We start from the raw sequence: 72,089 nt of genomic DNA, 5'->3' as shown, positions 1-72,089 counted from the left end.
ATCAGTTTAGAAAATCTAACAGCAGTGCCATGCCCCTGTCCATCAAAAAGGATAGTTTGGGAAAAGGACCCTTGAAAATTTTAGTTCTCCACTGCAGAACAAAGTATTTGTTCCAGTTTTAACTTTTCATCTTTAAATAAGTGCCTTGTTTAAACTAAGTCCATAAAAATAATTCTCGGGTTATGATCTAAACCAGGGGTGTCAAACTCTATTTCATTGAGGGCCGCATCAGGGTTGTGTTTGACCTTGGCATCAGGTGGGTGTGCCTGGGGTGGGCGTGGCCAGCTCAATGTCATTCATGTCGGGGGCACCCCTCCCAGGCTCCGTTTTTGGCTGTGATGCCTCCTGCACTGTTCTGCCAGCAAAAACAGAGCTCAGGAAGCCCTTGCAGCCAAAAACAGAGCTCGGGACAGGTGCCCCCAACCTGAGTGATGTTGAGAGGCAGAGGCTCTGTGGGCCAGTCCTTTGCTTTTTCAGGGCAGCTCTTGGGGCCAGATCCAAGCATCTTGCGGGCTGGATCCAGCCCACAGTCCTTGAGTTTGACACCGCTGATCTAAACTCCTGATCCAGCAACAACCACAATAGAATAGAATAGAATTCTTTATTTTCCAAGTGTGATTGGACACACAAGGAATTTGTCTTTGTTGCATATACTCTCTTATATATACAAACATATGTATGTGTGTATGTGTGTATGTGCGTGTGTATGTGTATGTGTGTGTGTATGTACTGTATGTATGTATGTATGTATTATGTATGTATGTATGTATGTAGGCATGTATGTATCAGAGGTGAGTTGTTCCTGGTTCAGCCCAGATCGGGCAAACCAGTAGTAGTGGCAGCGGGAGGCCACCCACCCGCCCAGATGCTTCTGCGCATACACAGAAGTATTGCGCACGAGCGCACACACAAGCGTACACAAACCGGTATTAAAAAAATTGGCAACCCACCACTGTATATCATATATACAAACCTTTTCAGTCATAAATTCAGTCTGAATGTATCCGGTTATTCTATATTAATATGTCATAGATAGGAAATTTCAATAATATAGTATAATTTAGAAATCTACTATGTTATATGATGATCATATAGACTCAAACAGAGTCGTTGATTCAGGTGGGCGGCTATAGAAATTGAACAAATAAATAAAGGGATGAACAACCTGGAGCTCTAATTTATTTTTCTAATTTTAAAACTTGAAGATCAGTTTGGATAGGAGATGTCACTTAATCTTTATTCCATTATATTCTGGGTGGGGGTGGGAGCAATTGGAGCACTGCTTCTCACTTCAGGGTTCATCAAGCTTTTTCAGAGCAACACCAGCTGTAGAGAACCCCAAGGCCATACAGATTGACACTCCGAAAAATAAAACATCAACTTTGCCAGTTAAATCCACTTTTTGGATCCAGTTTTATGAGCCAGTGTGTTGCATGCTGTCCTTTCCATGTCGGAAAGCAGGTCAATGGGATCTGTCTAGGGTGAGATGGGGGTTCCAATCCAAAGCTTGGATTTGTTTTCCATAATTCTGCTTTTTCTGGCTTTTTGAAGCAACAGCATTGTTTTAGAAAAAGGGAACATAGTCTTGGCTGTGCTTGGCAATTTCGCACTAGTTTTAATGTGAGGAAACTAATCTCATTGATCTACTAAAATTCAAGTGTATTGATCCATTTAGGTGAATCTTTTGAACTTAGACTTTTACACTGGGTAATAACACTTTCCAACTCTGCTAAGTTGTAAATGCTAGCCTCTGGTGAAATCAAGTCTATTAAGGATGTAGAGAGGAGGCAATTTCACATAAACAGTTTAACTAGCTCAGGCACTCACTGAATTACCTTTTTTCCCCTCCTGTAAATACAAAACTGTCAGCTTTTTGCTCAGATCATTAACCAAGGGCAAGACCTTAATGTCATTTTCCTTTGAAACCCATACTTTGAAAGTGTCACTTCTCTGAACTTATTGGGGAAAGTGCATCTCTATACAAGTGGGAACTTCTCTCCAGTTAAATGACAGTTCTAAACTGCCAGTCCCACCCCTCTCCTATGACATCACAGAGCTCTGAGTGGCCAGTTCTGTGATTGGGGAGGAGAAAACAGAGATTGGGTCCAGTGACAGCCATCTAGGAGAGCAGTATATATCTGTGGGCCAGATGAGATAAGATGCAAAAACTTTGTGAAGAGAAGGACCAGGGGAGACACGATAGTAGTGTTGCAATATTTGAGGGCTTGCCATGGAGAGGAGGGGGTCAAGCTATTTTCCAAAGATTCAACCTAGGAACAAGGAGGAACTTTCTGACAGTGAGAACATCAATCAATGGAAAAGCTTGCCCTCGGAAGTTGTAGGAGCTTCTTCACTTGAGACTTTCAAGAAGAGATTGGACTGGCATTTGTCAGAAATGGAGTAGGACCTCCTGCTTGAGTGGGAGGGGAGGTTGGATTAGAAGACCTATAAGGTCCCTTCCAACTCTGTTAATCTGTTTTTCTAGACCAGAACCAAAGTTAGCAAAATAAATTGTTGCACATAAGCAGAAATCTGGATGCATGGAAAGATGGATGGATAGATGGATGGATGGATGGATATTTCTCAGTCAAGTATCTATAGGTTACTGACTGTGGCTAGAAAACCTGCTTCCCTATGTTCCCTGCATTTATATACATAGACTGTTTCAGCTAACTCATTATTTCTGCCTTGTTTATGCACATAATCCCAGAAAAGGTTTGCAAATTGCTGATTTCTTGATAGAGAGAGACCAGGATGTTTGGACAGGATGCTGGGAAGAAGTAGAGAGTTCTTGTCAACATGCTACCCCTGAGGGTTTCTCACTAGCCAAGTGATTAGCCTAATCAGCTAACTGGTAGAAATAGGAAACTGGTTCCCTGCTGGCACTTCTATGCCAGCACTGTTTCTAACTCCCCAATCTCTGTAAATCATTCTGAAGCTAACCTGCAGGGTTTCTCCCTCCCCCTCACCACCACACATTTACTATCCCAAGACACACAGTTACCTTCTACCATGCAAATAGAAAAATCTCCTTTCTTCCACATCACATATATGAGAAAGAAACTATGCTTTGCAATGACTTTTCACTTTGTGATTGTTTACGAAACAGCGAGGCAGTTGCTAGGTGAGAGAAGAACACAAAAAGGATAGCTAAGAGTTTTTACCACCCCAAAAATACCTTCTCTGCAATTTCTTTAAATCTGCAATGTTTCAAATGGAAAGAGTGTCTTTACTGCAGCTACAGATGTATTGCAACTGAATTAGAAAATTATCCACTTTGTTTAGGGCTATCAATTTTGGGCTGCTAAAATCTGTAGAATTGCTAAATGATCAAAAATAAATAAAAATAATTACTTTCTGCCAGCTAGTGATCATCCAGAGATTTTCAGCTCTTGATATGATAACTTAGCAATTTATTTTAACTTACCTATTGACACTTTCTTTATAGATTCCCTGTGATTTACCTCCATGTTAACATGTTACTGCTTTTTGGTTTGGCAAAGTTAAGAAACAGAAGCAGATGGGGGTCCAGAAAGTTTGTTATTATTATTATTATACAATTGTATCACAGCGGCCAGTTGTTTCGCCGGATTTGGCATTGGTTACTAGTCGGGCCCCACACAGGGGCCTAGGACGTCATAACGTATTTTCGTAATATGCGTGCAGATCCAAGCAGTGTGGCTTTTTGCATTTGACTGATGGTGATTTTGTCAATTTTTAACTGTTTTAAATGTAATTCCAGTGCTTTTGGAATAGCACCCAGTGTGCCAATTACCACTGGAATTACCACTGCTGGTTTGTGCCATAGTCGTTGAATTTTGATTTTTAAGTCCTGGTATCTTGTGATTTTTTCATGTTCCTTCTCGGCGACCCTGCTATCACCTGGTATTGCGATGTCTATGATTGTGACCTTATTTTTCTCAACCAGTGTGATGTCTGGTGTATTATGCGCCAGTATTTTGTCGGTTTGTATACGGAAATCCCACAAGATCTTGACCATCTGATTTTCGGTGACTTTTTCAGGCTGATGTTCCCACCAGTTTGTTGCTGTTTTAATATTATAATTTTTGCACAAATTCCAATGGATCATTTGTGCTACTGAATTGTGCCACAATTTATAATCAGTCTGCACGATTTTTTTACAGCAGCTGAGTATGTGATCAACAGTTTCATCAGCTTCTTTGCAAAGTCTGTTGTTGTTGTTGTTGTTGTTGTTGTTGTTGTTATTATTATTATTATTATTATTATTATTATTATTATTATTATAGAATGATACAGTAAAGGAATCTCAAAAGCCTGTCAAAATTTCTTAGTGTTCCATCTTAAGCAAAATCAAAACAAGGTTATTTTGGGTTTCTTTCTCACACTTTCCTCTTCCTCAGCAATCTTTTCTACTCCCTTAACAGTTCACTGCTCCATTCTTTCTTCCCAAGACCTGGTCAATAGCATTTCAAAAACATAAAACCTTAAAATCAATATTGCAGACCACACTATTATAAAACAATGGTACAAATGGCAACTATTTCTTAACCTTTAAATGCTTTCAGCATTATTTTCAATGTTGCTAACTTCTGAAACATCCAAGAGAGAGTGCTAATCTGGTCTCAAGAAGGAGGATAATCATAGCATATGGGTTACAATGGCAAAACATAGATTGGGTCTCCTGTCTCCTTCACCTCTTGATCCTGGAGTCTGATTGTGCTGGGGAGTATGCATCTCATGGAACATTTTTATGCAGGTAATGTAGTTCTGCAGGTAGCAATAGCATTTAGACATATGTTGCTTCACAGTGCTTTACGGCCTTCCCTAAGTGGTTTATAGACTCACCATATTGTCCCAAACAATCTGTCTTCATTCTACTGACCTCAGAAGCATAGAAAGCTGATTCAACCTTGAACCAGTGAAAATTGAACTGCTGGCAGTCAGCAGAATTAGCCTGCAATTCTGAATTCTAACCACTGTGTCACCATGGTTCTTTCTAGGCACCTAGGAATTAGCTGTAAGGAATTTCTAGATTAAAGTCAGGGTTTGATCTAGACCCAGAAGCCTGTTGACAAGCAGTTCCGATCCCATTGTACAAGTATTATATGATTTTGGTTGATTGCAGAAATAGATGAGGACATGAGGCAATGGCAGTTCAGAATTAATTGTGCAAAAATGAAAAGACTCTACAAGAACTTGCCCTTTGCAAACAGCCAGTAAAACATTCCTTTTTCTTTATGCTAACTACAGATCAGATGCCCAAACTTTGGCTGATTATTGTGGTGGAATCTCCAGCTAGAGTGTGTGTGTGTGTGTGTGTGTGTGTGTGTGTGTGTGTGTGGAGGGGAGTATGAACAGAGGGGTGAGCTTAGAGTTCTTTCACAGTAAAAAGCAGCACAGATCTCACCTCATCCAGAATCCATTGCCTGATGGTTCCCAAGAGAATGCAGTCAGTCTGGTGAGTTTCTTTTTTTTTTTTTTTTTTAATATATTTTATTCATTTTCACATTCCATTTTACAATCACTTATACACAGGGTATTTGCTATAAGAAAAAAAAAATAAAAAATAAATAAAAAAGAAAACACAACTCATCATTCACAACCCCACCTGACACTTCCATCCTCCATACACCCCATCTACCCCCTCCAACTTTCCTTTCCTCCCTCTAACACTCCCCTCCTACTTCCCTTTCCCCTCAAACCTTCCTTCTCCCCTTACTCCCAACACGCCCTCCTTGCATTCCCCTTACTCCTTCCTTACTCCTCCCTCCTCTTTCCCTCTACCTCCCTCCTTGGTGTATTCCTTTATTCAAGTGTTGTTTATTATAATCTAATAAAAAGTAAAATAAACCAAGGGAAAAAAAATTTAAAGAAAGAAAAGAGAAAAAAAAAGAACAACCGTATATAAGTGCATTCTTGTTCTTATTGAGACTATGTTAACACCCACCCACCCACCCCCCATAAATCCCCATCCCTAATCCTCCCGACTTCCCAGGGCCCACACCTGGCACTGCCTTCTATCTAAAGTATCTTATATTCATATGGATTAAAAATAAAAGCAATATATTAAAGGAAAAAAAAAGAAAAAAAAAAAGAAAAAAGAAAAAAAAAGAAACTCTTTGTGTTAAGCTCAGCCCCCCATCTTTATATATGCTTAAATAGTGTAAGTCATTCTATCTATATTTTATTCTCGTCTCTTGCTTCTTTGTTATTTACCCCGACCTCCTGTAGACTCTCCCATTCCTCTTCCTTAACCTTGTATTCAGATAAACATTTATCCAAATTTGTATAGACATCAATATACAATCTAACTCAAAAATAATCCCTTCTAGTAAAATTTAAGCAGCGTGGATCATTCCACATATTCAAATATTACTTTACAGAAGAATAATCAAACTTTCCCTTTCTTAACCTTAATTTCAAACAATAATTCAAAATAATCTAACCAAACTTTCCCTTCTTAGTAAAGTTTAAGCAGCGTGGATCAAGTATTACTTTACACAAAAATCAGTTTGCATTCTATCTTGAAATGATCCCGACCAGCTTTCCCTTCTAATAGGATTTAAACAACGTAAATCATTCCACATGCATTTTGCCCTCATCCCTTGCTTCTCTGATATTTACCACTATCAAATTTATGCAGACATTAGTTTAAAATTTAGCTCAAAATAATTTCACCAAGCTTTCCCTTCTAATAAAAATTAAATAGCATAGATCATTCCACATATTCAAATAATACTTTCAACAAGAATCAGTTTACCTTCCGTTTTAAAATTATGTCATCCAGCTTTCCCTTCTAACAGAATTTAAACAACATAAATCATTCTGCATTCATTTTACATATATACATTCAGTATCACCCCACCAATATACGTAAATCATTCCGCATGCATTTTACCCTCATCCCTTGCTTCTCTAATATTTGCCACTATCAAATTTATACAAACATTAGTTTAAAATCTAGCTCAAAATAATTTCACCAAGCTTTCCCTTCTAATAAAAATTAAATAGCATAGATCATTCCACATATTCAAATAATAGTTTCAACAAGAATCAGTTTACCTTCTATTTTAAAATAATCTCTTCAAACTTTCCCTTCTAACAAGATTTAAACAACGTAAATCATTCTGCATGCATTTTACATATATACATTCAGTATCACCCCACCAATACATTCCGCTTTTTCTGCCGGAGAGAGGTCGCAAAGTGTGGGTTTCTTTCTCACACTTTCCTCTTCCTCAGCAATCTTTTCTACTCCCTTAACAGTTCACTGCTCCATTCTTTCTTCCCAAGACCTGGTCAATAGCATTTCAAAAACATAAAACCTTAAAATCAATATTGCAGACCACACTATTATAAAACAATGGTACAAATGGCAACTATTTCTTAACCTTTAAATGCTTTCAGCATTATTTTCAATGTTGCTAACTTCTGAAACATCCAAGAGAGAGTGCTAATCTGGTCTCAAGAAGGAGGATATTCATAGCATATGGGTTACAATGGCAAAACATAGATTGGGTCTCCTGTCTCCTTCACCTCTTGATACTGGAGTCTGATTGTGCTGGGGAGTACGCATCTCATGGAACATTTTTATGCAGGTAATGTAGTTCTGCAGGTAGCAATAGCATTTAGACATATGTTGCTTCACAGTGCTTTACGGCCTTCCCTAAGTGGTTTATAGACTCACCATATTGTCCCAAACAATCTGTCTTCATTCTACTGACCTCAGAAGCATAGAAAGCTGATTCAACCTTGAACCAGTGAAAATTGAACTGCTGGCAGTCAGCAGAATTAGCCTGCAATTCTGAATTCTAACCACTGTGTCACCATGGTTCTTTCTAGGCACCTAGGAATTAGCTGTAAGGAATTTCTAGATTAAAGTCAGGGTTTGATCTAGACCCAGAAGCCTGTTGACAAGCAGTTCCGATCCCATTGTACAAGTATTATATGATTTTGGTTGATTGCAGAAATAGATGAGGACATGAGGCAATGGCAGTTCAGAATTAATTGTGCAAAAATGGAAAGACTCTACAAGAACTTGCCCTTTGCAAACAGCCAGTAAAACATTCCTTTTTCTTTATGCTAACTACAGATCAGATGCCCAAACTTTGGCTGATTATTGTGGTGGAATCTCCAGCTAGAGAGAGAGTGTGTGTGTGTGTGTGTGTGTGTGTGTGTGTGTGTGTGGAGGGGAGTATGAACAGAGGGGTGAGCTTAGAGTTCTTTCACAGTAAAAAGCAGCACAGATCTCACCTCATCCAGAATCCATTGCCTGATGGTTCCCAAGAGAATGCAGTCAGTCTGGTGAGATTCTTGTAAATAGGAATGCTGCAATAAAGAATTAACTTTGATCAGCTCATGGTGTCATTCTACTTTCGTTAACACAATAGGGCTAATTAGATGACGAGGATGAGGATGATCACATAGTACCATCAGAAAGACACTTTAAAGCATTCTATCAAAAAACAGTTCACAGTTTAATAGCCAAAATAGTAAACAAGTATTAAAAACTAAGAAAAAACAAATACTACAATCAAACTTGTTTAGAAAAACCCCTTGGGATGTGACCAAACATATATTTTTATTCTTAAAATAAAATGTTTAGGAACTGCCAAGAGCTTGTACAATACATGATTCAAATTAAAATCCCTTATCTTCCTTTTGGAGAGCCAATGTGATGTGGTGAAGAAAGGTATTGAGTTAGAAACTGGCAGACCGTGAGTTCTAGCCTCATTTTAGGCACCAAGCCAATCATTCTCTAGGAAAAAGGCAATGGCAAACCACTTGCCAAGAATATTGCAGGGCCTGGTCCAGATAATCACCAGGAGTCAACAGTGACTTAAAGACACTATAAACAAACAAACAAACAAACAAACAAACAAACAAACCCACCCCATTTTAAAGGCAATTGACAATGTCAAAAAAGAAGGAAAGTCCTGATTCCTGGCACTTGGGGACCCCACAACTTGGAGCCAAAAAGAAGGTTCTGATCAGAAGAGTAGAATGATAGAGATGAAAAAGGGTAAACAGATAGTTGTCGGCTTCTAACCAAGGCTTCTAAACATAATTGCTAATATTATTAGTAATAAGAACTGGGCTCTGACTAAGATTGGGAGCCAGTCAATATTTCTGCACTGTGCTAAGACATAAGACATAGCACAGGAGGTTTCAAACATCTGAAACAGTGCTATTCTGGATTAAGATGAGGAGATTGGGAATATTTGTGTTAAAAGAAAAAAAAATGTGCTCTGTTCTGCTCTGCTCTGTTCTGCAGTCAGGTAAAGGAGCACAGTACATCTAACTGAACTATATGTTAATTTTTTTCAGTAGCAAAAATAATCAAGCACATAATTCAGCTGTCAAAGGTGGGTGTGAGGTTAGGAAGCTATGAGTGATAGTACTTATAGAAACAAAGGACTTTGATCATGCAGTATTTGACAATGTGCAGTACCTTATATGAGTAATTGAGGTGGTCCTACCCTGGGGACATGTGAAGTCTGGGAGAGGAAAGTCCATCCCTTGTCATGTGGGTTGTATGACCTTAGACCTTAGATGTATAAATCTCTTCTTTGGTATAAAATTTTTGAGGGACCTGGCAACCAGTACGGTGCAATGAGGCCGGGCGTCCACTACATACATGCACACATGCAGCCCGCGCGCAGTGTGCACATACATACTTACCACCTGCGACGCTCTGCAATGCTCCAGCTGCTCCAGAGGAGCGTCACACAGGCGCCATATGCTCCGTGCACGTGTGCGGAAGTCCTGATTGGCTCAAATACTGGTAAGGAGGATGGCTGGGCGGGTGAGCCCTCTGGAGCACCATACCGGAACGGTACCTGGTGGTCCCAGCAGGCAGAGGTATGCCTGTACCGGGGCGTGCCAGTCATATCCCACCACTGGATTCAGTCCTGTGATTCAGTCCCGTGATAATCCCCTTATCTTGATGGGATTGTGTTTTATGTTTTATGATTGCTGGTGTTGGCTGACTTCTTGGAGAGATGCATTTAATCAATTGTAGCCTGAGTATCAAATGTGGATGGGAAGAGTTTAAATTATTTGTTTGCATCTTTATCTGAGATTTGCCAATGGGTCAGAAATAATTGGGATTGATGCCGTGATGGGTTGCTGTCGGCATAAGCAGAACAATTTACAGTGAACTGCGCATGTGCAATCACTAAAACCAAAATGGCAGCGGCCCAGTGGTGGTAAGGGAACTGGTTTGGGGCTGTGGCAGGCCTGGATTGCTGCCAGTTCTGCAACCCAAGCCTGAATTCCGCTGAACCGGGCCGAACTGGTAACAATCCACCTCTGGTTGATGCATGACCTAGCTGGGATGGTGGTTATAGGGGCTTTTATCTTCCAACACTTGTTAAGAGACAATTACATTAATGTAATTATAAAACAAAAAAGATACAAATTAATAAAACCTTTGGTAGAAGAATCATTTTTTCCATAAAGTTTTCTATTTTTCCATTTTCATAACATACAACCACATGTATAGTATTATATAGCCAACATCATATTGTATTATTAAATATTTACATCTTGCCAGTTTATCTTGCCATCAACTCCCAAAATCACTTATTGGCTCCTCTGCTCTCCATATACCATATTTGTACCTTATCCATCACTTTCTTCTCCCTTTCTCCTTCACCTTCCTACTTCCTTTCTTCCTTCTGTCACCCTTCTCTACTTACCTTTCCTCTCTCCTTCTCCTCTCTCCTCTTTCCACTCCTTCTTTCTCTCCTCCTCTTCCCCCTGCTTTCTATCCTATCTCTCTCTTCTTCCCTTACCTCTCTCCTCTACTTCACACTCTTTATCTCATTTACTTGATGTATTTCACCTTCTGAGCGAGCTCCATTTTATATTGATGGTATTTATAATTCATTTTCAATATACATATTTAATTTTAACATATATCTTCTTCCTTCTTTTTTTAAAAAAGAGAGAAAACAAAGTATACATATATAGTCATTATTCTGGGGTTTAAAAGAATAATGGTAGACGAATCTTATAATGGCCTCTACTTCAGTTGCACTCCCTGATATCATTTAGGGAAATACTGAAAACTGAATCTTTTCAAAGAGTATTTATACATTTCTAGAGTAATAGGAGCATATTTAAAAGGGCCAGTGTCTTGTGGTTAATATAAACCATGCTTTCATAGGTAAGGGATAAGATTTTATTTATATTCTGTTGGCAAGTCCCATGAGGCTGGCAAAGTCAAGGAAGCAAAAAATGAAACAGATTTCAGGAGGATACCTTGAATATTAATCTTAAGTAAATACAGAACCTTGAAAAATATTCAGGTAAATTCCCAATTTCAGTTAAAGTCTGCAATTAAGGTAAAGCCTCTTTGAATTATTTTTGTTCAATGCTTTTGTTCATGTGTGGGTTGTTTCTTCGTGGATAAGCTAGATGCCTTGTCTCCTCTCTTTTCTACACCTTCTCATATCTGCAAATGTTTGAGAAAAGCTCAAAGTATTGGAGTGTCAAGCCCTGAGAGGTTGGTAAGGATAAAAGAACTACTAGGTTTTCTGCAAAGATCGTTATTGCTGGTAAGTTAATGTAATAGACTCTTGAAGGCCTATCAAAGCAACTTTGACCTAGTGCAATTCAATTAAAGTTAGTCTGGGCTTCTTTCATACGTCTCTCTTCCCTTGGACTCAAGCACCTCCTCTATAATAGTTCTATTCTTTTTTTTAAACTGTTTTGCAGGTTAGACATTCCACCATAACCTGCAAGAGAAATACACAAACAATAAACTTTAATTTCAGACGGATTGTTACCATATTCTAGAAAGCTGAACCCTGTTCTGGAAGTGATTCTATAAAAGTAATTGGCATTTGCAAACCAGGTATTTCAGTGAAATGTAGTAGCAAACCTCTGAATAACTTAAATGAAAATTATTTTGATCCACTAAATCCTTCCCATTGTGTTTATACTTTTGTTCTTGAGCTATGTTGGTTAATGAAAGGAAGAATTGCTTTTCTTGCACCTCTGAATCATAAAGTGTTGAGCATTGTTCAATGAAGAAATTACCCCTAGAAAACGTATTCGCATTTGGATAGGGAAGCTCTGCCACAAGTTAGGCTAGAAGTCACTATGTTTATCTAATTATGGACTGGGGGTTTTCTTTTATATGTTGCAAAATGATGTTTGTACACATGATACTCATTGCAAACAAACAACTTCAGTAAATGGGGGCAGGAAGAAAAAGCATTTAAAAAAACCCCAAGCATAAGGAATAATTATATCTACGTTTGCACAAGCTGCATGCCTGGAATATGATTATGTAAAAATGAAAACCTGAGATTATATTCTTTGCTTTCAGTAAGCCTTGTTTAAAATCTTATTTATCATTAGAATACCTAAGCACCTGCTTTTGATTCCTTGCATGTTTCATTGCCATACCGTGGAGATATGGATCATTTGACACAACTGCTATATGAAAAGGATCAACCTACAACTGTTGGAAAAACAGTGAGTTTTTGTGATGAGGAAAGTGTTTATTGGCAAATGATTGCATTTGCTACTTCTCCATTGTGGAATTAACTGATAATTATTCATGTGACACACTATTAAAACTCACTCTCCTACAGCACAATTTAAGGTATAAAATTGAGTGCAAAACCTTTCTGGTGTTCAGGCTTTCCTATATTTCTTTTATATTGCGGATATGGATCATTGGGAATGAATCTTAGGAATCAATAGCAAATAGTTTAAAATCCATTGTCAAGCCACTCATTTGCTCAATAAGGCCCAGTACTGTTTACAAAAGTCATCAATGTTCGTGCATGTTTTCCTAAATGTTCTTTTTGAGATTAACATCGATCCAGGTTTCTTAATATTTTTGAATATCTTTGCTTTAGGTTTTTTCCCCAGCTACCTAGTATTTTGTTATTTCTACTATAAGAATGGACAGGTATGGAGTGATATGCCTTTGATTTATACTACATGCCTCAAGGTCATTTTAACTCTGGAAAATCTATGACTTCAATATCATTAAAAATAAAGTAGATCCTAATAAAAATACATACTGTTGAAGCATGTCATATGAGAGGGGATAACAAGAAAGTTTATTTCTGCCATGTCAGTTTTCAATATATTTCCAACATTTTATTCCATGTTTTTACAGAAGATAAAATCTAATGGAGAATTGTCATATGCTTAGAAATATTAATACTACATCATTCTGTCATTTTCCCCTCTGTGGCTAATCTTATGGGAAAAGAATTGGTACTGCTAATAATCTTAAATTCAATCTGTATATTCAGATCCATATTTACAACTAAATAAAAATAATAATTATAGTCATGGAAGAAATGCTTCCATGGCTCAACTTTGCTTATATGAAAATAACCATGATATTGTTTATATCATATTAACACTGTTAATCTGTTAGCTTCAACTTTTCTCTTTTTATATCATCGTTGTTGCCCTGTTCTCATCTTATCTATTATAGCAGCTGTGAAGAACTGCTTCCAGGGCAAATTGTGGTGGAAGTCAAGTAAGTACCACTTTCTTCATAGATCAAGCAACATTCTGTCTTGTCAGAAACTCTTAGATGAGCAGAGCCAAAATGGACTTTATTCCATCTACCTGAGAAAATACTTTGGCTTAATACTGAAGAGATTTTGTATAACATTCCAAATCATACCCATTTGCAGTCAGATTTTTGTTCATTTGGAAATCTCCTCTTTCAGGAGTGGGTTTCAAAATTTTTAGCAAGGGGTTCTCTGCCTGGTTGCTGGGTGGGCATGGCCATGGTGGGTGTGCCCTAGTCAGATGCCTGCACCCTGGTGGGGGTCATTTTTGCCTTCCTCAAGCTCCAGACGCTTTCCTCGAGCCTCTGGGAGGGTGAAGATGGCCTCCTCAGACTCCAGAGGCCCTCTGGAGTCTGAAAATGGGCCTATTTTTGACCTTCTTGAACTTCAGATAGGCCCATTTTCCACGAGCCTCTATGCGTGCTTACCTGCCTCCAGAAAGGGCCGCGTGGGGACTCCTAGGAGGGAAGGGGTGGGGTGGGCGTGGCCAGCCAGGAGTGGGATTTGAGGGTTCTCTGCACAGAGAACAGAATCTTAGGTAGAGGTTCTCCCAAACCCCTGTGAACTCCCAGCAGTCCACCTCTGTACCTCTTCCATCTGTCAGGATGTTGTCAGTTTTCAAAGACAGTGATTAGTCTAGAACACTGGTCTAGAATTACTTTTCACCCAATTCTTGAATGTCCCTATTTCTGGTGAAATATCTTGTTTACATGCCTTTTGCATGGTCTTTATTCTTTACTTCCTTTTTAAAAAACAAAATCCAACTTTCTTTGCTATACCCTCTTTATTTATATTCTTCTTGTATAAGTAGCAGCAAACATAAAGATTTAATGCCCAGGATTTGTGTAGGGATGCATTTCCTGAAGAGGCATGAGAATGGGATAAATTCATATTATAATAAAAATAGAATAAGTACTCATCTCTCATTTTTAAAAAGTCTGATAATTCTTACATCAATGGTTACATTTTAGTATGGACACATTTCTAAAACATTCTTCTGATGTTTTATAAAGACAGGTCTCATCTTCTATGTTCACATATTCACAAATATACAGTATATGCAAGTAATTATTTTCTAAACTTATGCTTCCATTTCCAACTTATGTCTTCAGCATCAAAAACTCTCCAAGGTGTTATTGCACTTTGTTTCTTCCACTCTTTCCAGATTATTGTTAGGTTCAGACACAGTGGAAAACGAATTCGACATCAACTTACTTAAACAATGCAACATGGGAAAAAAAGGTTCAGGCAGGATTATAGGTTGTGAGAAGAGGAATCACAATCAAATGTTCCTCTTATCTTTGCTTTTTTTCCACCAAAGTTGATAGATGATCTAGTAGTGCCTCACAACTTTTATAGCTGACAGCAATGGTTCCATGCTATTTGATTGCAGTTTGGGCTGTAAGGCATTGCCATGTATTAAATGGTTAAAAGAAAAAAGGATGAGAATGACTGTGGCTTTCAGAAGGTTCTACTCATTTAATAGCTCCATAGCAATTAGACTTCTTTCCTCTAATATATTTTAAATTATTCTGATGACCTTTTTACTGGTATACAAGGAACAATTGGAGCTACTCAAGAAAAGGCTTGAGTTGTTTGCTTTAAAGGTAACATAAGATACAAAGATACATAAAATACAAATGGTAACACACACACACACACATACACATACACACACACAGAGTAAAGCTTTCAGGACAAACAGGTATCTTGTAAAATATAAGAATGAGAAATTTGCAACTTTCTCTGTCTTGCATTCATTTTATTAATTTTTTATCCATTTGCTGGATAAAGTGCTTTCATTTATGTACATTGTAAGCAGGTGCTGTCTTTATTTATACTTATTTGGATATTTTATATTAGGACACTGGTGGTGAAATCATGACTTTCACACAAAGTTAATATCTGAGAATATTCTTTCAGATGCACTTCAACTTCAGTAGTTCCTTGAATGTTACAGAGTCTGATTTTGTTTAGTTGTTTCTTTTAAGTTCAGCAATCTATATAGTATATTATTGCTTCTGATAATTTAATAGGTGTCAATCAGTGGTGGGTTGCAGGCAGCATGGCCCGCTACAGGTGTACCGGAGGCTGACCAGAGCACAGGGTACCGTTCTATTCCGGTGCTCCGGAGGGTCCACTCGCCTGCCCGAGCTCCTTACTTATCCTTTAAAGCCTTCAGTGCTTCTGCACACGTGCATGGTGCGTACAGCACCTGTGCAATGCTTCGCTGAGCATTTGGAGCATTGCGGAGGCTTGCGGAAGCATTGCTGGCAGGTACAACACATGCGCGTGACACATGCTTGGTCCTCACACCACACGCAGGGGCTATGTGGGTGACGCTGGACCTGTTCCAACCATACCGGTTGGAACGGGATCCTGAACCCACCAGTGGTGTCAATGTTTTGCCTTCAAGTATAATTTCTGTTGTACAAATGGCTTAGTGGTTAAGGACATTAAATTTGCCATTTGGAAAGTTGGCAGCCTGGGTTTGAGACCTGAGCACCATATGATGGGGTGAGCTCCCATCCTTCTTCCAGCCCCTATTCTCCCTAACAGTTCCAAAGCATGCAAATGTAAGTAGATAAATAGGTATCACTTCAGTGGGAAGGTAACAGCATTCTGTGCACCTTGGTGTATATACATGCTGGCCACATGACTACAGAAATGACTTTGGACAATGCTGGGTCCCTCGTCTAAGAAATGAAGATGAGCACTGCCCTTAAAGTTGGATATGACTGGATAGGGAAAACCTTTACTTTTATAATTTCTGTTAAGACCATTATAAGTCTGTTGTTCTGTTCTGTTTGCCACCATTTTTTCTGCTGTTTGGCTTTACTGTTCTCATATATTTCTATATTGATTGCATCAAGTAAACTTTATACAAAAATGCATGGTTTATACTCTGCTCCATAGAACACTGCTGTGCAAGAAGCAAAAGAAATGTATTATGTGGAGTCCTGTATGCTCTTCTTTATATGTTTGTAGATGTTTTGTAACCCAACTAGGTAACATCATCTGTGCACAGTGCACAGCATTACCTAGTTGTATCCTTATGATTTATATTGATATTTATTGTTTCCTCATTGCTTATTTGTACCCTATGACTATCATTAAGTGCTGTATCTTATGATTCTTGACGAACGTATCTTGTCTTTTTATGTACCCTGAAAATTTATGCACTAAAGACAAATTCCTTGGGTGTCCAATCACACTTGGTCAATAAAGAATTCTATTCTATTCTATTCTATTCTATTCTATTCTAATGCATCTGCAAGACAACAACCATGCTCAGAGAACACCCAGGACTCTACAGTTCAACACTGAGCCAAACATATTATCTTGAAGTGTATTCTCTCATTCATCAGCTACCTTAGCACCCTTATTCATTCTCTCTCTTTCTTTGATCCCACCCATTCCTTTGTCTCTTTTTTGTTTCTTTCTTCTAATTTCTCAGCTTAGCCTTTCTACTTTTGACCCAATCATCCCACCAGAATTCCATCACAATAATGTGCTTTCAATGTTCTTCCACGCATTCTTCTTCAATGGCTTTCATATTTTATAGGAAATTCCATGGAGATTTATGATACAGAACTTGGATGTCTGCCTTTTCTCTAATGTGCTTGCAACACATAGCTATCTGCCAAGTTTCCAATGTTATGGGAACGTAGGTACAACTGTCCATATTGTTTGTTTTCTAGTACCTAGAGTTACCTTAACCAAAGGCTTTGTGCACATAGTTGATTTCTGTTGTGGGTATGAGAAAAATGAAAACAGAGACTCCTATTAATCCATTTTGATTAATCTGGCTTTACTATACTAGAATTAATGTTTGTTATTTGAATAACATCTGGTCTGTTATAAATAATCTGCTTAAAAGACAACACTCGTTATGACAAGCTTTATATTTAAACAATAGAGAATGTTTGAATGTCTTTGGCTTTTAGGCAAGGATGTCTAACAAATAAAAGCTCAATTCTTTCTCGTAGTAACTGTCCAACAATTAATCCAACATACTGTATATTTTTCCAATTAATAGATCTTGAAGGGAAGGCTTAGCACACAGTTGCAAAGATGTTTTTTTCTGAGCTAAATGTTATCAAAAAGACAGTCATTAAGATAAACAAGAGCTCCTCACTGAAGCCTAATGAGATTTGAAAATGACAACAATCTAACTGTTCATTCAGACTGAAATATTGAGAGACGAGATGCTGCTTTAATGAAAAAGCAACTCACTTACATTTATGCTTCCCATTATTGGCCCACCAAATACATAAAAATGCCTTCGGCATCATTCAGAAATTGCACTTTTAGTTCCTGCTCACTAGGCATATTGGGCAATGGCATTTTTTATGAAATGATTCAGCTGCTCTTGAAGCGCATCTCTTTATCTATAGATCATGAATATCACAGCTTCAACATCAGCAAACATTTTCAAAAAGCTTCAAGGGTTTCCTCTCCCCATCCCAGTTATCCAAGTAATGATCCTTCCCATCTCATAAGTCAGCATTTGCACATAACTGGATCAAGGAGGAAGATAGTAGGTGGGAACTATAGCAAGAAGTTATGCTAAAGCTAGACAGTCTTTGGCCATCTTTCTCCCATTTGTATTGGCCAGGCTGGCTGGGGCTGATGAAAATTGTAGTCCAAAGCATCTTTGGGGTGCTGTTGCCTATCCTTGCTAGAGCACATTCTATCACCTTGTAACAATTGGGAGGCCCTTCCAATTATAGTTTTGTGTGCATTCAAACACAACAAATTAAAGTAAAATCTACCCTACACACACACAAACACACACACAAACACACACACACCATTGGGAAAGGAAAGGAAGCCTTCCTGCATCTTCTTAGTAAACAATTCACTCTTATGATGGTACTCTGTACACAATGCAGCATAATACTGTAAAGGCTTTCTAGTGTTTATGCAGTTTATGCAGGATTGTTTTCAAGCTCCAGTGCTCCTCAGCAAAGCAAGGTGAGAAAAATGTTAATGGGACAGATTGGATATATTCATGGTCCATATTGTTCATAATGCTTGCCAACTCTTGATTAAACAGTTCAACAAAATTCTGCCTTCAAGGTCACTTACATTTGAAAAGGATGAGAATAAAGGTGAGGAAACTGCTCTCAGAGATAATCCATAAATTGTATAAAGATGATTGGCCCAGATATTTTAAAAGGATAAATCTCTGAACTTGGAAAACAAGAGGAAAATGTTAAAACATTCTAAGAAAAATAGCAAGTTTTAAAAATGTTCAGATCCTATAGTTTGTTCAATTAATGGTAACATTAAAATGTCTTTGGGGAGGAAAATAGTCATATCTTCCTGTGCTATTTAGTGCTCTGCTGAACTCTTATCTTCCAATATCTCTAAAGCTTAATTTATTTTTATATGAGGATTCCATTCCCCCCTTTCATTCTCAGGCACTTTAGAAATCCTTTAAAAAACCATGGTGCATTGAGTAGAGTGTTTGGGTGAAGCATTAAAAGTATGGTGGCTGCCAAAATGTGTTAGAGCATGGTGCAGAGCATGGTTGGCCCCCATTTGGTTGGTCCAAAGCATTGTCAGACACAGTTAGTGAACTGAGTGCTGCTCTGTTCCCAGCTGAGAAGTGGCAACACCACTAGAATGCAATGTGTGGAGTGGTGGAGAAATACTGCAAGGGTTTTCAGACAGCCTGCTTAGTTGGGAAGAAACATAGCAGTCTGGCCTGGAAACTATTTGGGGTCTATTTGGAATGCTTGATAGTCTCTGATGCCAGAATTATAGGTGGCCTTAGGCCACCGATCCTCAAACTACACCTGGGGCCAGATACGGCCCACCAATGCAAAGTATCTGGCCCACAGAGTGGTAGGGTTCAGACCCGCCACTTGCCCCGCCACTCACCATCGGTCTTATCTTCCAGTGAGCATTCACTCCAGCTACACTTTTGGTTAGTTGAGCTGCACTTATTATCACACCACTGCTACTGAAGGTAAGGCCGAAGGGTGCTGGGGAGGACCAGCTGACTGAGGGGTGATCTCACCAGTGCAGCCATGTGATCCAGGGCTGGTGGGTGAGTAGGAGAGAGGCTGCTGCTGGCTTGAAAAGCAGCTCTGCTGCCAGCTTGCAAAGTAGTGCTTTAAAAGTCTTTAAAAACACTTTAAAAACAGCCTTTTAGGATGTTTTTCCCAGCCATGTGATCCAGGATTGGTGGGTGAGTAGGGGAGGGGCAAGTACAGCAAGGACAAAGATAAAATGGACTGCTAAATTGGCCACACCCACCAGTCACATGACCACCTAGCCACGCCCCCAGGTCCGCCCCCCCAACAGTCTGAGGGACCATGAATCGGCCCCCTGTTTAAAGATTTTGAGGACCCTTGCCTTAGGCTGATGGTTACCATTTTGGCAGCCTATCAGTCGCATGGAAGCCTTGGCTTACCAGTTGCAGAAGCAAAAGGGATCTCCAAAGAAGATAACGTGCTTGTAGGAGATCTGGATCAGCAGCTGCCGATTTAGAGCTGTCTCCAAGTCATGAGCTCTCCAGCTGCCTGTTGCAGTAGGGACTTTTGGTTTCACTGATATAGAGCTGTTCTCCAAGGGTGTGTGTGTGTGTGTTTGTGTGTGTGTTTGTGCGCGCGCGCGCCCGCGCGCAATGGACCAGAGGGGCCAGATACTTGATTTGATTGCTTTCCGGGAAATTTCAACTTTCAGTGAAGGGTTTGGAATGGCCTAGGAATTCATAGATATGATGACAACTATAAACTGACTCAATTTATTGAAAAGCTGAGATACATAATTGATCATATACTTGATCTATTTTTTAAAAAAAATTCAGGCCAGATTATCCTCTGATTGCCAGAACTTCCTTTCTCCACAGTGCCGACATATTGTTTTTCCTTTTCCTTTTAATGGCAAGTTGCTCAGAGTCACTGATAAGACAGTGCCTTTCTCTAAGAATAAACTTTTTTTTCAGACCAGTCAACTGTCTTTGGCATTAAGTAGCAGTGTTTGCAGGACACTCAGCCCCAGGAATGAAATTAATAGTTCAAACACCGAATCAATGGGGAGGCAGAATTTGTTGCCCCCCCCCCCCGTTTCCAGCATAGTCTACATATTTTGCAGGCAAAGCCGAAGGGAGATTCAGATGCAAGAGAGTAAGTAGTTAAGAACTTGACACTCCATTGAAATGCAGTGCTTAATTCGCTATTAGCAGAAACTTCACAGACTCAATACAATTAGGAAAGTTGCTTTATTCTAAGAAAGCAAGAAAGAAAAACACCATATAGCCACAAATGTCTGATTGTTGCAAAGCACAATGAAGCCTTCTAGGTCAGGACTGAAGTTTTCTTCCGAGCATTTGCAGTCATCAGACTATGGCTGATTCTTTGAATGTGACTGATAACCCATAGATAATGTGTGCTGTGTTATGAAGAATTGTCCAATTCATGGTCTTCCAGTAGCCAGATAATCAATATATTTCTACATTTAGAGAAAGCTATTCATTAATAAAGGGATGCAGTGGCTCAGTGGCTAAGATGCTGAGCTTGTCTATCAGAAAGGTTGGCAATTTGGCGGTTCAAATCCCTGGCACCACATAATTGAGTGAGCTCCCATTACTTGTCCCAGCTTCTGCCAACCTAGCAGTCCAAAAGCACGTAAAAATGCAAGTAGAAAAATAGAGACCACCTTGGTGGAAAGGTAACAGCGTTCTGTGTGCCTTCGGCATTTAGAGCCTGCCCCCTAGAGTCGGAATGACTAGCACATATGTGCAGGGGAAAACTTTACCTTTACCTTTTTATTTGTTAATAATTCATCTATTTTCTCCAAATTTATTATATAATCTAACTTCTCTGGAAATGATGCAATCTATGAGAGTGGGATCTGAAACAAAATGTTGCAATGTACAGGATTTGCAAGGTTTATGTTTGCTAGCTATGACCTTTGACTAAAGAGAAACAGAAGTAGTCAAAATAGATAAAGCAGATAAATGAGTTCAGGAAGATCTTCCACAACATTATGGATTGTTGCTGGTCATTGTGAAGTTGTTTATGACACAATTGTATATTAATTCCATTTTCCTTCATCTGTGCATTATAAAATAAATAAGCCCAGATAAAGGAGTTTTCCTCTTTCCCCCCATTTTTGGGGGGTAATTTACCAATTTTGGGGATCCCCACAGTTGCTGACACTTCCCTCTAGTATGTGAATGGTACTGTTTTCTTTATGAGAACTGTTCCTTGGAGAACTGAATTTACTCTTATTATATGCCACATTTCTAAAGACAAATGCAGATTTCACCGCAATGAAAAATGCCACGCTTTTTATACCTAGAAGAATGCCTATTAGTCAGAACTGGTTTATACCGCTGACTGTAATAGCTTAAAAAGAACCTATCAAGAAGCACCAAGGGAGATGTTAGCATCTTTTTGGCTCATATGCAGCCATGCAACATGCTTTTCACTTTATTACAATTTTCCAATTAGCTGGTTCTTTGAAAATGCTTGAGTTCTGTGTGTGAGAGCCACAGTTTGCTGCTGCTGGTTTTAGAAGACTGAGACAATCACAACATATTGAGATCGTTATGGGCAAACAGAGCAGAACCACCTATGCAACCCTTTAATAATTAAAATTTTCTGCTATGCTAAAATTCCTTCCAATTGGCACAGTAGGGTCAGAACCTTAATCATGTCTCATGTGTTGAAATGGATTGGCTGTTGAAATGCCACTTATTGAATGTCCTAATTAAAAATATTATGAAAATGACTTTCTTCCCTGCTTCCCAGTGTTTAATGTAATATTTCTTGAAAATTTACTGCATTATAACTTTCCCTCCTTATACTTAGCTGGCATTTCTCCACTTCTTTTCTATTAGTCCTTTCTTTCTTTCTTTCTTTCTTTCTTTCTTTTCTTTCTTTCTTTCTTTCTTTCTTTCTTTTTTCTTTCTTTTCCTTTTCTTTCTTTCTTTCTTTCTTTTTCTTTTTTTCTTTCTTTCTTTCTTTTTTTTCCCTTCCTTCCTTCCTTCCTTCCTTCCTTCCTTCTTTCCCATTTCCCCTCTTAGCCTCCTCCTCCACCTATCTAGTCTGTTAGCCAAGCAATGTTTCAATATCTTGACTCAGAAACTGAACTCCAGTACTTTTAATTAGGAGTGAACTAATTGTCAATTTTGGTTTCACTCAGCATGAGACTCCATTTTGAAAAGTACATACATATTCATCACAGTATTCCCTTTTGGGTTAAGCAAAGCTTAGGAAAAAAAAAACCTCCAAGAAGTACTAAGTAATAAAATTGGAACAGGATATAAGGGGGAAAATCTAACTAGATTAGGTTTACACCATATCATTCATTTAATTATTCTCTTGTTTTCCATCCCTACAAACCATTCATGCTTCCATCTGCTGAATCATATATTGCCTTTTTTTCTCTAAAATTCTTACATTTCTTTTTTAAAAAATGATTAACTTCATGCTATCATGAATTTCTTGGTCTTTCCCTTCCTCTTAAACCATTCAGTTCTCCTTTATACAGTATATCTGTTTTGCATTTTGATTGTCATTCATTCTTGCTCTACAATCAAGGCATCTCAGCATGCATCTTTCATACTGGTCACTCCTTTTGGCACTGAATTCAAAATCACTCTTGACCCTTTTTCTCCTTGTTTTATCACCTTTTGAAATAACACATTTCCTATACATTCCATTCTTATGTTTCTTCTCACATATCCTCCCTTCAGTATAACAGGATGAATAGAAGCACACAAACACCTCTACGTGTGCTTACTTGCTTCAACAAATTGTCATTCCTCCAACCAACTACAGGGTAAGCATGATCTTTCAATCAGCCTTGTACGTCTTAAAATTCTCCATTTTTCATCTCTAATAAACATTCTAGCTAAGTCCAGAAATTCATAAACTTCCAAAATGACAATGTTGTCATCTAAGTATAATTGGAGAATTTCATTCTTTTTTCTGTGTTGCAGGACTACTTTGGTTTGTGATACATTTATTTTCAGGTTCAAATTCTTCATTGGGAATTACTACTAATCATTCATGTAACATGAATATCCAAAGGCGTTTAGACCTTCAGATATCCAGTCAGCATATCTCTAACTAATCATTCAAAGCATTCTTTATTCATGTATCCAAAAATGCATCCAGCATCCCAAAGAACATCACACATCCTTGTTCAGTCAGGGTAGCATGTGACCCACATGCTCACACTGGAAAATGGAAGACCAGCTCTTCTAGTTTCCAGTGTTGCTGCACACACGAAGGACAGCTGATCATTGTGCATGCATGCCAGAAACCCAGAAGAGGAACTAGCGATGCCATGTGTGCCAGGCAAAATGGCTCCATGTGCCACTTTGGGCACGCATGCCATAGGTTCGCCATCACAGTTATATACCAATGGTATATACCAGGGTTATTGAATATCAGGTTATTATCAGAAAAGACTATTGCCTTATTATGTGAGAGGGCAAATTATTTGCTTTGCCAGTGCACAAAACGTGGATTGTTCCATGATCAATTGAAAAGTTAATGGCTCTTTGCATTTTTACTTGATTACAAACTGTTCACAACATTGCAAGGCCTATTCAAGGTTTATGTATTTTTGGTCCCGTTGGTCTGACCTTTAAAAAATTTTCTATATGAATATGTGATAAAGTTAAATGTTTTTCATTAGCGCTGTGGTAAACTTTCCTCCTCTGTAATCACCCACATTTTGCATGGTATTGATCCCTTTGTTATCTTTATGTTGATTGTGATAGTACTATCATTGTAAAAACCAATTCAGGTTTCTTTTATTTACGTTTCCTCAAATTAGTCGACACAGTCTGCACATCATTCCTTTTATCACTTGGCTTTCTTTTTGCTGTGCAGTTAGAAAGGCAAGATTGATGACAAAGGTCAGGGCTTAGGGGCAGTAGTTCAATTGTCAATCTTCAATCTCCCCCCTCCCTCCCTTCCCCTCTCTTTTATTCTGTCTGTCTGTCTGTCGGTCGGTCGGTCGGTCCGTCCATCCATCCATCCATCCATCCATCCATCCATCCATCCATCCCAATAACCTGCCTTAGCTTACTTCTTCAGTTATGATACTGTTCCTGTTGTAGATTTTTCAATTAATTATAATTCAGCCCCTGTATTTGAAAATATATATTTATAGTTATATAAAGGTAAAGGTTTCCTCTGTCCAGTCATGTCTGACTCTAGGGAGTGGTGCTCAGTTTCTTAGCTGAGAGAGCTAGCATTGTCCAAGGACACTTCCATGATCAAGTGGCTAGCATGAATATATGCCAAAGTATAGAGAATGCTGTTCCCATCCCACCAAAGTGGTACCTATTTATCTACTTGCATTTGCATGCTTTGGAGGACAGACCGGGGGCAAGGATGGCAGCTCATCCTGCCGCATGGCATTCAGGTCTCAAACCCAGGCGGTTAGTTTTCCATTTGACAAGCTCAGCATCTTTAACTGTTTAGCCACTGAGCTTCCCCCTGTATAGCTATGTGATATATCTAAAAATGAAATATAGATACTGTAACTATTAGCTAAACATTTATCCCTACTTTTTGAAAAGAAGTACACATTCAAAATAATTTTGCATATACTATCCAGTGAGTTGATATAGTTGAGCCTTTTGAATGAATGGTAACTAAAAAACCTCATTACTTTTTCATAATATTCATTTATTTAAAAAAAAAATCAAATCAAGTAGTGAATAATCATAGTTAAGAGAATGAGCTTTGAACTGGAAAGCTGCCAATTCGACTCTCATTAGGTAATTTTTGGCAAGCATGTATCTTTCTGTCTTAGCTCACCCATCTACAATATAGGATTAATACAGATGATTGAGTTTACAGAGCTGCTGTTGTAATATTGAGATTTCTGTGCAAAGCTCTGCACACCAAATAAGAGATATTTAAATATTAAAGATTAGTAATCGAGGCCTTTCACCCTTCTATTTCTCTTCTTTTAAATCATGGTGGTAGTATTGAAAATATTGTCATTTTTGACAGAGCAAAACTGAATGTCCTGACTCAGCATAAAACTTTTATATCTAGATTTATATGGTCTCTTCTGGCCAGCAGCAGTTGTCTTAAGCCTTAGAGTTGCCGGGGACTTACTAGCATGCAAAACATGAGCTTAATCACTTAGAGGTTGTTCATGTCCTTCAATAGGAAATGTCCACAGATAAACATCCCTTCATATACATAAATCATACATGTCTGCCCCAAGATACTGAGGTTAATTGTCATATATTTCTTACAATACAATAGCAGAGTTGGAAGGTACCAATTCCCTGCCTAAGCAGGAAACCCTATACCATTTGAGACAAATGGCTATCCAACATCTTCTTAAAGTCTTCCAGTGTTGGGGCATTCACAACTTCTGGAGGCAAGCTGTTCCACTGATTAATGTTCTAACTGTCAGGAAATTTCTTCTCAGTTCTAAGTTGCTTCTCTCCCTGATTAGTTTCCACCCATTGCTTCTTGTTCTACCCTCAGGTGCCTTGGAGAATAGTTTGACTCCCTCATCTTTATGGCAACCCCTGAGATATTGGAACACTGCTATCATGCCTCCACTAGTCCTTCTTTTCATTAAACTAGACCTACCCAGTTCCTGCAACCATTCTTCATATGTTTTAGTCTCCAGTCCCCTAATCATCTTTGTTGCTCTTCTCTGCACTCTTTCTAGAGTCTCCACATCTTTTCTACACTGTGGCAACCAAAACTGGATGCAGTATTCCAAGTGTGGCCTTACCAAGGTATTATCAAGTGGTATTAACACTTCAAGTGATCTTGATTCTATCCCTCTGTTTATGTAGTCTAGAACTGTGTTGGCTTTTTTGGCAGCTGCTGCACACTGCTGGGTCATATTTAAATGGTTGTCCACTAGAACTCCAAGATCCCTCTTACAGTTACTACTATTGAGCAAGGTACCAACTATACTGTACCTGTGCATTTCGTTTTTCTTGCCTAAATGTAGGACCTTACTCTTTTCACCATTGAATTTCATTTTATTAGATAGTGCCCAATGTTCAAGTTTGTCAAGATCCTTCTGTATCTTAAGACTATCTTCTGGAGTGTTAGCTATTCCTGCCAGCTTGGTGTTATCTGCAAATTTGATGAGTTCCCCATTTATCCCCTCATCCAAATCATTGATGAAGATGTTGAAGAGTACTGGGCCTAAAACAGAGCCTTGGGGTACTCCACTTCATACTTTCCTCCATTCAGATGCAGATCCATTGAGGATTACATGTTGAGCAGTGACGTGTGGTGAAGTTCACGGCCGGTGAGGCAAGCGGGCAGGACCTCTATATTCTCCTCCCCCCACCCTCCAATCTAGGCAGGACCAAGCTGTTCCAGAAAAAAAAACATCTGCCTGCCTCTTGCCTTTGAAGGAGAGGAGGAGGAGGAGGAGGGCACCCGCTTGGGGAGGGGAGGTAGGACAAGCTGAAGGGTTCATCTCCCCACCGCATAAGGATCGGAGGGCTTGCCTCGGAGCCCGCCTCTCCAAGCGCGTGCTCGCTCGCTATATCTGGGTGAGGGGGGCGGTGGGGGCTTTAAGGCAAGCGTCTGAACGCAAGAAATGAATAATCTCCCCGAGCAGCCTCACACACCAGAAGCACCGAGGACGGGCAGCAGCGGCTGGCGTTGGCAGAGCCCCCTGCCTCCGCCCACCCTTACGCGCCAGGATTTTCCTTGTGACATTTTGCCTCCACCCCGCAGCGACTGGAATATTGCGCGTGCACGTGCCATCCACCCCCCCCTCACCCCAGCTACAGCTGAGGAGAGGGAGGAAAGCCAAGGAGAGCCCCCCCTTCCCATGCAAAGCCCCCTTAAAGTAGAGAACAAGCCCACTCTATGGCGGACAGGCGCGCTGGCACTTTAAAGTGCATGCCGGCACTTTAGCTTGTCCTTCGGCCACCATTCAGCGAAACATGTCCTGGTTTGTGGCCGGGCTGCACGCTTGCACTTTAAAGTGCATGCTGCCCCCCCAGCCGGGAGGCCGCAGAGAAGCTTCACTCCGCTTCTCACTCAGCCTTCCCCCAGAGGCGATCCGAGACTTCCAGCGGCGGAGCTTGGAGAAGCAGCGGCCGCAGGCTGGGTCAGCGGGTGAGCGGCGGGGCACTTTGCATCGTGGGAGCGCCCAGGTCTGCAGTAAAGGCGCTTGGCAGCTCCCGCGATGCAAAGTGCCCGTCTCCACAAGAAAGAAGCAGGGCTTCTCCTGCCTGGCTCTTGTAAGGAAACCCCCGGCTAAGCGTTTTGTGGCTGGCTGAAATGCACGGACATTTCCAGCCACCCACAGGGGGACTAGGAGGAAAGGAGTTGCTCCTCGGGAGTCTATCTAGCCAGCAGCCCCAGGAGACACCCCCCACCCCCCCCAGAGAAGAATTGGGGCCACCAAAGCTCCCACACCCACCCACTTTTGGGATGCAAGAGACAGCAAGGCTTGCAGCGAAGGGAACCTGGACCCTGGGAAGGTTGGGGAGGGGTGAAGAGCGAGCCTCCTCCTTCTCCCCCACTCCTCTCTCCTCTGAAGCACGCCCTCCAAAATAACCCGCCCAACGTAAGCGTGCTCAAGAAGACATGATTGGCTGCTTCCAGATCAGGAGGTGGAAGAATTAGTGCCTCTTTTCCATCTGAACTTCTTTGCCTTTTAACTCTTTCTTAACTTTTAGAAGGCAAAAAAATCCTTATGGAAAAGAGGCCCCGAGTTCTCTCGCCTCCTGCTTTGGTTAACACTAAGCAGACACCAAGCCACTGTGACCTGGAATCTGGTAGCAACTATCTTGGCTTTAATTATTTAAAAAAAAAATTTAAATTTCTTTTCTTTTCCTGAGGAGAGTGGTGAGGCTCCGCCTCCCTTGCCTCTAGTAACTGCATGTCCCTGATGTTGAGTGTGATTGGTCAGCCAGATACAAATCCATCTGGTGGTGATGCTGTCCAATCCACATTCTTCTACTTTATCTAGTAGTAGGTTATAGCCTACTTTATCAAATGCCTTAATGAGTCCAAATAAACTATATCGACAACCTTTCTCTGATCCACTAACGTTGTCACTTTGTCAAAGAATGCAATAAGATTAGTCTGGCATGATCTGTTTTTGACAAACCCATGTTGGCTTTTGGCTATTACTTTGTTTACTTCTAGATGTTTGCTAATTCATTGCTTGATTATCTTTTCCAGAATCTTTCCTGGTATTGAGGTCAGACTGATAGGTCTATAGTTTCCTGGATCTATTTTTTTCCTTTTTTGAAGATGGGAACTACATCAGCTCTTTTCCAGTCTTCTGGCAGTTCCCTGGTGCTCCAGGATCTCTGAAAGATATGGTTTTGAGACCTCATCTGCCAGTTCCTTCAGAACCCTGGGGTATAATCCGTCCAGTCCTGGTGATTTGAACTCGTCTAGGGTAGACAGGTGCTCACTTACCATTTTCTTCCCTATTTCACTTTGTGTTCCTAATCTGATTTTTGTGATACTGTTTTGGATAGGTTGGACTGTTTTATCCCTTTGTTTAAAGACTGATGGAAAAAATGAGTTAAAGGGTTCTCCTTTCTCCCTGTTGCTTGTCACCTTCTTGCCACTTTCTCCCAGCAATGGACCAACTGTTTCCTTAACTCTTTTCTTGTTTTTAACATGTTGAAAGAAGCTTTTTTTTTTGTTATTTTTTACTTTTGTGGCAAGCATTTCTTCATTGCGAGCCTTAGCTTTCCTTACTTCATCTTTACAGGCTCAGGCTATTTGCTGATATTCTGCCTTAGTTATGTCCCACTGTTTCTACTTTTTATACTTAACTTTTTTGTCTTTCAATTTGTCAGAGTTCTTTATGCTGGTTTCTTTTGGGAGCTGTTATTTTTCTTCTTCATTGGTATTGTGCTAGACTGAGCTTTTGTAATCTCAGTTTTCAAAATTTCCAAGCTTTTTGAGTTGTTTTCCCCTTGAGGATTCTCATCCATGGAATTCTTCCCAAGCTCTCTCTAAGTTTATTGAAATTAGCTTCCTTAAAGTCCAAGACTCTAGTTTGCCTTTGTTCTACTACTTGTGTTTGCATAATGTTGAATTCCAATATTGCATGGTCACTTGCCCCCAAGGTTCCTGTGGCTTCAACACCTTGTATCATTTCTTCTCTGTTAGTGAGAATTAAGTCTAATATGGCCAATCCCCTTGTTCCCTTCTCTACTTTTTGGGAAACAAAGTAGTCCGCTAGGTTCGTTAGAAGCATGTTGGATCTTCCACTTGGTGCAGAGTTTGTTTTCTAGTTGATGTCAGGGTGGTTAAAATCCCCCATTACTATTGTGGTGTGCTTCCTACATACCTTAGTTAGCTGACTAGCAAAAAGTTCATCTGCTTTCTCTGCTTGGTTGGGTGGCCTGTAGTATAGACCTATGGCAATGTCATTTCCCCCACCCTCCAACCTTTAATATTGATTCACGATCAAATGCATTCACGATAGTTCTCATCATTGTTGTGCTCTATTTCTGTAGAGATGTGGTTATTTCTTATATATAGTGCAACTCTACCTTCTCTTTTATTTTGTGTCTTTCTTTTAAATAATTTAAATCTTTCTAGCTGTATGTTCCATTTGTGGGTTTCATCCCACCAAGTTTCTGTAATGGCAACAATATCGTATCTGCCCTCATAATTCTAATTCACCCTGTTTATTCCTCAACTCTGTGCATTGTGTATAGACATTTGAGTCCATTTTGACTGACCCTGTGTTTACTGTCTACATAACTTGTTTTATGCCTGACTGCCCCTATTTTCTTGCCACTTGTATGATTCATGCAGATGGTATGGCACTCACTATTAAATGCTTGGTATTGCTTGATAGCAGGAGTGATAATCTTACCCACATAAACATCTATGTTACATGTACTGATAACCCTATGAGTTTTAGATTGCTGGGGACAGAAATGTTCTGTATCAATTAATTCTCTGTCCCCGCTGTTCAGTTTAAATGTTTATCCAGAAAATCTGTGAATTTAATGCCAAGTTACTCAGTCCCTTTCTTGGAAGGGTGCAAACCATCTCTTTTGTACAGTTTTTCATTGGACCAACTGCAGGCATCATGACTAATAAATGCAAATTCATGTATCAAAAACTATGCTCTAGTAAGTTTAGAAATTCATCTCAGTTCCATCAATTTTATGACAGTGCAAGCATTAATGCTTAACTTGAGAACCAGGTTTTAGGGAGAAAAATGTAAAGTTAGTTTTAGTCCTTCTCCTACTGCTTCCTCCCTGCCTTGTCATTTGAATTGGCATTATCATCACTAAACAGATCTTCTGTAGCTCTGGCAAGTTTAGTTGGATTTCAGCATGTATATCTCAAGAATAACAGAGAAAGATTAATATATATCTCAGTGCATGAGATGTGAAAAATTGATGCTGTGGTTTATATATTTTCCAATTTACAGGGCATCTAAAAAAACCCATTGCACATGGTCCCTGAATTCAGGCTGATAGCTCTCAGCCCCTATATTTTTTTCTCTTTCCCAAACACCAAGATTCAGTTCGATTTTGAAAATGATATGGCACATATTGATATCACAGAAAAAGATATATTTAGGTGGCTTATAGCCATTACTTAAATGTTGCTGTCACAGGATATATAAGGGACATCAATCATATCAAGAATGGCGCTTCTCAAAATTAAAGATTGCCTAAATCCAGCTTAATGTTTATGGAGATCCTCAGTCATCCAGGTCATGGTTGTCCCAAAGGTGCTCTCCATACCAATTTGCACCACTAAGGTGACCCTGATGATGCAGATAAGCCTCCAGATAATCTTGATGACCCTCTAAAAGAATGCAAATGACCAGCTGTCTGAAAGGAATATAAATCTTTCCATTCCCCACCATCCAGTCAGAGCTGAAGAAGCTTCTTGGAGGAGAAGCAAAATGTCTTCAAAGAAAAACCAGAAAGTCCAGTTGATTTCAATATATCATTTTTGAACAACGAGAAAACTGTGGCTGCTGCTATTATAACCATGAATCAAGTGGTGATAGCAAAGCAAAGGACATGAGTGATTTTATATGTTTCCACAACACATCCTTATTGAAAGTTTGATTTCTCAAATATTAGCCTTAGCAGTATATTACTATATTCAAAGCTACTGTCCTCCCTTCAGTCATGATGGGTTCTGGCCAACAAGTTTATGAATGTCTAAATGTTGATCATCGTAATATTAGCATTTTAGTTAGCATATTATGTGCATCGGTAAATCTACTGCAGAAATGGAGGGGACACTAATATATTGTTATTATAGTTATATTTTCAATGGTGGTGAACACAGATGTTCAGAGATTTGGTTTCAGTAGGAAATCAAGCGCTTGAAATCAATGACATTTGTATGGATTTCTAAAAATTTCAAATTAGTACTGTGGTTTGAGATAGTGTTTCCCTCTGGGGGGGGGGATGACAAATAAAATTTAGGGAACCATTTCCTTGACAAATGCACAAATCGAGATTAGCTCTCCCAAAGAAATTTAGTACTTTAATTTGACAACTTGGAATATGGGCACCGTTCTCCATTTCAAAGAAGTCACTATCATTTAGTTTTAGTCAGAGGTTATTTCCCATGGGATGTCAGTGAGGAAGTCTATTATAGAAGGTGAGATCAGTTTGTGGCAACACTTGTGATCTGTCTCCAATCCCAAAGAAAATAAAGATCAGCATCTTAGTCAGATGTGAATGGGACAGTGGTGGGTTGCTCTTACCATCGCTACCTGTAGGCTGATCGCGGTCTGTTTGTGCATGATCCTGATATGCACTGCATACGCATTCACAATCCACCACCCCTGTGACACCCAGCTGTTTGTTGGGATAGCAATTGAAGTTAGACTTATATACCGCTTCATAGGGCTTTCAGCCCCCTCTAAGCGGTTTACAGAGTCAGCATATTGCCCCCAACAATCTGGGTCCTCATTTTACCCACCTCGGAAGGATGGAAGGCTGAGTCAACCTTGAGCCGGTGAGATTTGAACAGCCGAACTGCAGAACTGCAGTCAGCTGAAGTAGCCTGCAGTGCTGCATTTAACCACTGTGCCACCTCCCTGGTTCCCTGATTCACATTGCAGAGCCGTGCACCCTCGTCCTCCTCCACAGATTCACCTTGTCTTTTCTCCTGGCCAGCACCATCAGCCAGGGAAGGTGGGGAGAAAAGCAAGTGGGCAAGGTGGTCCAGCGAGGGCACAGGCACAGGACAGGCAGATCAGAGACAACTGGCTGATTGCTGGCTTGTCGGCTCTCCTGCTGGTTGCCTGGAGCATGCAGACCCTCAGGGTGAAGACCTTTCAAGTGCGGAAGGCTCGGTGCCCACAGGAGCCGCTGCCTGAAAAGCGATCATGGAGGAAAGAACCGCACACCCTCCGCAAACTCACCTTCTCTTTTTTTCTGGCCAGATCTGCCCCTGAAATGGATCTGACCAGGAGAGCAGGTGAGTCTGCGAAGGAGGAGGAGGGCGCTGCAGGAGAATGTGCAGGAGCTGATCCCCTTTCTGCTCACTCACCCACAGGCAGAGACAACACACACACGCCTGCGGGGATATGTCATGCTCTGGCCATGCTCACGCCCAGTTAATGAAGGGGGGGGGAAGTCCCAATATATCACGTCACCATGACATGAGTTTTACACCCCTGTTGTAGAGAGTATCGATCTAGCTTGAAGAAAGAATACAACCTGATAACATGACTTTAGCACTTTAGCTTGTCTTAAATTTAAAGTATGTTTTAAATTAGGGATTTATTAACTGCAATCTGGAAATTCATTAAAATTTGTTCTCCTTATTAAATGTCTAAACAATGAAAACAAAAACAAAATGAATAATTTCTTTACAATGAAATAGTTTCTCCAACTGTCAATGTCTATCTATGACAAAGTAGTTTACAATACTAATAACAGGCCAAAGGACAAGAAGGCTCATTTTTACAAGGCAGGATTAAGAAGTTCACATGGAACTCAACTGGATTGGCTTTCCAACTGTAAAGTTTATGATCAGATATGGAATAAGGATTGCTATGATCTTATGGGGGGGAAATCTGTGTTTTTCACATTTGCAAACAACATTTGCATAGCCTTTTACTTTAATAATCATCTAGCCATATGGACACAATAGTCAGCTGATAGTGTGGGATTGCCCCCAGCAGATCTTGTTATTCATTTGATTGTCTGCAGCTTGACTATCTCGTTTATCACACATCACCAGCAGAAGCCTGGAGGGATTGCTACCTAAAGAAATCTCCCACCTCACCCATGTTGGTGTGCAACTGCATATTTTTACTTCTTTAGCCATTGGGTATGTGAGAAAGTGCTCAGCTCCAATCAATGAGGATTAAGGAAGAAGCCACTCTGAATAATAGAAGTTTAAATTTGTGCTAGATGGGCTAAAGTGTATCACGACAAGAAGTAAACAGAGACTAAAGCAGATATTTAAGATGTCAATCAAAACCTGCCGCATGACATAAATCTACAAGAACCAAAGCTAATTGAGCAAACTGTTAAAAATATTTAAACCAAATACCAGTAAATTCAATCCTCCTTTCTCCTCTCAATCCCTTTCTTATTTTTGTTTTGCAGCTTCTTTTGGCCATATACTAGCTAGTTAGCTCATTTACATTGTAATGAATTTTAGAGACTTAAAGCTTCTCATTTTTGTTGGATCATTATCATACATTATGCATGTTAAGCCAAAGAAAAAAAAAGCAGGCTTCTATTTAATGCTTTAGATAGAGAGAAGTGGGGTGGGGGGATGAACAGTAATCAGAGAGTAATGCTACTGTGCCGTATCACTGGAAAGAATAAAGACGTAGTGAAATCTAAAATTTGCTCAAAGCTCCTGAAATAGGTCTTACATTATGAAAACTCACTACAGTGATTGGCTGATTGTAACTCTTTTTTTTCTGGTGTGGGGTGGGATAGGGGAGCTTTCAAAAAAAGCCTAACATAAATGAGTTGAATAATGCCTTGCTTTTTGGCTGGTTTGTTGCACATTCAAAATAGATTGAACTTAATCATATTGCTTGAGAGAATGGAAATCAATGGTGCTATACTGTGCTACTCAGAGGAAAGTCACATTGAGTTGAAAGGGGACTTTTATCTGGGAAGGACATTTGAAGGGAAATCTTTATTGGAATGCCTCAGCATCACTTGGCTGCTTTTTGCTGACCAAAAATCCCCTCCCTTAATAATCATTTATTTATTACACTTTTAGGCTGGTGCAATCGGATAACTTTGAGTGGCATGTAAATCCCATACCCCATATCTAGGGTAAAAAAAATCAACAGAACAATAGAATTGGAAGGGACCTTGGATATCTTCTAGTCCTATCCTTGGCTCAAGCAGGAGCTCCTATACCATTTCAGACAAATGACTGTCCAATCTCTTCTTAAAACCAATCAGCATTGGTGCATCCACAACTTCAAGAGAAAAGCTGTTCTACTGGTTAACTGTTCTCATTGTCAGGAAATTTCTCCTTAATCCTAGGTTGAAGCCCCATTTGATAAGTTTCCATGCATTACTTCTTGTCCTGACCTCAGGTGCTTTGGAGAATATGTTAATCCCCTCTTCTTTGTGACAACCCCTCAAATATTGGAGGACGGCTTTCATGTCACCTCTAATCCTCCCCTTCATTAGTCTAGACCGGGGTTCCCAAACTTGGCAATGTTAAGTGTGGGCTTGAACTTCCAGAATCCCCAAACTTCTTAAAGTTGCCAAGAATGGAACTTCCTTCAGTAGACACCCAATCCATATGTTTTAGCCTAATTATTGTTGTTAGTCTTCTCAATATCTTTTTTATATTGTGGTGACAAAATGGGATGTAGTGTTCCAAATGTAGTCTTACAAAAGCAAAAGCAGAACTAACAACTCACATGACCTTGATATTACCCATCTATTGATACAGTAATTCAGATGAAAATTGAAATTAAATGATATGTTATATAGCAAATTAAAACCAGATAAAATCTTCCTTAGAAGAAACACAATGAACTGATGGTACTGTATAGCCAAGTTTCCTAATGCCAGACTGTTTTTTTTTTTTTTTTTTACTTTCTGTTTCCTGTAGGGTCATCCAATTACTAATCATCCTAGCCTGCTTGGATTTCAAAGATTAACTAAGGTTAGCTAGGGAGTTACCACTTTGCAGTAACTGGTCTTGCCAAATATTATAGTAAAATCTCTTTCAAGTCAAACATTTAATATTTACATTCCTCTTATTCTCCATGGGGTTTTGCACAGTTCAGATTACTGTAAAAGTACACAATTATCAATTAACATCAGAAGAGAAACACAATGGAAGCAGTAAAGAAATTCAATATCAAAACCATAAAGAAAATAAACAAAAATAAAGATTATGTATCGAAGATTCCCTTTAGAGGAGTTCTTTCCCAGCTTCTGAAAGCTTATTGATGATTAACCTTTCTTGGAAGAGAATTGCAAAGCCCAGAGGATACTACCAAAGAAGCCGTTGTGTCAAAAAGGAACCCAGTGACTGTTGGGATATTGAAGAAGACTTATTAAGATGATCTTACTACAGGGATGACAAACTCATGGCCCACGGGCTGGATGTGTCATGTGCTGGCCACCCCTGGTTTAGGGAAGGGGGGGAAAGTCATGATATGTCATGTTGATGACAATGTGATGTTGCAGGTTTGACACCCTTATCTTACTGTAATAGATGGGCAGTTTATAAAAGAGCAGTTGGTTTATCAAGTAAATAGGTGCTTAACCAAGTTAGTGCCTTCCCTATCAACACTAGTATTCTAAATTGCTCCTGGAAGTAAATTGAAAGCTTTTTCAATAACAAAGCCTCAGGCTTCCTATATGTAACCTATATTGTCAAAAGGGTTGCTGTATTCTAAATCAATTACAGCCTACATTTGCAAACAGTGCTACTTTTTGGGGTTGACATCTACACCAATATGTTTCCTGGAATATTTGGTACTACCCTATGATCCTACAAATTGGACCTGGAAGATTTTGAAAATATGTATCTGAAAGCAGTTCTGAAATTTACATGTGCAATGTTGGCTACATCATGATAAGAAATATTAAAGATTGAACAATATTTAGAGACCTAATATTGATCAATGTTGGCCCAATTAACAAGAAAGAAAAAAGTTTACTTTTGGTTTTATGAAGTTGAATTTGAGAAATTAGATATTTTGCTTTCAGTGTTGACCATGATTTTACCTGAAACACAATGACAATATCATAAAGGTGATAATCCTGGACAAGAATAGGGAGACTTTAATGGAACTCTGTCCTTTTACATATTATAGGAGGTTCGTTTTGTTGAATGTCACATTTTGAAAGACCATTTGTAATAGGATTTTGTATCAAATATATAAATTATAGTCAGAGACTCACAGCATACTCCATTCAGGTATCAGAGGGATTTACTGTGAACTGTAATAAACATTGTATGGATGATACTTTTAAAATCCATTTAAGAGTTTCACACTTGGATTTAATGTGGTTAGTGGACCATAGCATCTCTTTTAGCTGAGCTTTTGCAGTTTTTTTCGACGGTGATCAATTTTAAAAGGGTATTAAGAAAGTTTTTGATTCAGAAGGCACAAGCAGAAATAATAGCAATTTTAACAGTCTGGAAAAATTCAAATTTATTTTTAAACTATTATTCATTTCATTACCAAGCATGCAAATAATAGTTGTGGAACAACCTAATAGACTATCTTTGATTTGTATTTTCTGCTCTCATTTTAGTAACTCTTTTCAAGTTTCAGCATTAATTGTCATTTTGAAAATGAATTGCCTGGAAGGCATGGAATATAGAGATACTTTAGAATATGGTTTTGTCTGAAAACATTGAGCTCCCAGTGATCACACCAGCAATGTTTGTACAATGTCATAACAATTGAAATACTGGATTTAACAAATGTAACAATTTATAGAGATATCAGACCTCACAGAGAAGAATAGTTACAGTTATTAAATTGCTCTTCATTTCTATGAGTATTATTTATGCTGTAGTTATGAATTAGCATTTTTGGACCAAAGGAAATAAAGGTTAAACAAAATGTATAACTAGTGGAACTTATTGCCATAATATGTGACCAGTAGTTACTCAGAGATAATTTTTTGGGCTGGATGGAACTGAAACTGCCTCCATTTTTGTCAATGGAAAGTTATTCAAAACCTCATTGCAGCAAATGAAACAGTTTTGAGTATATGGTACTTTTCCCATTGCACCAGAGGTGGGTTCCTACCGGTTCGGACAGGTTCAGCTGAGTAGTAGTAACTCGGCCTGCCACGCTCCCAAACTGGTTCTCTTCATCGCACCATAAGCTCCGCCATCTTGTTTTTTTGCTTCTGTGCATGTAGAACCTGAGCAAGCCAGCAGTAGCAGCAGCCAGAACCCACCCCCACATTCAGGGGTGGGTTGCTGCCAGTCTCCGCCGGTTCTCATGAACCGGTTGGTCACCGTACCCAGAAGTAAGCCTGCCCCGGCCCTGTATACCCATCTCAGCCAGATGGTATTTTGTCCCTTCTGTCTTCCCGTTGCTCAGAAAAGCAACTTCGGGAAGGTCCTTTGCTAGCAGGCAGGTTCTAGGACACCTGCCGCTAGTAAAGGACCTTCCCGGAGTTGCTTTTCTGAGCATGGAGAAAACGGATGGTATTTTGTCCCTTCTGTCTTCCCATTGCTCAGAAAAGCAACTCCGGGAAGGTCCTTTGCTAGCAGGCAGGTTCTAGGATGCCTGCCACCACCAAAGGACCTTCCCAGAGTTGCTTTTCTGAGCAACAGGGAGACAGAAGGGACAAAATACCATCTGTTTTCCCCATGCTCAGAAAAGCAACTTCAGGAAGGTCCTTTGGTGGCGGCAGGCGTCCTAGAACCTGCTTGCTAGCAAAGGACCTTCTCAAAGTTGCTTTTCTAAGCATATAGCCTCTGGACATCTATTGCAGTCGCAAGGAGCTGAAGAGAGCACAGAGAAGAGCGTGAAGGTTCTTGGCACTCTGGGAAGCCATGAAAGCGGCAGGGAGAGGCATGCGGCTTGGTTTAGACTCCCTGGATGTCACAGCAGCAGCCTCAAGAATGCCAATCTCGGCATTTTTCGCATCGGGGCATGCTGCAAGAGGGAGTGAGTGAAGACCTTTTACGGATTGCTGGTGGTGGAGGTGCAGGCCCATCGCCCTGCTCAGCAAAGCAAGTCCGGGGAAGTCCTTTGTGCCAGCTGGGAAAGGTCTTCACTCACTCCCTCTTGCAGCATGCCCCAATGTGAAAAACGCCAAGATCGGTGCACTTGGAGCTGCTGCTGCGACATCCAGGGAGGCTAAACCAAGCCGCTTGCCTCTCCCAGCCACTTTCATGGCTTCCCGAAGCACTGAGAACCTTCTCCGTGCTCTCCTCGACTCATCACAACCACAATAGACATCCAGAAGAGGCTTTGGGGGCTAATGGGACTTGGGTTTCCAGCCCAACAGCCCCTGCCGCTTCTTCTCCACTGATCCAGAGCCCATCTGAGAAGACGAGGAATGTGAGGGAGATCCATACCCCCACGGATGGGCTCTGGACCAGCAGAGCCTCCTCCTTCTTTTTAACCAGGCGGCTATCAGAGAAAAAAGGGCAGTGCGTGCTCGTGTGCTTGTGCAGCAGCCGAAGATCGCCTGGGTTAAGGTCCCCTAGTTAAAAAGATCGCCTGTCTAAAAAGAAGATAACCGTCTGGTTAAAAAGAAGGATGAGGCTCCGCTGGTCTGGAACCCATCCACGGGGGGGAGGGATCCCCCTCGTGTTACTTGTCTTCCCGGATGGGCTGGTAAGGGGATAAAAAAGGTTTTTCTCCAATCCCAAGTTTCAGCTTTCTGGCTTCAGTATCTCTTTCCAGCTTCTTTTGTTGAGCCTGCAATTAAGTTTCTTTTTTATGTCTTAGGAAAGATCACCTGGTTAAAAGAAGGAAGAGGCTCCGCTGGTCCGGAGCCCATCTGCAGGTTGGGAGGGAGGGAGAGACAGAAAGACAGACAGATAGACAGATAGACAGACAAAGACACACAGACACACAGACACACAGACACACACACACAGAGAGAGTGAGTGATTAAGTGAGTGAGTGAATGAGTGAGAGACAGACAGACACAAACACATATACGCACAGAGTGATAGAGAGAGAGGAAGGGAGGGGAGAGAGATAGAGAGATAGGGAGGGAGAGAGACAGAGAGAGGCACACACAGAGTGGGGGAGAGACAGACTGACAGACACACACACACACAGAGTGACAGATGGGGAAGGGAGGAGAGAGAGACCGTGAGAGACAGACACAAAGAGAGAATGACAGAGAGAGACAGAGAGAGAAGGAGGGGGAGAGAGATAGATCCACACAGAAGGAGACAGACAGACAGATACACACACAGAGAGAAAAACAGACAGAAAGAGAAAGAGAGAAAGAGAAAGGAAGAAAAAAAAGAAAAAAGAAAAGAAAGTGGGAGAGAAAGGTGAAAGAAAGAAAGAAAGAAAGAAAGAAAGAAAGAAAGAAAGAAAGAAAGAAAGAAAGAGAACTTATGAGCACAACTGAGCCCAAAATTTTGGTTGCTAAGCAAGAGTGTTGTTAAGTGAGTTTCTTCACATTTTCCAAGATGGCCAGGCACCTGGTCACATGACCACTGAGCCCCTCCCACAAAACAGGCCACACCTACAGAATAGGTGGTGGGTTTCTAAAAAATTTTGAAACCCACCACTGCCCAAATTGCACCCTTTTTTTTCCTTGCATGTGTCTGTCTTCAAGTCAGTCCTGCCTCTTGATGACTGCCAGGACAGGTCCCCTGTAGTGATTTAAATCAAATGTTTACTATTTTGAATCAAAACTTGTTTAATTTCTAAACCCCACTTTTTAGGAAAGATTACTGAGGAGATGATGGCTTGCAAACTGTGGAAGGGCTGTGGAAGAAACCGATTATGTGGACCATTTTTGAACAGAATACAGGCCCAGGTAGAGGACAGAAATTGAATTGGTTACCCACTTTGATGAACTATGGGCAGAATTTGATCCTATTAGTTCTGTTAAATCTTTCAATAAGAGGCCAACATCATCTATTCATATTGGACTACCTGGACTACCATTGAGGGTTAGGATATGGAGCTACAGTTCTTTGATGGTTCAGCTCTTTCCTGATAGGACTATTCCAGTTCGTATGCAAGGGAGAAGAGCCAACAGGATGGAGTGTCTCAGGGTTTAACTAATTCCATCTTTTTCAATAGCTACATGAAACGTCTTTGGGCCACTATAGCATTCAATTGTATATCTTTACTCCATATAGTCAACTATTTAGAAGCTCTAAAATCCAGATAGGGAGAAAATATTGAAAGCCAGCCAAAAAAGATACGTATGCATTCAGTGATACCACCATCATTACTTCAGAATAAGGATAAGGTTTTGTTTCCTGAGAGTTGGTGTGTCATCTGAGACCTCTTTATAGATTCTCATAATATTTTGGAACTGCAGGTGGAAGCTGTGGGCAGACAATTGAATAGAATATAAACTGCTATATCTGGGTATTGTTATTAGTATGTATGGCCATCAGTTGTCTTCTGTATTATATGATAAAACGATAATAAGGTTTATACCAGATAAAGACACAGAGAGCTGCACCTGGGGTTTTCTATGGGTTAATTAGTTCTGACATTAGGAAGTCAGTCAGCCAATTCCTTGGGAGAGGGTTATAAAATGAAAGTGATAATTAAATAATGAAAATTAATTACAATTAATGTATAGTTTCAGATGTGTACACACACTGAGAGAGAGAGAGACAGACAGACAGACACACACACACACACAAACACACATGTATATATTCAAATTCTACATAATTCCATTGCCTTGCAAAAATGATTTCGGTATAAATCCAGAGGTATAAAGCCACCAAAAAAAAATCTTAATTTAACTTTGCAAATGGGAGTAAGTACAAATGGATCTGTTATTTCATGGTCTCTGCTTTGCTGCACATATATTAAACGCATGAATTGTACACTGCTAGAAATGAAGAAAAAATTATTTTCTATACTTGGGAATTGATAACAGGTAAATTACCCTGGGTAATTTAAAGTTTTCTCCCTACAGCTGTGTAGATATATTTCTCTGGTAATAATTCTAAGAATGCAGGGAACCGAACAGTTTATTATGTTACATAATATAAAAATCTTTTATAAGAAAAGAGGGACAGTAAGGGAGATTACGATTACAATTACTCTTTTTATTTCTAATTTTCAATATACCCTATAATTTTCATTGTATCCACCCTATAAACAATATGATGAACTATGATTATTCTCATGTATCAGATGTTGAAATAAACTGTTGGATGATTTGTTAAGAATGAAAGATTAACTATAAAACCCAGTAGGCATGTGCAAGACTAGGATTTCAAAATGGCCTGTTCTGAGTCATTATAGAAGTAATCCACTCCAATATGATGCCCAGGAAAAAAAACAGAACATTTATTAATAATTTAGCACGGGCAAAATGCAATAATTTATTATACATTTTGTTTACATTGGTTTTTCTGCAAAAAAGTGCTTGAGAAAAGGAATCACCGTTCCTAAAAGATGAAGATTCCCCTTTATTTAAAAAAAATTGGGAAATGTTGACATTCTTCAAACATCTAAGGCCTGTGATAGCTCATTATTTTTTAAAAAGAAAACCTTTGAAATACAAATGCTGCAGGTTACATTTGGAAAATGTTACCTGATAGTGAGTAGAAAATAACAGTACTGAGTTTATAATGAAGTAAATGTTAAATATAGTATTTCAGCAAGTTTTCTTCCATCTCTCCTTTCCCTTCACTCATTATAAAGAATATCACTATTCTTTGTTTAGTGACAAGCAGTGAAATAACCAATTGACAGTTACTTTGAAAATATTACAGTAGCCATAATAGACAATATATTTATTAGATCAGCTAAAGTCATAATGATGTATGCTTTCAGCTCTCCAAAATCTTCATCAAGCAAATTAGTAAAAAAAAATGAAAGAAATGGAAGAAAGATATAAAAATGAAAGAAAGGAGAATAAACATGTTTGGTGCACCAAAGAAGTCATACCACCTATCCTTCCTCACACTCTTAAAATAAATAATGACAAGAGACTTTAGATATTCAACCTGTTCTTTCTAGCTGTATTCCTATTATCTAAAATTCCTCTTATAAATGTTGAAAAGAAGAAACAGAATAAAAAGAAGCTGGTCAGTTTTCCTGTCAAAATATAATTTCAAAAGAAGAAATGGATGAAAGGTCAATAGGTTCTAAACTGAAGAGCTGCAATATGGTATAAAATCTCCATCCATCGTGGAGAGTGTACCAATAGAATCTTATTGCTGAGTTCATAAATTGGATACGATTCTAATCATGAAAATATAGCCAGAAAAATCTAGAAACAAAATCATATTGGTAAACACACACTAGGACATATAATTCAGTAATATATAACATTTTTTTCCAATGATCTTCTAGGAATTTTTTCTAGAGATTTTCTTTCTTGTGCTGCAATACTTTGGACAGGCTAACAGAATAATTTTAATAACTTTTTAAAACTGAACTGAACATAGTTTTTTACAATTAACAATATCTCAAACCATGTACATAAACGTCTGGCAATGTAACCTGAGATTTGTGGTTATGGCATTCCTATTTAATTATACTTCCCTTTCACCTCCTAGAAATTGCTTTCATTTCAGAGGACATTAAAAAAAACCATCTCCATCAACAACAAATTATATTGGATCACATATTTCAATCATTCTTGGTGTTCTTTCCGCAAATTGCTTGTACGATCACTATGAAACTTATACATTTGATTATTTGAATTCATGTCAGGCATAACCAGAGGACAGGTTTTTTTTTTAAATGACAACCCAATAGGATTCATCAAAGTAGGATTATAATTTCCCGTAACACCTGTTTCAGACAGCTGTCTCTGCTTCTACAGCCTGTTTCTCAGATTCTTCCCATATTACAAAATGAAGTAATCTAGAAACCGGCAGAGAATTCTATGCCCTTTCAGGTTTAGGAAGAAAAGTGATTGAAGGAGAATCTCTACTGAAAAGTATTTAGGAAGTTCTGTTCAGATTCTTTTTCTGCTTTAAACATTTTATAAAGTGTTTTTTTTTTCTTTATACATAATACCCTGGTTGCTTATACATTCTTTCTCAAGAAGAATTGTTACCATTGTCACCTGCTCCCCAGTACTTTCTTTGCACTGATGCTTAAGATTGCAACTCCATGCTCGGTTAATGCAGATTTAAAACCAATTGACTGAAGCCCTATTGAGATGTTAATTTCCCACATACATTAGTGATCTCAAGAGGAAGAGCAGGGATGACTATGTGGCTCTACTCCTCATCCTAAACTGAAAATGAGATGCCTGCAGCAAGATACTGGGTCTATTCACGTGGGATCCCTAAGTTATTTGGACTTTGGAAAGTCAAGTATAAGTAGCTTTGCTTTGTATAGTCACCCTCCAAACTATAACAGCATCTGCTTTTATTTTGTCAGATTTCTCCTGCATTTCTTTCAGGAATTCAAAATGATACACGCAGAACCTTTTTCTCCAGATTAATCTCTAGATAGATTAGGTTGGGGGACAACATGTCCCAAAACACCAGATTAGTTAGCAATTAGCAAGTCTTTGTGGGAAAATATAGAACCTATAGCAAAGAACCTATAGTAAAGAAATTTGGTTGATACTGCACTAATTTGTCACTGTCAATACGATTTTGTGACCTGTGGTACATCATTAGATCTTCCTTATATGCAGGATCTTAGAATATGGCATGACACAGCTCCTCAGAATGAATGAGACAATGTATTTATTTATTACAACCTACTATATTCCAAACTAGGTCTCTTATGGACCCATATTTCTTCAGTTTTAGGAAAGCATTCATTTACCATTTTGCACAGAACAGTGTTTCTCAACTTCAGCAAGTTTAAGATATGTGGACTTCAACTCCCAGAATCCCCAAACTTGCTGAGGTTAACAAACATTGGCACAGAATTATTGCTAGAAATGATAGTTTTTCCCTCTCTTTTTATATTCCCACATTTTCTTTGCCCCAAAGATTTGTTCTTATCTTTCCTTTCTTTTCATCCCATTCTTCAGATTCTTTTCTTTCCAATACTTATATAGGGAGACATGTTTACCCAACATATTTTTCTTTTCAAGATAAGCAAAGTTGTGCAAAGTGCAGACAAAACAAATCCTTCCCAATAGCACAGTAGTTTTAACTTTTCTGCTGCTCCTTTACAATCTAATCTTTCCAATATCTTCATAACTTCTTATAGGATAATCATTCATTATTTTATTTCACTGTATATTCTCTCATAAAAGGCCGAGTTTGCTACCGTATAGAATTCATAGAAAAATAATATCCCTGAATGAAAACATGTAGCCCCCAGGCCAAATACACTACTTTCCCTCAAAGTGATGCTGATTTGTAATTTTTAATATGACAGACAGGAACACTATTACAAATTTGGATTGATTTATTTAACAAAATTTAAATTTGACTGAAATAAATCCAAGTGTAGCTTTGCTCAGCCCACATTGGAAAGTGATACCTCCAATATGTCATTCAAAGTAAATCTCAGAAGTAAGAAGGTATTGATTTGCTGTCCTAAATCAATGTCAAATAGGATTGGTAGCAGAAGCTTCAATGGAGATTATAAACATCCAGATGTCTTAGGGAATGGGTACTGTTAAGTCCTGAAGTCAAAAGGGTACCTGGGCAAAATATATAGTAGCATTTAAGGCTAAAGAATTTAAGAAAAGGCTGAGGAGGTGGCAGAGGCCATAGACACTGTAGTGGTGACCCTGGAGATTATAGATGCTATGGGAATCATTGTGGTGGCCTTGGGGGCTGTAAGATACATAAAGGCAATCTTGGAATCATGAGAATTGGTGGAAGTACTGGACTATACAGTTTGGAAGTGCATAGGATGATGAGGACATCCTGAACTGATTGAGGTGAAGTGGGGAACTGCCAGGCCTGGTAGAGATAATAGTAGCTGAGAAAGTAGCACTAAGATTGCAGTTGGTAGTGGAAGGTTAGCATTGTGGAAGACAGTACTCCAGAATTCCTAGAATTTGTGTCACCATGGTAGACGCAACAGACGTTATAATTGAATATATCCAGACTTTGGTTTCTGCTGCTACTTCCCCCTTACCCCAAGACATGTGGCCAGTGGATATGTGGTTGCTCTGAGCCTCCTGAGACTATTGATTGGTGTGAAAATCTCCAGGTGATGTCCTCTGGATTGTATTTTTACAGGCTTTAAGAGTTTGATTTATGGAGGGGGGGACATGGATAGGGCCTCTTGTTCTTTCCGCCCAAAGGTTTGGCCCTTCTGACACTACCAAGGGCTCAGTCATAGGTAGTCAGGATTGGCTGAATTTCTGGTGGGGCATTGGATGAATTTGTGATGGATAGGGAAGAGATTGGATATGTATGTATGTTTGCTTGGGAGTAAGTGTGTGCTGGGCAGAATGTAGATATTATCCCAATGGTAACAGGAGAGGGGGCTATAGTGGGAAGCCAGGGAGAGTATATTCAGGGATATTGGACTTCTTGCTTGAAAGTAGTCCCATTGTCTGGTCTTTGGCTTCCTCAATCCATGCCTACCTATTTGCAGCTGAACCAGTTTTAAAACACGCAGATATGGATTCACCATTTGTGGGCCAGGCGGATGCTAGTGATGTTGCAGTGGGGGCGGTGTTGCTATAAGCAAATACTGATGGAAAACTACAACCTTGCGCCTACACTTCTCGAAAGCTAACTGAGACAGAGAGGTGATGGGCCATATGAGAAAAGGAGGCTTTTGCAATCAGGTGGGCCTTAATGACATGGCGACATTTCTTGGAGGGAGCCAAACACCCATTTGAGGTGTGGACTGATCATAAAAATTTGGAGGCGTTAAAGACCCCTCGGAAATTATCTCCTAAACAAATGAGATGGGCACAACGTTTCAATAGGTTCAATTTCATTTTGAAGTATATCCCAGAGGGAAAAACTTTATGGCTGATGCTTTGTCCCGGCTTCCTCAATATAACAGCTCAAAGCTTGGTGTGGTCCACTCAGTCATCCCAGTGAAAAGCCTTGCTGTTCCGGTTGTTACCAGAAGCCAGAACAGTTCCAATTTGGAGATCACAAAGGACTTCGTTTCTAAACTCAAGGAGGGCCTTGAGTCTGATGAATGGTTTAACCAACATTCGGATGAGTGTACCATAAAAGATGGTCTAGCTTGGACTGGGGCTAAATTGTATGTTCCCGTGACCATTAGTAGTCTGGTTCTTCAACAAGCCCACGATTCACGCATGGCTGGTCACTCTGGTTTTGTGAAAACCCTGCATCTCATTAAAAGACAGTTTTGGTGGCCCTCATTAAAGAAGGACATTGAGTCTTATGTGGGCAGTTGCCCCACATGTGCTGCCGCAAAATGACCACCCGGAAAACACCAGGGTTTGCTCTAAGGCATGGCCCGTCCTAAGGCACCTTGGAAAGAAAATATCTATGGACTTCATTGTTGAATTACCAGAGAGTCAAGGAAATACTGTAATTTGGGTTGTTAAAGACTTGTTTTTCCAAACAAGTTCATTTTATTCCTTGTTCCAAAATCCCATCTGCTAAATCCTTGGCTAAGTTGTTCATTACACATGTATATCATCTACATGGTGTGCTGGACCGCATCATCTCTGATAGATGGGTCCAATTTACCTCCTTATTTTGGAAGGAATTTTTGAAGTTGATAGGCTCCGCCCACAGGCTAAGCTCCGCCCACCATCTTCAAACTTATGAAAGGACTAATTCCTTTTTGGAGCAGTACCTCCGATGTTTCATCAATTACCAGCAAGATAATTGGGTGGAGTTGTTGCCTCATGCTGAGGTAGCCTATAACAACTCAGTGCACAGCAGCACAGGGTTTACCCCATTCAAAATCGTGTTTGGTCATGATTTTGTACCCATTCCCGAGGTGCCACGGGAAAAACCACAAGTTCTGTCCCTCTCCGAGTGGAGTGACCAACTCTGGGAAATCTGGTCCTTGGCGTACCGAGCACTGGATGCGGCTCATGAGGCACATAAGAAACAGACAGATAAGAAGAGAATGAAGCCGAGGGACTATAAAGTTGGTGATTGACTGCATTTGTCTACCAAATTTCTCCAAACCTCGCAGAAGTCTAAGAAACTGGGTCCCAAGTATGTCGGCCCGTTCCCGGTTGTGAAGGTCATAAACCCTGTGTCGGTATGTCTGGAGTTGCCTAAGTATCTAAACTGTGTCTATCCGGGGTTTCATGTCAACCTTCTGAAACTGGAACACACTTCTCCATTGCGTGCCCCTTTGGCAGCTCCACCAGCCCCTCTTCTGATTGAGGGAGAGCAACATTTTGAGATTAAAGAAATTTTGGACTCTAGGAAACAGAGAAACCACATTTAGTATCTTGTTTCATGGAAGCATTTTCTCCCTCCCATGCTGAATGGGTCGATAAGTCCCATGTGCGGGCTCCTCGGCTTCTACGTAAATTCTACTCTGCCTACCCTGACAAGCCTTGACCTCGATTGATTTTGTCCTTTTTTTCCCTTTTCCCTTTTCTCTTGTGTTATGTTGTTTGTCTGTTTGTCTGTTCTCTTTAGTTTCTGCAGGGCTGATGTTTTTTTCCTGGAGGAGGGACGGATGTCAGCCTCTGTTTTTGCTGCTTGCATTTCAGCTGCCATTGAAACGGGGAGGGGGGCATGGTATTTGGGTGTGGGAAATATTCTGTACAGGAGAGACTGTAAGAACGGAGTTGTTATCACCATCTACTGTGCATGTAGCGGGGAGAGAAGTTTCCCACCAAGGCAAACTGCCCGGCATACCAACCTGATGATGATTTTTGAAGATGTCTCCCACATGACACCTGTGGAGTAATTGGATTGGACTATGGGCTGGGGTTACCAAGGGGAGGGGAATGGGTCATACATTGATATCTATGCTTCCACACGCTTTTATCTCAGATCCAGCTTTGCTTAGCTTCTATTTACTTATAACCAGTAAAAGTGCTCTTAATTCTGCAAAATGGAGTTGAGTGGTTTCTTTCTTGATTATTAAGTGAAGCAGCCCTGACAGTGCTGCTGCTGCTATTGAAAGCCAAGCTGATGTTTAACTAATCTCCCTTCATTCATTACCTTATCCCACCCAGTGAGACTCCACAGAAGGGTAGAAGGAGTAGCTATTGTCCTCTGGAAGTGGCAACTATGGACTTGACCTAAGATATGCAAGTGGCAACTATGGACTTGACTTAAGATCTGCAAGTGACAGCTATGGACTTGACAAGGCTGACATATAATGGTGGCTGCATATTATGTCTTCTTCTTTTCTTGGGGAGGCTGGGAATGATCTGATAGTAGAGAACTCCATGATTGTCATGGAGAGGTCACTCTCTGATGGCCTTTTGGCTTATGAGTGTCATCCTCTGTGATTGAGCAATTTGTCCAAAGTGATTGATGGACCCAATGCGGTACCCAATGAGGGTAAGCTTGCACATTTTCCCAAGGATTTGGTGAGTTGTATGGCCAAAACATAAACAATTGCCTGGAATAGATAGATGGCTTGAACCATTTTATCCCTATGAGGCTCTCCCTGTGTGCTGATCCTGGGATAAAGCTTGGTTACCAAATTGCTCCTGGCGGTAAATTACCAAATGAAACACTTAGGGTTCTGTTGGAAAAAGATTTGGAGTAGGCTTCACCAAACATAGATAAGGGTAAGACCTACATTAGAATCACCTCATGTCAGTAAGAGTGATAAAACATCAAGATTTCTCTATTTTATTTTGTCTGCCAATATTCATTCATCAGCCTTGTTTAGTTTAATCCAATCCCTGCTGGGCCGAGTAGGCCATTGTCATCATCTATCAGGCCACTATGAGGAATATTCCAGGTTTTTGGTGAATGAAATCCCTCTGATACATCCAACTTATATAAAGAGTTCAGTTATTATTATAACATTTGCATAAACACATATCTTATTCTTCTGAAAATAAAAGACATTAAGTAACCAAAGTAATAATTGCTTGAATGTAACTTAAAATCATTTTTCCCAAATTTTATAGCAGGTAAAAAATGATACTTAAGAATTTATTTACTGAGGATACATTTGACTAGGATTCAGTGTTCTGCTGAACCACTATATAGATATTACACCCTTACTATCCACTGTCTGTATAACAGCACCTTTCCAAATAGGTTGGATGAAGATGTTGACTAACATCTTCCAGAAAAGTAGTGCAGTGTAGTTTGAATAAGACCTACCAAAGTTGACATGCAACCTATTTTTAAAACTTCTATTGAGCATGAAATTATAAATGCTAGAATTTCAGATGAATAACCTCTCATCTAATAGTATCAGCATTTTCAAGTCACTGTAGCACAAAACATTTACTTACCTGGAAACCTGCTTTGGAACAATTGCAAGGGAAACATTCAGTCTTAATAGGACTGAGTGTTCCTGCTCAGATATTGCTTTACTGATTTCTGTATATATTGCTCTGATCTCTGTAGGGGGCTATACAAGATTCCAGATGAATGAATGAATAAGATACCTCTCATATTCTAAACAGCAGCATGGTGCTTTTCAGTGAATATGATAGAGCGTCAGTCAGAAGGGCAAATGGTACAGGAGATGCTATACTGCTATTGTGTGTTTTCTGACTAAGAGACGGGATTTATAAGGGTGCAGACGTGGACTGTGAGTGATGCTGAGCTGACTGCAGGACTCTTGAACATATTACTTTGATACTCATGTCACGATCTCTTCAGGTGAAGTAAGCTGAGGGGAGCAGGTGCAGCAGGTTGATGGGCCAAGAAGGAATGCTGTGCCCAGCATACATTATGAGGCACTGAGCAGCTGTTCAGGAGAAACAGAGTTGTTGATTTTTTTTCCCCCAGAGACAATTTTTATGAGCATTCTGTTGAGGTCCAGACTCGGTGGTTATCCCAGCATTCTTTGCTTTTGTTGCCACAACTTTTATGTACAAAAAAAACAGACCTCTGTCTTAGGATTGAAAGCATTTTGAATTGGAGCATATGAGAAAGAAGCACAATAGGCTATTAGTTCCTACATGGGTCAAAACTGCTCCTGGTTTGAGGTTCAAATTGCCCCACAGGTTTGCTTTTTTGTGGTTGGTACAACACTTGTACAGCCTCTCAGAGGCAGTACCGGAAATGCCAGTTGAGGAGGAGTCCAGTAACCAGGGATTCAGGTCTCTGTCTGAAATGTGAGGCAATTGAGACGCTCAGACTTTAACTTTCAATTAAACTATAGGACAAAGAAAAACCAATAGGCACCGAGCCCCACTTGTGCAAATTAAAAATGTCATTAGCTGTTGAAACCCGTGCTGGGTATATCTGTAGTGCTCTGATGACTGAATAATGGATGCTCATTACTTCCTAATGAGATGTCGTGTTCTGGAAGAGGAAACATCCCTTTGTGAAGGGGGCATCTGGCAACCCAAACTTTGAAGAATTGGCAAATCGTGGTCTGATGACTGCAGATATTATACTCTATTTTTCCTTTCATTGCCTTCTCCATCTCCAAATGGTTCAGTCATACAGGCGAAAAAAGATATTGTTAAAGAATTAACAAGGTAAAGGTTTCCCAGTTAGTCATATCCAACACTAGTGCATGGTGCTTATCTCTGTTTCTTGGCCTAGGGAATCAGCTTTGTCCAAAGACAATTTCTATGGCCACGTGGCCAGCCTGACTCCATGCCAAAGGGACATAGAATGCTGTTATATTCCTAACAATCAATCTACTTGCATCTGCATCAGAGGTGGTATTCAGCAGGTTCTGACCAGTTCTGGAGCACAGGTAGCACAAATTTTGAGTAGTTTGGAGAACCAGTAAATACCACCTCTGATTGGCTCCACCCCCATCTATTTTATGCCTCCTGAGTCCCAGCTGTTTGGGGGGAAATGGGGATTTTGCAATAACCTTCCCCTGGAGTGGGGAGGGAATAGAGATTTTACAATATCCTTCCCCTGCCAAGCCCACCAGGCCACTCCCACCAAGTCACACCACAGCCACCAAGCCACACCCACAGAACTAGTAGTAAAATGTTTGAATCCCACCACTGATCTTCATGCTTTCAAACTACTAGGTGGGCAGGAGTTGGGGCAAATAACAGAAGCTCACTCCACTGCATGGAGCTCAGTTCTTTAAGTTGGGCTGTCAGTTCCTCAACTGGCAAGCTCAGTGTCTTTAATCGCTGCCTCATTGCACCATCCTGTTAAAGAATTAGGGTGGGTTAAATGAAGAAGTAGCCTTATGTTCTAGTTATGCTGAACAGATGTAGCCAACATTTTATTTCCATTCATGGGAAGCTCTTCAATTCACCAAAAACCTCTGGAAATGGAAGAATAAGAAAGATGATTTTCAGAAAATTATCTTCCCCCTCTACTCTCCTGGCAACAGGGGTCTTAACTTAAAAGTGAGTTGGCATTTATTTATTTATTAAATTTATTTGCCGCTTATCTCTTCATGGAGATACTATATATATCCATGATGGGGAACCTGTGGCACACATGCAACAGGTGGCATGCAGAGCTATATCTGCCAGCATGCAAGCCATCAGCTCCAGTGTGCATGCACGTACCAGCCAGCTGATATTCGGCCTTCTGGAGTGTCAGGGTAGGCCATTTTCACCCTCCCCAGGCTTCAGAAAAGCTTCCAGAGCCTGGGGAGGGCAAAAACAGCCTTCCCCAGCCCCCTGAAGGAAATACCAAGCTTGGAGGTGACCAGTGCAGCATGTGTGTGGTGTGTGGGGGGGGGGGTAGGTTTTGCATGCATGCACATGTGGGGGCGCACTTTGCATTTTGGTTGCTGGCACCTGTATGTGTGCTATCATCTGTGTGCGTGTGCTCACATTTTTGGCACCCAACAACAAAAAAGTTAGCCATGATATATATGGTATGTGGCATATGGGGCTGTAAGGCTTGTCTACATAGCCAGAATGAACCAGCAACCATTTTTGGAAGGCAGAAATGAATTATATTGTTCTCTATTAATTGCTGACTCACCATCAAACTCACAAACTACAATTTCCCATGTGTGTCCAATTTCAACAATATATTTTTGGTTTCTTCACTACTTTACTGAAGTAGTCAGTGAACTGTTATCTCAAGCAGTTCATTGGCTACTTCACAGAGGTAGGAATGCCTCCTCATTTATGTCAATCATCACTGAATATAACAGAACTACATTTTAGAGTTACATTTTGCAGAAATGTTGTAAAAATACAATGCTTATATCATTTATAAATAAAATATTTTTGATATCATCACATTGTGATATATTTTAGTACTGGTTCTTAAAAAGGAAGGCTTAGATGCTATTAATGTGCAAAATGTTCTTCAACACACAGAAAGACAAAGATACAGAGAGAGAGGGGGGGAGGGAGGGAGGGTGGATTGGCTATTGCTTTTCTTTAAAAAAAATAGGGAAGATATTTTTCTTAATAGCCATCATGAGCATTTAAATTGTGTGGTGTGGTTAGAATTTCCTTAATTTAGAGTTGTTTAGAGTTGAAGCAAAATGAGCATAAGACAGAAGCATCTTAAGGATGCATTGTGGACATGTGCATACAGAGAAAAATAAATTGAGAAAGTTCATTCGGTGTGTACAGATGATTGTCCTTAACACCTCCTCTGATTGTTCAACTCTCACTTTGTCCTTTTCCCTTCATTCATTGTTCATTTCTGTTAAACAATAACCGTAAGGGACTAAATTCCATGTTGGAATACAGTATTGGTACGGCATCTTTACAATCTAAGATAGTTTTGGCACTGGCAGAATATGGACAAATTTGTCAGAAAATAAATGAAGATGAATATGCACTCTCTAGAAAAATTCTGTGCACCTTCATTCTTTTTTTAAAAAAATCTCAGAATTAGTATTATCTTTTAGCCACATCAAGAAATAGGGCAATTTTAGAATGTTCTGTAAGCAAAGCCTATTTCTTAAATGAACAATCTAGAGTATTTATCTGTAATGATTGTTGCATCAAAATAGCAATAATGAAGACAGGGTTTTTATTACTTGAGTAATGGCTGGGTAACAATAAGAAGATGCTGTAAGCCATTAATGGGGGAACAGTCATAACATTTATATATTTGGCATCCATGTTGCCCTATCCTATTTCTTCTGGTTCTTTTTTTGCTCTTTTTGCTTCCTTTTATTTTTGAAACAGCTATTTTCTTCAATATAAACAAAGTTAATTGGCTACGGCAAATTATCAATATCTTATCAGTTGGTATAAAAGAAAGGGGAGGAAGGGATGTTCAAATCAATTGGTTTTCAATAAACAAGGCTTGTGAGTCTGAATTGAGGAAAAATCAACATATTGGAATAATGTGAATTTCAGATGTTAAACTATTTTTCCTTTGCGAACTACAGTAAAATAAGAAAGAATAAGATATTGTTCTTATTGCAGGTTGGATTCACACAATGCTGTAAGCCATAATTTGATAAATGTTTGTTGAATAAAGTAACATTGGTTGGTCTCATATAAGATGCTAGCCATGAACCGAGCTTTACAAACTGCAGTGAATGATTTTGTATGAAACATGAAACCCAAACCACAACAAATATGGCACAGGCCTATTTAGATGGTAAACTGCTTGTGTTCCTTTGTATGTGCTTGGCCAATTTGATCTGGCAAGGTTGGTTGGCTCTGGATACCTTTGATCCAGTGGTGGATTCCAGACCCCCCTGCAACCGGTACCGTGCAACAGGGCCCAGTGTCCACCACATGAATGCAAAGCAATGGGATGTGCATGCATGAAGAAGATGGCGTCTGTGGCAGCTACTTTTTTGCCAACTGGAGAACTTTTCAGTGACCTGTGGCCAGCCGCTGGCCTCTTTGAGAGCCAGTATGCAAAGAGGAGGTACAAACGAGTGGTGAGCGAATGGGTGGGGTGAGCAACTGGCGATAGGGGGACCGGTTCGGGTGCATGGCCAGCCAGCCATCATTACCGGTTCACTGAACTGGGCAAAATTTCTGCCACAGGTTCAGGCGGACTGATGTGTACTGGCTGAATATCACCTGTGATCTAGATGGGCAGTAAAAAAATAAATAAATAACAGTAACATTTGGGAGGGGTAGCTTTTCATAGAATCTGGGAGGCAAGTGGAGACACACTGGAGCAGTATTTCTCAAGCTTGACAATTTCAAGTTATGTAGAACTGTATAACTTATAGATATGTATAACTCCCAAAATTCCCAGCATGGTTGAAAAAGACTGCATTGGAGTATTATGCGAATTCCCTGTTTGCTTTCACAGCTAGCAGGATAGAGATAGAGCCAGAAACTTGGCTGTTTGAGTCTGTGTTGTCTTCAGGCTGAGTTCTTTTGATGCTGAAATGAACAGAGAGTCTATGTTTTCAGATCACCCCTCCTCCAATTCAGACAAATTGGAAAGCTATTCTCAGCAGGACAAGATCCATATTTTGTATATTTGCATATGCATATTTGAACTGCATATTTGAACTCTGGCAGCCAACTTCTGAACTGGGGGCAAAAAATGAAATCTAGGTAGTTCAGAAGTGTGTGTGTGTGTGTGTGTGTGTGCGCGCGCATATTAGTAGCACAATCCCAATGGCCCCCTGTGCTTGGCTATTCCATCTTTTCAGTGCAGCCACTGTACATTTTAAGCAATTTGGAGAGAAGCCAGTGGGACTAAGAGGTATTTTTCCCCTTATTTTCTTTTCTCATTTTAAAACTAATCGAAGGTTAATAAAATGTTCACAAATTCCCATTTCTAATTATTCAGCTACCATAATCATTCATTCCCTTGGAGGCTAGCGAGTGAAGTGTAGCATTTGTTTAAGGTACATTCTGTTTGGAGCTATGGAATGAATTCTATTGGTTTAGTGTGGCCCAAATTACAAAATCTCTTTATGACCTGATCCATTGATCAGAACTGACTTGCTTTTACTAGATTGTTCTTTACTTTCAAGATTTTTTTAAAAATACACTCATGGCCTGAAGATACAGCTGCTTTGAGAAGGTGTCTGCATATAAAATATTCAATTGCTTTTTTCAATACAATTTCTCTTTTGTTTTACTTTTGTTCTTTGCCTTCCAGAAATATTGAATAATGTGAGAGCCAAAATATGATTTAGGACAGTTTTTATCCATACAAAATTGTATGGATTGTGTTGAGTGGCAATCAAATTGGAAAGAAAGACAAGATGTTCTACAGGTAGTCCAGAGGTGGTATTCAGCAGGTTCTCACCAGTTCTGGAGAACTGGTAGAAGAAATTTTGAGTAGTTCAGAGAACCGGTAAATATCACCTCTGACTGCCCCCCCCCCATCTATTCTCTGCTTCCTGGGTGCCAGCTGATTGGGAAGGAATGGAGATTTTACAGTATCCTTCCCCTACCATGCTCACCAAGCCACACCTACCAAGCAAGCCCACAGAACCGGTAGTATTTTTAAAAAAATCCTACCACTGAGGCAGTTTCCAAAAGTCACTAGCAACTAGTTAAAGTTATGATAGATCTTCTCTCAAAGGTACTTATAACCTCGATTCAAAGTTCTGATGTCTGCTCCCCCCCTCAAGTTGTATATGACTATATTTTGGACATTCAGCAAAACTGGCCCATGTTTTATAGCTCTTTATGGTATCCTGCAGTTACTGCAATTTACTCTTTGTTGTTGTTTTTTGGTGGAAACTGGCATTTGCTTCTAATTTCTGGCCAAAAAAATGAGTTTGCTTAACAATCATAGTGTTCACTAAACAAGCAAAGATTTGCTTAACGACCATGACTTTAGCTTAATGACCACCACAAAAGAAATGTAAAATCAGAGCATCATGTGATGAGCTGCCTAATGATTTGCAAGATTTATAACCATAATTCTAAATTTAGTTATAGTCATAATAGAGGACTACCAGTAATCTGGAGATTCTTAATGTCACCTTGTGAGAAGAAAGGACTATTTCCCCCCTTATTCCCTTTCTTTGTTGCTGAATGCCTGAAACAGTCAGGCTGTTGCTTTGGGGTGAGAGAAACAAAGAAGTGTCCCTTTCTGAGTTTTATATTAGCTGAAAAGTGACCCCAAAGGTATATGGTGTTTTGTGTTTAAAAACAGGAATAATTACTGAGTCAAGCCAAAGGAGAACTCTCAAATGCTTTTGGTGTAGGCATTGGGAAATAAACAACTTTGATTAAAATAAAGCCATGGGGATTAAATTGTGTGAATGGGAATCCCTCCCCTTGCTATTCCCCTCTAAACAGATGATCAGCAGTAGAACATCATTCCTAATACTGTTTTCTCAGCTTATAAAATAGCACGGATAAGATTTGCATTCAACATCTTGTACTTGAGGAAATACATTATAGGATGAATCCAAGGAATTGAATGGAATGAATCTCTTCCTCCATTCCTTTCTTTGAATTAATCCTAAATCTCTCTCTATCTCTATTATTTTATCTATCTATAATAACTGTATTCTGTCTGTCTGTCTGTCTGTCTGTCTGTCTGTCTGTCCGTCCGTCCGTCCATCCATCCATCCATCCATCCATCCATCCATCCATCCATCCATCCATCCATCCATCCATGCCTGTCTATCTGTCTGTCTGTCTGTCTGTCTGTCTGTCTGTCTGTCTGTCTGTCTGTCTGTCTCTCTGTCTGTCTGTCTATCTATCTATCTATCTATCTATCTATCTATCTATCTATCTATCTATCTATCTATCTCTTTATCTATATCTCTATCAATCTCCAATTATCTATCTATCTATCTATCTATCTATCTATCTATCTATCTATCTATCTATCTATCTATCTATCTATTTATCTATCTATCTATCTATCATCTATCTATCATCTATCTATCATCTATTTTTCTATCATTTCTCTCTATCTGTCTTTCCCTTGGAAAAGTAGCAAACTTATACACAACCTTTCCCAATTTGCTGCCTTTTGGGAAAGGCAATACTATGTATTCATCATTTATGTAACCATGTTTATTGGAGAAAGCTCCTTTAAAATCTAACTGGGGAGTTAACTGCCTCTAAAAATGCATGTTACATTTTATTTTTTGAATGTATGGCTTTATTTTAGTTATGTCTTCCTCTGCTTTACTAAAGTCAATAAAATGTTATAATTAAAAAATATTAAGAAAATGCTTTCTTGACTTAAAATGTACTCATTTAATATCATTTAAATGTAACAGAAATTCAACTCCCCAAATATAGCAAATAGAAAATTGCAGAACTGAAAACTGTACATGGTTTAATAAAGTGTACAACCTACTTTTTCAAATAAAGACCTGAATTTAATTTCTTTTGAATGAGTCATTGGGATGCTATTGCATTTTATAATATTTGCATTTATTTACATATATGTCAACCAAGCACAGTTGGAGTTGTACAGCATTATTATCTTTCAAAACTCCATTTGCTCTCTGATTTGCATTTCTTTTTGCATCATCTCTTTTGTCTTCCACATTTACAGGCTTAGCTCTCTGCCTTTGCCATGGCTGGAGAGGACAGAAGGATCTTCCTCCCTTTTGAGTCCACTCACAGTAGTAAATCATTACTGTCAGCACATAGAAGTGTTCTGGGATGAAACTTGCTCAAGCAATATTGAACTTAAACCTATCTTTCCCAACCTATCCAGACAAGTTAGGAATTTAATGTTTTAAATTTCTAGCTGGTGCTTTATGTGTAGAAAATAGGAATTGAAAATGACATTCTTAAAAACTTAGGTAAGATTTACAAAGTTTGCTTATTTGATCAGGATTAAAAGAGAAAAGCTGGTATGTCTGGTTTCTCTTACTAAAGTTTTGCTGACAATGACTGATTGACAACTCATTGGGATTTTATTTTTTTACTTAAAAGAAGAGCAATAAGGAAAAGAGAGATTAAAATTATTTTTAGTTGCTGAAATGAACGGGAAACAACTGGACATTCTCGTTTTTCTCTGAAGACATTTCTCTTCTTATCCAAGAAGCTTCTTCAGCTCTTGCATAGCTAAATCTCTATGGAGATTCTCAATCATCCAGGTCATGAGAAGTAAAACGTCTTCAAAAAAAAAAAAAAACCCAAGAAAGTTGCCTCTTGAAAAAAGCACCTTTGGGATAACTATGACCTGGATGACTGAGAATCTACATAGATGATTTTATTCATATGTTAATTATTTATCTGACAGGACCAAATGGAACTCTACCATATAAATACCAACATGCATCAATCTTCTAGCAATTGACTCAGTTGGTTTATTATTTTATCCATTGGTTTTTTTTTAATGATGTATTGTTGTTCTGTGTTTATTTGGTTGCATGTCTCCTAGAATTACATTTCTTGAATTGACTGGTTTTTCACACATAGGAAATAAACAAACAAACAAACAAACAAACAAACAAACAAATAAATAAATAAATAAATAAATAAATAAATAAATAAATAAGGTTTCCCACAAAGAGACTGAAACTATCTCAGAGATTTGAAGAATGAAACTGGGGTGGCGGACACACCTAAAATTTGGAGCAGGGTATCTCAGAAGGATTTTAATTTTTCCCCTGAGTTGGAATTGATCTGAATTCTCTCTGTTCATATCTTGAGCTTCAACCATTGTGGGATCTAATTGCTTCTTCAAGGCTTTGGAAACAAAGAAAAAAGGACTAGTAGGTGGTTTTGTCATTTATTTCACCATAATCACAGATATTGAAGGTTGAGAATGTTTTGTCATTTTTGTAGTTACCAGTTTCTTGTCTTTTGCAGCTGGGTGTCAGTATTAGATCAGCTGATCTGCCCTAGCAGTTGACTGTTGTTGTGTATTTTCTTTCATGTCTTGGCATTTCCCTGAATCCAAGGCCCACGATTAATAACACCCCATTTTCCAATCCAATCCAATGCTCATTTTCATTTGCAGAACAGCAAGAGAACTGTTATGCTTATGTAAAGCCTTTTGCAAAAGATTTGGCCATCTGCAAATGTGCCTTACATTGCCTGCAGTTAACTGCATTTGAAAATTAAAATAATAGTGGTCACAGAAATGGGACAAAGGATGAACATTAACAACATTTTCAATTAGGTTTGCTAATAGTCTGGAAGCTAACTGAAATTCATTTGTACTGTCCAAGTTATTCTAGGAAATGTTGCAATGTAACTTATTATCTTTATTGGATCTTTAAAAGGCATAGAAATAAATGAAAGCATGGAAGAAAGAGAGGGAGAGGAAGAGGGAGGGTGAAAAAGATATATGTTAGGCAAAAACATCATCCATCCCTCTCTCTCTCTTTTTCTCAATCTTTCATAATTTGAAAACATTGTTGCACACTATATACAGGACATTCCATACTGGCCATGTATGTTCTCTGTTATTGTACTTGTTCTTATTCCTTTTAACAACAAGGAAATTATTTTGTGTCCTCAGCAGATAGCAAACAATCATTAACATATAAACAAGGGAGGGAAAGCATAATAGATCTGCTCTGGGTCATGTGACTAGGAAGGTGGGAGGCTTAAGCAGGAAGCAGAGTCACTGTTCATATGTGTCTTCCCTTCTACATTCTGTTGGGATGAAAAGAGACAGGCCTTTGCTGGAGACATTTAAAAAATATCCAAACCACAAGGTATATGGTCTGCAAAGCTTTCTCATCCATCACAACATGTTCCAGATTCCTCTTTCTCTTCCTGTTCCCAGTCTCTCTTCTTTTCCCCATAGTTCACATCCTTTTCATTGTACAGAGATGCCTTTTATGAGTGCATGAGTGTTCTGTAGGGAGACCAAGGCAGACAGAAACTGAGGCAAGGCAGGTTGAAGCTAACACAACCTTTATTAACAGTATAACACAGCTCAATGTAAGGCAAATCTTGAACTGGCAAACAGCAACATTTGACAGCTGACAGCCTTTTTTATACTAGAGCTGTCAGACGCTTAACCAATAGAATGGCTGGATTCTCCCGCCAGCTGGCTGCTCACGTCTTAGCCAATCAGGAGCTGGCAATGAAAGTCAATGGTGTCGTACCCCACTCCTCCCAGTTAGCATGTGCGTAGTCAGCCAAGTACGCCGGCCGGTATCGACTCCGCCCCAAACATCTTAGTTCAGGGGCGACGGCCAAAGGAAGAGCAGCTGGTAGAGAGTCCTGTGGAACTTCTGAAGACTGCGCAGCTGAGTCAGTGGGAAACTTGATCACCGCGGGACTGACTGGATCCCCAGTTAAGTCGGGTGACAAGAACACATCGGAGGGGGCGTGTTGTGTGTGACTCTGCTTATGCTGGAGTGGCTTCTGTTGGTATTAGTTCCCCGGGGCAGGATTGGGCCTGCACTGGGTGCTGGTCTGCTGCGCTGGTGGTTCTCCGTCTGAGCTGGTTGATATGTTGGTACCACATTTGCCTGTCACTGAGCTGGACCCTATAAGAGTAGGGTCCAGTTAGTTGAATGATTTGTCCAGGAAGCCACCTTTGTTTGGTCCCATAGTTTTGGGTGTAGACTGGGTCTCCCACATTAAAGGCCCATGTGGTGTCACCTGAGAGGGGGCTTTTCTCTGCTGCATAGCCAGGGTGTAGCCAGTCCAGGGTTGTCCGGAGCCGGTGAGCCATAAGTCGTTCTGAAGGACTTTGCTTGGTGTCTGGGCACAGGGTTGTATGCTGAGCCAGGAGGTATTGGGACAGTTTGTCATGCCAATTCCCTGGCCCCAGGTGGCTCAATGCCTCTTTAGCTGACTGGATGGTTCATTCTGCCAGACCGTTTCTGGCCAGGTGGAACAGAGCCATCGGGGCATGTCCTATGCCATGCTGGCCTAAAAACATCTGGAATGGTGCCGATGTGAACTGGGGCCTATTGCCAGTCACTACCACATCAGGCAACCCATGGGTTGCGAATAACCTCCCCAACACCCTAATTATGGCCTCCGAAGTGGTGGAGGGCATGAGTGCCAGCTCCACCCACTTCGCGTAGGCATCTACGAGGACCAAAAAGTTCTGCCCTAAGAATGGGCCAGTGAAATCCAAATTGACTCCTGCCCATGGAGCCCAGGACATGTCCCATTCCCTGATGAGCACAGACGTGTGAGCCGGTCTAGATTGCTGGCACTGCTGGCAAGTGGCTACCAAGTTTTCTATTTTCTGGTCAATCTTGGGCCACCACACGTAGCTTTGGCCCAACGCCTTTATGCGTACAATGCCCGGGTGAGCAGTGTGCAGGCAACTTAAGATTGGCGACCTAAGCTTTGGGGGAACTATCACCCTGTTGCCCCATAACAAGAACCCGTTAAGGAAAGACAGCTCATGCTGCCATATGTAATAGGGGTGAAACTCAGTATCTAATGGCCCCTGTGGCCACCCCCTACGCACCCAATCCAAAACTTGGGACAATACAGGGTCCGTGGCAGCGAGCCTGGCAATATCCTGGGCGGATACTGGCATGGCTAACTCTTCAATTAAGAGGACCAAAACCATAGGAGCAGGGTCCAAAACAGGTGCTGGCAGAGGGCAGCAACTGAGGACATCACCGTGCCCCACGTTTTTTCCTGGCCTATATTGTAACTGATAATTATACGCTGCTAGAAAAACGGTCCATCTGGACATTCTAGGAGACAAAATCTGAGGAGTCTGGTGATCCCCCGCCAGAAGACCCAAGAGGGGCTTATGGTCGGTCACTAACTGAAAAAAAACCTACCATAAACGTAATCGTGAAACTGCTTTAACTCTGCTACATCAGCTAAGGCCTCTTTATCCAGCTGACTGTAATTTCTCTCAGCTGCTGAGAGCGTGCGGGAATAATAGGCAATTGGGGCTTCCCAGCATTAGGTAGGACATGACTCAGAACAGCCCCAATGCCATAAGGTGATGTATCGCACGCCAAAGTCAAAGGGAGGCAATCACTGTATTGCACCAGTAAAGATTTGGATGTAAGGACATCCTTAACTGCCCGAAAACCTTGGGCTTCTTTAGACCCCAATGCTAGGGTGTCTTGGAGTCCAGAAGCCTATGCAGAGGCTCAGCCAAAGACGCCTTATGGGGCAAAAAAATGGAGTAAAGTTAAGCAGCCCCAGAAAGGCTTACAGTTCAGCCTTAGAAGAGGGGCTTTCTTAATCACCTCTACCTTGGTCGGAGTAGGGTGGATCCCTTTGGCATCAACTAGATGCCCCAAAACTCCACACTGGGGACCCCATCCTACACTTTTCTCATTTGAACTTCAGTTAGTTTAGTTTAGTTTAGTTTATTGACATTTATAGGCCACCCTTTTCCCTGAGGGGACTCAGGGCGGCTTACAATCAATGGGAAGGGAGTGTAGGACAAAATACAAGAAAGAAAGAAAAAATGTGAATAAAAAAAATAAACCGATAAAACACAACATTCATTCAGCATTCGGGTGGGGCAAGGTTCGGATCTTATCCCCAGGCCTGACGGGATAGCCAGATCTTGAGGGCTGTGCGGAAGGTCTGGACGGTGGTGAGGGTACGAATCTCCACGGGGAGATCGTTCCAAAGCGTCGGAGCTGCAACTGAGAAGGCTCTCCTCCGCGTAGTCGCCAGTCGGCACTGACTGGCGGATGGAATTCGGAGGAGGCCTACTCTATGCGATCTGATGGGACGGAGGGAGACAATTGGCAGAAGGCGGTCTCTCAGATAGTCAGATCCACTACCATGGAGGGCTTTGTGAATGGTGAGTAGCACCTTGAAGTGCAGAAATGGGTCAGGACTGCTCTCAATTTGTTGACGAGCTCAGCTTGATCCAAATAGGGTACCATCCCTGGTAGTCGCTGGAGAATCCGCTCCATTAGGCTCTTAAAAATACCTAGGGCTACGCTGACCTCAAACTGCAAGTGTTTACATTTTAGCGCCCCCCCCCCCCCAGTGTGTTACGATGGTTTGAGCCATGGCAGTGGCTTTATCCACCGGGAGCTGCTGATACGCTTGTGCCAAGTCTAACTTGGCAAAAATATTTCCCTGCCCCAAGGAATGGAGCAGGTGTTGCACCACTGGCACAGGGTAAGGGTTGGCTTGCAATCCTTTATTAATGGTGCATTTAAAATCCCCGCAAATTCTAATGCTACCATCCTGCTTAATAGGTATTACTATGGGAGTCTCCCAGGGAGAGTGATCCACTGCTTTGAGCACTCCCTGTGCTATCAATTTATCTAGCTGTAAATCTACCAAGAGCAAAGGCAGTCTTCAGAGCTTTAGACATATTGGCACCACCTGGGGGTCCAAGTTAAAGGAAATGGGGGTCCTTATATTTACCAAGCTTGTTGTCAAACACATCTGCAAACTCACTGGCCAGTGCGGTGAAGGAGTCAGGAACAATGGAGTGGACACCGGAGACATCGAGCCCCAATGCGGAGAAACAGTCCAGCCCCAGGAGGCTGGGCAAATGGCCATCTACAATGATGAGGGGAAGAGGCCCTTGGAAGTTATTTCTGGCTATGGTGAATGTACCACACCCCACAATGGGTATTGGCTGTCCTTGATAGTCTCCTAGGTGAAGTGGGAACTGCCTGAGTTGAGCCTTAGGCTACTATCCGCTTGATAGTAGCCCAAGAAACCAGGGATTTGGAAGAACCAGTGCACTTCCATCTTTCAGGGCTCTCCCTCTATGCGTACAGTCACATATATCTTATGGGATGCATGGCTGATAGCCCACTCAGGGTGCTGTTGGTCACCTGCGATGGCAAAGCAATCTTTGCGGTGTTTGGGAAGTCTTTTTGTGACGTGCTTGGACAAGGCGCGCTCCGGACGATGGTCAGCAATTGGCATGGCCGCCCTGCAGACCTTGGCTAAATGTCCCTTCCTGTCACACCAACGTCATATGGCAGCTTTGAACCTGCAGACTGACCTTGCACGGTTCCCGCCACAACTCAGGCAACCCGCCTGAGGTAAAAAATCAGCCTAAATTCATTTTTTCCTGGTGATCAGTTTGAGACAGCTAATCTCTTCATCATCATCTGAGAAGCCTTCATCATCATCTTCTTCGTGGTGGATAGCATGGCCCCTGCTGGCATGGGTGGCTGGTGGCAGAAATCTTTGAATTTCTGTGGTGGACTTGTCTGACATTTCATATGCCATGGCTTCATCCATGGCTGCCTGAAGGCTTAGCTCTTTTCGTGCCAGCAAGCATTGCTGAAGTCTGAGGTCTTTGATACCACAGACCAGCTGTTCTAACAGGGCATCATCCAGCACAGGAAAGTCACAGTGCACGGCCGCTGTTCTGAGGGAAGCCATGTAATCGGTCACAGATTCCTCTTTTCTCTGGGTCCTCTGCCTAAACGCATAATGTCTGGCTATGCGTGAGGGAGTTGGAGAGTAATGATTTTTAAGTTTCTTCAAAAGCATCTCCCAAGGCATCGAATGGACAGATTGAGGGGCCGCTAAAGCCCTAGCTGTTCCAAACATCTCGTGGCCACAGGCACTGCAAAAATTACCTCTTTTACGGCCACTGGACAAACTGGTAAAGTCCAGGAAGCACTCGAACCGCTCGAGGTAGGCATCCCATGTTTCAGTGACTAGGCTGAATGCCGTGAATGCCGGTAGATTAGCCATCCGTAGATGGCTAATCTTCTGTAGTTATTTTGCTACATTTTATTTTCAGATATAATTAACTTGGACAGGCATATACAGGATGGGCATATAAAGTACTTGAAATATTGAATAAAAATACATGCACCTTTTAAAGAAATATTCACAAGAATGAGAAAAGGAGCAAGAATGTTTTCTGAATTCTTCAAAAATCTGTCTCCATTCTAGTAAACCCTATGGGTGATTCTCAGTTTCCTTCATGGAGGAAACAGCTACAAACACACTCACTTGGTGCAAAGTTTCCATGTAAATTTCATTTTAAAAAAAAATTAATCTCTGGAAAACGTTTCACCCTTGATATTACTGGTTCCATATTGGTGTGGATATAACAAATTCAATATGAATAGGTGTTTACCAAGGCTTGATTTCCTGAATTTTTATATTTATTTAATTACAAAAACGAGCTCTTCAACAGGTCTCTTTCCTATCCTATAATTTCTTTTGGCATTTAATTATTTTTAAACAAATGAACTTCCTGTACCAGCTACAAAGAGTTGATTTTGCAGTATGTACAATGTCTAACCCACAACTGAAAGATAATATAATAGACCAATCTTTAAAATATTTTTCTATTGGGTGGATTGCTATGTAGGCTTCTGTTTTTCTCTTTAAAAAAAAATTGCTTAAAATTCAAATGGAAGCTATTCAGTTTCTCAAGGAATCTCTTTTTTTGCCTGACACAAACACCTTTAGTAAATTTGGGGACTGGAGGCTAAAACACATGAAGAACAGTTGCAGGAACTGGGTATGTCTAATTTAATGAAAAGAAGGACTATGGGAGACATGATAGCAGTGTTCCAATATCTCAGGGGTTGCCACAAAGAAGAGGGAGTCAAGCTGTTCTCCAAAGCACCTGAGTGCAGGACAAGAAGCAATGGGTGGAAACCAGAGGTGGGTTTGGACCGGTTTGGTTGAACTAGTAGTAATTTGGCAGCCTGGGTTGCTCCCGAACTGCCATCTTGTTTTTTGGTTCTGCGCATGCGCAAAACAATTTCCATTGCAAAAATGTATTTTTTTTATTTTTTAAGGTTTTACACATGCACAGACCTTTTTATTTGCAAATGTGCACGCGCACACCATGCACATACAAAGTGTTTGCATGCACCGAACCGGATGTAATGCTGGCAACAACTCACCCTGATGGAAACAAATCAAGGAGAGAAGCAACTTCAGTGGAACAACTTTCTTCCAGAAGTTCTGAATGCTCCAACTGGACGTTTTTAAGAAGATGTTGGATAACCATTTGTCTGAAGTGGTATAGGGTTTCCTGCCTAAGCAGGGGGTTGGACTAGAAGACTTCCAAGGTCCCTTCCAATTCTGTTATTTTATTCTATTCTATTCTATTTAAAGCACTTATCTATCAATGCTAATATGACACTTCTTATTTCTGCAAGTTCCTGTTCTGTCCTGTCTAAATATTATACTTTTTCCACTTCCATGACACAGTATGGTGGAATATACCAAATAAAAGCTATATAAGTTTGTGTAGTTTGGTTTCAGAGCATTGCAAAAGCATTTGTGATTTTATAGAATTTTATAGAACACCCTTGATACTAAGAATGCACCCAAAACTTGGCCATGCTCCCTGGAAAGCTTTGATTTGTGCAGGTAACACATGGAAGAAGTGGCCTCTTTAGTGTATAATTAATGTATCAATCACGAAAGAATTGACAGCATTAGGAAAAAGGGAAAATTGTAATAGCTGCTATTAGATCTCAGGAAGAGACCAAACTATTTTGATCTTAACTAAATGCCATTTCCTTCATTTGAAATTGTTCAGCGGAATTAGCTGATGTTTCCTGATCAAATGAAGAACAGTGCATAAAACATCTCAGATTTTCTGACTGGCACTGTCATGATAATCTATTGAAATATTCTTTGTTAATTAAAACATTTTGGATAAAAGAACTCTAAATGTCTTTGACCAATTAATTATATCACAGAACGCAAGAAATGTGCTCTTCCCATAATCAACAATAATTATGGAAATACAATAACAACTGATTTTAAAATGCCAACTGGCCTCATTTTCACCTAGATTTATTTTCATGGAATATTTTACTGCTGAAATTACCATGTTTCCCCAAAAATAAGACAGGGTCTTATTTTCTTTTGACCCCTAAAACAAGCACTTGCCCTTATTTTCAGGGAGGTCTTATTATTTTGAAGTGCAGTAGGTGGCGAGTCTGGTCATAACATGGCTGCTGCTGTGTTGCAATATTTTCAGGGGGGTTATTTTCAGATGAGGGCATATTTTAGTGCATGTGCTCAAAAGCCCGATTGGGCTTATTATCCACGGAGGTTTTATTTTAGGGGAAACGGGGTGTGTCTTTCAGTTTTTAGTGCAACAAGCCACAACTACCAATAAAAAGGGCACATAAATGAATATGTTGAGAACTTTGTCCCATTTCTTTTTGCGAGGGCCAAAAGAAAGACCCATTACATATATGAAGCTATGTAGGTCAGGCATATTTAAGGATATCACAACTATGCTGGATATTTGTTTTCAATCAGCCATCTGAGCAAGAAGATCCACAGTGAAGAGAAGGTCAGAAGATACTTTAATGAAATAATGGAAAATATCTTTATTATGGTAAGTGAAATCATGGGAAAAGATTTCTTCATATAAAATATTTTAGATGGATATACCTTTTGTACTTTTGTTATGTTTTCAAAAAAATCTCTCATAAAATGGTACATCAACAAATTTAATAAATAAGTAAACAAGAGAGTGTAAAATCTATGTGCATTGAGGAGCTAAAAATTAAACCACCCTGTTCTAAAATATAATTAAATAAACATGTTCAAAATTATATTAAAGCGCCTGCAAGTAGTAAATACCATTTTAACTTAGTGCTGTGTTGAACCAGGCCAACTTCCCTACATAAAGTTGGATCGCCACTATGTTCAATATTAGCACTGGAGAAATTTATTTCAGAAATTAAGAAAACAGCCCCTTAAACTTAACATGCCAGAACAAATTTCAGTAGTAAATAAATAAATCTTGTTTTATAACCCTTTCAGATATATATAAGCCAACTTCTGTTGGACAAACAAAATCAGAATTCTTGCAGTTCTTCAAACTATTTTTGAGAGTAACAGCTGCCTCACATATTACAATAATACAATTCAAGGTTATAAGATACAGATCAATATAACCATGCCCTCGCTTAACCAGAAAAGGCATATGCTAACAAACCAAACATCAAAAACACCAATGCAATCCTAGGTTACATTATTAGAGGGATGGACTCAAAATCATGTGAAATGTTAGTACCACTTTATAGTTCCATGGTAAGACTGCACATGGAATATTGCACTCATTTGGTCACCACAGTATTAAAAAAAGATGTTCCTAGAAATAGTGCAGGAAAGAGCAACAAAAATGATTAGGAGATTGGAGGCTAAAACATATGAAAAATGGTTGCAGGAATTGGATATATCTAGTATAATGAAAAGAGGGGATAGCAGGGGTGGGTTGCTGCCAGCATTACTGCTGGTTTGGTGTGCAAAAATTTTTGCGTGCACACTCTCGCTTTGCTTGAGCGCATGCCAAATGTGCACTCCACGTGTGTGTACATTTGCACCTAAAAAGGTCTGTGCATGCACACAATGTTAGAAACAAAAAAATACATACAAAAATACATGCAATGAAGATTGTTCTGCGCATGCGCAGAACCGAAAATCAAGATGGCTCCGCCGCCAATAGAACCGGTTCAGGGCATGGCAGGCTGAATTACTACCCACTTGGCCGAACCAGGCCGAACCAGTAGGAACCCAACTCTGGAGGATAGTGATAGCATTATAGCCAGGGACATGAAGTCAGGGGAGGCAGAGCCTCACCACTGTCATCATGAAAAGAAAAAAAATGTAAAAGGAAAAAGGCAAGAGCTGAGGTCAGGCTGAGCTAGTTGCTGCCAGAGTCACCGTGGATGACTCTGCTTAGTGCTTAACTGTTTAAAAAAGCCTCTAAAAAGTGCCCTCTACAGGAGAAGGCAGGAGAACGACGTGCCTCATCTAGTCTGACTTTAGGCGTTTTATGATTACTCGAGCAGAGTTAAGCAAAGGTTAAAAGCCTAAAAATTCCTGACGTAGGTGAGGCACATCATTCTCCTGCCTCCTCCTGTAGAGGGCTCTTTTTAGAGGCTTTTTTAAACAGTTAAGCAAAGTCATCCACGGTGACTCTGGCAGCAATTAGCTCTGGCAGCAACTAGCTCAGCCTGACCTCAGCTCTTGACTTTTTCCTTTTACATTTTTTTTATTTTCATGATGACAGGCAAGAGCACAGTTGAAATCCTCTCTGAAACAGCTGGAAAAGGTACGTGTGGGTCGGAGGGAGGTGGAGGAATTCAAACTTCATCCTCAAGTGTAGATCCCTCCCCAAGTGTAGTTTGATTGCAGGCAGAGCCTTTTCAAACACACACACACACACACACACACACACACACACACACACACACCTGGATAAAACTATATAAGCCCAGCTTCACTGATTACAAGTTTGAAAAGGCAATGATGCTCCGCCTGCAATCAAAGGCTTGGATCGGCTCCAATCCAACTTCTGTGTTTGTGTTTGTTTGAGAGAGAGTGAGTGAGAGAGAGAGGGAAGGGGGTAGGAGAGATAGTCCAATCCAATTTCTCTGTGTGCGTGTGTCTATTTGAGAGAGGGGGAGGGAGGGAGAGAGGGAGGAAGAGGGGGAAGGGAGAAGAAAAAGAATGAAGGAAACTTTTTTGCAAAGGAGAAAAACAAATGCTGTCGCTTTACATCGGAACTGAGCATGCCTGGCTGTGGAATTCTGGGAGTTGAAGTCCACAAGTCTAAAAAAATTTGAAACCCACCACTGTGTCAGTGCCTCACCAGCCATAAACCTCACTGCACATCACTGATTATAGTAGTGTTCCAATATCTAAGGGGAGGCCACAAAGAAGAAGAGGTCAACTTATTTTCCGAAGTACCTGAAGGCAGAACAAGAAGCAATGGATGAAAACTAATCAAGAAGAGAAATAAGGAAAAATTTTCTGACAACTGATCAGTGAATTCAGAAGTTATGGGTGCTCCATAACTGGATGTTTTAAAGAAGAAATTGGATAACCATTTATCTAAAATAGTATATGGTATCCTGCTTGAGCAGGGATTTGGGCTAGAAGACCTCCAACACTCTTCCAACTCTGTTATTCTGTTATATACGCCTATCTAGACCCTATTGAATCCAAGTAGTAGTTCAGTATATTTATAGTCCTATTCTATTCTGGTAACAAAAAGAACTAGATATAGCTGTCATCTATATATTGAAGATCAGATCTTGCTTCGGATTTCTCTATCTTAAGCAGCCACATGCAGACATTGAACAAGTTGAGACGACGAATACCATAGCAGGTCTGCACAAATCCAAATGACCAGTAGAGGGCATCAAACAGCAGCAATCATTTGGTTTTGTGCAGACCAGCTATGGTGTGCCTTGTCTTTGGGAGAAAATGGAGGTCTTGCTAAATTCCTCTCAAATGCAAAATTGGAACTGAAGCACTGGGGAGGAGAAGGAACATTTCCATACTAGTGATTTATAGCGTCCCCCAGCCATCACTGCAGCAATAAATCACTAATGCAGTCAGGCTTTATGTCACCATAGTGATGGCTGGGGGACGCTATAAATCGGTAGTGCAGATATGCTCAAGGTTAATCTTTTCCACCTGACATTTTTTTCCCTATTTGAAGTTATCCTCTCATGATGCTAAAGAATGTAGGTATTCTTAAGATACTACAGAGGTAAAATCCATTCCGGTATAAATGTACCACTTTAATAAGAGCTTCATTCTCTTTTACAAGTTCTTATTTGTAATATAGCCAAGCTTAATAATGAGTAAAAGTATTTCCTTGGTCATTTACCATTTCCATCTATCCCTTGGCTGTTTTCTCCATTGTAGCCATTTGATTATGAGTTCCTGTGAAATAATGCTTATCTTCTTTTTTAATATGACTCTAAAACACTCGTTTTTGAACAATGCTGAATAAATATGATAACCATTTTAGAAATGTAAGTTTTTTAAAGAAATATTTCTGCTCTAATGCTTTCTTTCTCTTTTTCCCCCAATATCATTCTTCTAGACTCTGTTATAATATTAAGAAATAGGAATATCCATGGGGGAGGAGATTAAAAAAAACTCTATTGGCTGGCCATGACTGAGTGATCAGGCCCCCACTTTTTTGTGTTTGTTGCATTTGTGATGTATATAAAATAGGATTGTGACAGCCATCTTTACTTCACCCTTTTTCCCCACTGATGTGCAGAGATCTAGCACATACAGCAATAAAGCATCACAAATACTATACCCTTATCAAATACTTCTGAGTTTCACTGACACCAAAGATACAAGATCCTTCAAATTAACATTTTTCAAATTCACTAGTCCATGATCTCTCCTGCATTCAAGTGAAGAGGCAAATCAAACCAATTTCTTCTGATTTAACTAAAGCCTGCAAGTTAGAATAATCAAAAGTTTGTGCTTGGGTGCAATAATTCCTGATGGTGATCGATAGGTTGTCAACAGTTATCTTGCAAAAAATCTAGAGATTGCGTCACCAATAAGTGACTTTGAGTGGAAATCCAAGTCTTACAGGAAACTATCCCCTCCTCCCACCACCACCACAATGTAGCAAAGATGGATAATTGCATTTGGAAATAAGCAAATTAAGCATTCATTATTCATTTATGATAATCCTTATTATTAAGTAGTCCCTCCCTGATAAGACCATTAAGTCCAGAATCCTGAGATACCCTCTGCTGTGAACCATTCAATGTCAAATCCCTGAGCGCTAAGATTTAGATCTGAAGTACAAACAGAGCGTAAGTTTTTGCCTGAGAAAAGAAATTGGCTTATTTACTCGGCTTGTATTGGCAGAGGTGAGGACTCCGGGAATAGATAGGTGAATGCTAAACAACATTTGCCACTGCTGTCATAAAAGCAATAGCCCATTTATTAGAGTAGTGCTTCTCTTTACAATCCTTTACCAA

The sequence above is a fragment of the Thamnophis elegans genome, chromosome 1 (genome assembly GCF_009769535.1).
Source record: "Thamnophis elegans isolate rThaEle1 chromosome 1, rThaEle1.pri, whole genome shotgun sequence".
In the NCBI taxonomy this organism is placed as follows: domain Eukaryota; kingdom Metazoa; phylum Chordata; class Lepidosauria; order Squamata; family Colubridae; genus Thamnophis; species Thamnophis elegans.
This window is presented reverse-complemented; position numbering follows the sequence as displayed.